The sequence below is a fragment of the Coregonus lavaretus genome (genome assembly GCF_964263955.1).
Source record: "Coregonus lavaretus genome assembly, chromosome: 1".
Classification (NCBI taxonomy): Eukaryota; Metazoa; Chordata; class Actinopteri; order Salmoniformes; family Salmonidae; genus Coregonus; species Coregonus lavaretus.
In genome coordinates, this window is record NC_139988.1 from 24,616,819 (window position 1) to 24,688,907 (window position 72,089).

The 72,089-nt window shown below is 41.3% G+C and overlaps 2 protein-coding genes across 4 annotated transcripts; one reads left to right on the forward strand and one right to left on the reverse strand.

Annotated features, from left to right (window-relative positions):
- Positions 1-643: 643 nt before the first annotated feature.
- Positions 644-10,597, reverse strand: LOC311130189 (ribonuclease T2-like). 3 transcript variants are annotated; one of them, XM_084162884.1, is made up of 11 exons: positions 10,317-10,588; positions 9,030-9,163; positions 8,386-8,469; positions 7,921-7,975; positions 7,706-7,755; positions 7,531-7,588; positions 7,308-7,372; positions 7,083-7,196; positions 6,912-6,957; positions 2,337-2,408; positions 644-2,101 (listed from the first exon to the last, which is right to left on the reverse strand). In XM_084162884.1, the coding sequence occupies exons 2-11, from the start codon at positions 9,032-9,034 to the stop codon at positions 1,919-1,921; spliced, it is 732 nt and encodes a 243-aa protein (XP_084019010.1). In that variant the 5' UTR covers positions 9,035-9,163; positions 10,317-10,588; the 3' UTR covers positions 644-1,918. The 3 variants fall into 3 exon arrangements, with proteins under 3 accessions (XP_084019010.1, XP_084019011.1, XP_084019012.1); XM_084162885.1 differs by having other exon boundaries at positions 9,030-9,228; XM_084162886.1 differs by lacking the exon at positions 9,030-9,163 and having other exon boundaries at positions 10,317-10,597.
- A 2,499-nt stretch (positions 10,598-13,096) lies between these two features.
- LOC311102155 (myomesin-2-like) lies at positions 13,097-51,423 on the forward strand (the record flags this gene model as incomplete). Its single annotated transcript, XM_084143388.1, has 35 exons — positions 13,097-13,188; positions 14,284-14,341; positions 14,650-14,804; positions 15,536-15,622; positions 16,880-16,968; positions 18,757-18,807; positions 19,319-19,483; positions 19,607-19,768; positions 19,997-20,138; positions 20,448-20,647; positions 20,749-20,802; positions 21,396-21,523; positions 22,736-22,919; positions 23,274-23,448; positions 23,542-23,663; positions 24,481-24,668; positions 24,796-24,922; positions 25,246-25,427; positions 25,508-25,622; positions 26,213-26,375; positions 26,524-26,630; positions 27,029-27,073; positions 31,282-31,418; positions 31,858-32,002; positions 32,106-32,168; positions 32,519-32,586; positions 32,830-32,943; positions 44,815-44,902; positions 45,002-45,040; positions 45,535-45,640; positions 46,629-46,792; positions 48,145-48,181; positions 48,420-48,442; positions 48,539-48,594; positions 50,962-51,423. 35 exons carry the CDS (start codon positions 13,097-13,099, stop codon positions 51,421-51,423), a joined length of 4,293 nt encoding a protein of 1,430 aa, XP_083999514.1.
- Positions 51,424-72,089: the final 20,666 nt, after the last annotated feature.

Here is a 72,089-nt window from a genome sequence, read left to right on the forward strand (position 1 = left end):
TAAGTAGACAAGTTATTGTGCAACTTAATATTTCAACATTCCCAGGACAGATACATTTGTCATAGTTTTTGATAAAACCCTTTTATATAAAATGTAAAATACTTATTGTAAAAATAAGCTTTACTTACCACCGGTCACTAACAGATTAATCTCTTCAGTGTGCTGACATGCCTTGTATTAGGCCCAGGTATTAAAAGCACAATGTTCCATGTACAACTAGCCTATACACCACCAGCATTGCTATTCAACCACTCTTGTGAACACTATAGTAAATAGCTGAACTTTTTATTTATTTTTATCTTAAAAATTGCTCAGGAGACCATAGTAATCATCACCTTTGTTCTAATATACACCTGGAGTTGAGATTATGTTTAAATGAAGAGAGGGTTACAATACAAATACAAGATTTGAAATCAAACTCATCAGCATGGATATAACATTTATTTAAATGTACAATTTATTGTTAGACTGAACAATGCCACACAGTGTTAGACAGGGATACTGCCTCTGTTGGCCATTGGTGTTGTGTAGAGGTTTTCTGACCTCTTGTGGCATATAGTTGAATGTGCATACTTACACATTACACTTGTTAACTGGATTCACTAAAAAACAAATTGCAGGGTAAATAGTACATACAAACTGCTGCAATAGAGAAATTACTTTAATGAATTGTGCGTAAACATTACAGAGGATTGGAACCTACAAATAAGGCCACCATTTAAAAACCAAAGCTTATCCCACAATTCAATGAAATCGAACTAACTTATCAGCATAAATGTCATTTAGTTACAGATATAATACCTATATCTGGTTAAATCATCATCATCATCATACCCTTGTTAATCTGTGCGCAAAAAAGTTTGACTTAAGTTTTGGAGATGGCATTGCTAATTTTAACCAATGCATTTTAACCACCACCATGCACATTCTTACCATAATTACTCAACACTGTTTATAACAAAATAAAATAAAAAACATATTGCAAGACAAAAGTAATGAATGCAGTGATCATACTCTTCATAAACTGTGCATTTAACTTTAAATGTTATGTTTAACGAAATGTAGGACCAAACTAAGGCCTATTTAAGAAATGGAACAAAAGCCACTTTAATAATGTTTCTATATCTTGTATTACTCATCTCATATGTATATACTGTATTCTATACTATTCTACTGTATCTTAGTCCATGCCCCTCTGACATCGCTCGTCTAAAATATGTATATATTCTTAATTCATTCCTTAGATTTGTGTGTATTGGGTATATGTTGTGAAATTGTTAGATATTACTGCACTGTCGGAGCTAGAAGCACAAGCATTTCGCTACACCTGCAATAACATCTGCTAAACACGTGTACGTGATCATCAATACAATTTGATTTGATTTAAATGTCTCGCAAATCACTTAAAAGCAAATGTCATACTATATTACAGGTGGCATTAGGGTTACATTCCACATCGACAGGCTCAAACATGGACGCCCCTCCCCTCTACAGGATATAATGCACTGCATACTACTTGACTGACCATCACACGTAGCATCCGCCACTAGTCTACGATACCTAGTGTCATATAACACCCTCCCCTTTCTCTGCAGCATCTAAGAAGCTCTGTGGGAAACGTATCTTATTTACATTAATTTTATTATGATTTGTAAAGTACTATATAGAAAAAAAGCTGATTTGTTCCCTGAGTTACAACATGACCACCCTGTTTCCAAGAATCAAGCACTACAATTTTAAGTTTGAATGCCAGCAAACAGATCCAAATAGTAGTAGACACTCAATTAAAAACTGTTAGTGTTTTTCAGATAGAGTATTTCTGTGCGAACTCACACAAAGTGGAATCTTCCTGTATCTATGTTCCATGTGAGATATGACACTGATTATAAATGGATGCATGACCATACCTCACTAGCCACTACATTAACGATTTCCCCTTCAGGGAAGGGTAGTAGACCGGTGTGGCGTTGTCACACACACTAAACCCTGCACCCTTAACATTGAGGTTCACTGTGTCTGTCTCAGAATGCTCACAGTCTTCCAGTTGAAAGTCTGAGTTGAAGCAGATCTCGATCTGCCCCAAGATTTGCACATTCCCTTCCTGTAAACAAGAAATAACTTAATGATACATTCTAGATTTAGGATTCATGATTTTCTTTTAGTTGTGTGTAACAACTATTCTTCATGTAGAATGATTAGAGAAATGTATTCCAACTACAAAATGGTACGTCATTCGTGTTATCCTCTACTCTTCAAATAAAACCTGTAGGCAAATCCAATAACTAGTTGTGCTTGAGTTAGCATTTTACCAAAAGACAAAATATAAAAAAACATACCTTTGGATGAATACACTGAATCTTTGGTTTCACGTTGTAGAAGTTGAAAATGTTTCGTTCGATGAGGTCAAACTAAAAACACAGAAGTAATCCATTTTACCATGAGTACTCATCACATTCTATTAGCACCTGACCGATATGGGTTTTTGGGGGGCACACAACCAATACCAGAAAGTATTCACACCCCTTGACTTTTTCCACATTTTGTTGTGTTACAGCCTGAATTTAAAAGTGATTAAATTGAGATTTTGTGTCACTGGTGAACACACAATACCCCATAATGTCAAAGTGGAATTATGTTTTTCATTTCTTCCCCTTTAATTTTTTTGAATTAAAAATGAAAAGCTGAAATATATTTAGTCAATAAGTATTCAACCCCTTTGTAATGGCAAGCCTTAAGTTCAGGAGTAAAAATGTGCTTAACAAGTCAAATAATAAGTTTCATGGACTCACTGTGTGCAATAATAGTGTGTAGCATGATTTTTGAATGGCTATCTCATCTCTGTACCCCACACATACAATTATCTTTAAGGTCCCTCAGTCGAGCAGTGAATTTCAAACACAGATTCAACCACAAACACCAGGGAGGTTTTCCAATGGCTCGCAAAGAAGTGCACCCATTGGTAGATGGGTATAAAATAAAATAAAGCAGACAATGAATATCCCTTTGAGCATGGTGAAGTTATTAATTACACTGGATGGTGTATCAATACACCCACTGACTACAAGGCGTCCTTCCTAACTCAGTTGCCGGAGAGGAAGGAAACCGCTCAGGGATTTCACCATGAGGCCAATGGTGACTTTAAAACAGTTAGAGTTTAAAACCCCCTAGAGTTGATGACGCGCCCCTGTGGAAATCTAATTCTAATAATGTAAAAAATCCCCAACAAAATCTGTCAGTTTAAACTAGAGATGATTATTTATTTGCATGGGCTGTGTCTCAATCCGCCGATGTCGCCATTCCGCATCTGCAGTGAAAGGTGGCAGAGCTAGAGCGGTGTTTGTCAGACCATGAGACATCCCAAAGGGGGGGGGGGGGGCAGTCTACTTGGACCTCTGCCTCACCTTTAGCCTTTTACGCTTCGGCCACCAGGACTATTTACATTGATCCCCCCCCCCTTTGTTTTTACACTGCTGCTACTCACTGTTTATTATCTATGCATAGTCACTATACCCATAACTACATGTACAAATTACCTAGACTAACCTGTACCCCCGCACATTGACTCTGTACCTACACCCCCTGTACAGTGGGGGAAAAAAGTATTTAGTCAGCCACCAATTGTGCAAGTTCTCCCACTTAAAAAGATGAGAGAGGCCTGTAATTTTCATCATAGGTACACATCAACTATGACAGACAAATTGAGAAAAACATTTCCAGAAAATCACATTGTAGAATTTTTAATGAATTTATTTGCAAATTATGGTGGAAAATAAGTATTTGGTCACCTACAAACAAGCAAGATGTCTGGCTCTCACAGACCTGTAACTTCTTCTTTAAGAGGCTCCTCTGTCCTCCACTCGTTACCTGTATTAATGACACCTGTTTGAACTTGTTATCAGTATAAAAGACACCTGTCCACAACCTCAAACAGTCACACTCCAAACTCCACTATGGCCAAGACCAAAGAGCTGTCAAAGGACATCAGAAACACAATTGTAGACCTGCACCAGGCTGGGAAGACTGAATGTGCAATAGGTAAGCAGCTTGGTTTGAAGAAATCAACTGTGGGAGCAATTATTAGGAAATGGAAGACATACAAGACCACTGATAATCTCCCTCGATCTGGGGCTCCACGCAAGATCTCACCCCGTGGGGTCAAAATGATCACAAGAACGGTGAGCAAAAATCCCAGAACCACACGGGGGGACCTAGTGAATGACCTGCAGAGAGCTGGGACCAAAGTAACAAACGCCAGGGACTCAAATCCTGCAGTGCAAGACGTGTCCCCCTGCTTAAGCCAGTACATGTCCAGGCCCGTCTGAAGTTTGCTAGAGTGCATTTGGATGATCCAGAAGAGGATTGGGAGAATGTCATATGGTCAGATTAAACCAAAATATAACTTTTTAGTAAAAACTGTTTGGGGGACAAAGAATTCTGAGTTGCATCCAAAGAACACCATACCTACTGTGAAGCATGGGTGTGGAAACATCATGCTTTGGGGCTGTTTTTCTGCAAAGGGACCAGGACGACTGATCCGTGTAAAGGAAAGAATGAATGGGGCCATGTATCGTGAGATTTTGAGTGAAAACCTCCTTCCATCAGCAAGGGCATTGAAGATGAAATGTGGCTGGGTCTTTCAGCATGACAATGATCCCAAACACACCGCCCGGGCAACGAAGGAGTGGCTTCGTAAGAAGCATTTCAAGGTCCTGGAGTGGCCTAGCCAGTCTCCAGATCTCAACCCCATAGAAAATCTTTGGAGGGAGTTGAAAGTCCGTGCTGCCCAGCGACAGCCCCAAAACATCACTGCTCTAGAGGAGATCTGCATGGAGGAATGGGCCAAAATACCAGCAACAGTGTGTGAAAACCTTGTGAAGACTTGTTTGACCTGTGTCATTGCCAACAAAGGGTATATAACAAAGTATTGAGAAACTTTTGTTATTGACCAAATACTTATTTTCCACCATAATTTGCAAATGAATTCATAAAAAATCCTACAATGTGATTTTCTGGAATTTTTTTCCTCATTTTGTCTGTCATAGTTGACGTGTACCTATGATGAAAATGACAGGCCTCTCTCATCTTTTTAAGTGGGAGAACTTGCACAATTGGTGGCTGACTAAATACTTTTTTCCCCCACTGTATATAGCCTCGTTTTTGTTATTATTATTATTATTATTTTTTACTTTAGTTTATTTAGTAAATATTTTCTTAACTCCATTTCTTGAACTGCATTGTTGGTTAGGGCTTGTAAGTAAGCATTTCACGGTAAGGTCTACACTGTTATATTCGGCGCATGTGACAAATAAAATTTGATTTGATTTGAATGCAAAGTGTTATGTTTGGGGCAAATCCAATCCAACACATTACAGAGTACCACACTCCATATTTCCAAGCATAGTGGTGGCGGCATCATGTTGTGGGTATGCTTGTAATCGTTAAGGACTGGGGAGTTTTTCAGGATAAAAATGAAGCACAGGCAAAATCCTAGAGGAAAACCTGGTTCAGTCTGTTTCCACCAGACACTGGGAGATTAATTCACCTTTCAGCAGGACAATGACTTAAAACACAAGGCCCAATCTATACTGGAGTTGCTTACCAAGATGACAGTGAATGTTCCTGAGTGGCCCAGTTACAGTTTTGACTTAAATATACTTGAACATATATAGCAAGACCTTAAAATGGTTGTCTAGCAATGATCAACAACCAATTTGACAGAGCTTGAAGAATTTTGAAAATAATAAATGGGCAAGTGTGGAAAGCTCTTAGAGCAGGGATGAGCAACTGGCGGCCCGTGGGCCGGCAGTCAGATAAAAAATCATTTAAAAAAGAGTTAGGGTCTCAACTTATTACACAAGGTGCAATTTCAAAATGTGGTTGTGCATCAGCAGTTTTAATTTTATGTAACTGATAATAGCTCATTTTCCTCTTAGCCCCATGGCAAAATTAGTAGAATTGCATAAAATTAGATATAAAATTGCAAAATCGTATCTCCACCCCATGACAAAATTTGTAACATTGCAGGAAATTAGCTGTAAAACAGCTATGCACATGTGGGTACGCAGACCCACAAGCAACTGCAACCCCTCATGTGTTCAGATGTTTTGTGGCCCCCACCCCCATCAAAATTGCCCATCCTTGTCTTAGAGACTTACCCAGAAAGAATCACAGCTGTAATCGCTGCTTCTACAAAGTATTGACTCAGGGGTGTGAATACTTATGTAAATGTTATATTTCTGTATTTCATTTTCAATACATTCGCCAAAAACATGTTTTCACTTTGTCATTATGGGGTATTGTGTATAGATGGGTGAGAAACAAATATATTTAATCCATTTTTAATTCAGGCTGTAACAACAAAATGTGGAATAAGTCGGGGGTATGAATCCTTTCTGAAGGCACTGTATCTGCCGATATACTGTTTTAAAGAGGGGAAATGAAAAAGTGTAATTTCTCCACACTGAGTTCTCATAAATTGCCATCCCAAAGACCAATTGTCCAAGAAATTTGCTTCAAATGTTGATTCCTTACATTGTGACAATAACGAAACATTGAGGGGAATGGCTGCAAATATTCAGATAAGCATGAGATTCCCTTTTTTCATCCTATTTATTGAATATCGGTTATCGGTGGTAATGGGTCAATACCGGCTGATAACATGGTATTGAATACATGCACACATCTGGGTCATTTTACTGCCAGTAGCTAAGTAAACAGGAACAGTAAATCAAATGACTTGCAGTAAATTAGTCACTGCTGACTTCACATGCTCACACATTTAAAATTGTCAGGTTTCCCAAAACACAGTATAGTGTGTTGCTTGATATGATGCAGAAATGCTTGAAGTTTAACTTTAAACATGCAGCTATTTACTCAGTGCAAAATTACATTGTCCTTGGTAATGTACTTACTGTGTAGTAAGTCTCAGAGGGCACAATGTTACATTTCTTCATCACCCTGAAAACATACAAAGAATGTATAAATAACTAGTAGAAAACATAAATTAGGGTTCAGGGTATTGAAACCATACATTATCCCATATGTTTCATGAGGGTACTTTATTGTTAATTCAGTACACTTACCCATCAAGGTCTAACTTGTGATACAGCTCCAGGGCTTTACCAAAGTATTTGTGTTGACTGTTTAGGGACTCAGCTTTTGCAGCACATGTTCCATGTTTTTGCCATTCATATTTCCTGTAAATAGAAGATCAAACACTAACATTTGTTTAGAAAAATATTGTTACCTGAAAATATAACAATTACCTGGAGTAAAGTATTTATACAAAATAGAAAACTGGAACAGACCAGAATCTAGAGGATTCAGGAATTTTAAGATCCGGCCACCACTTCTGCATTTCTGGAAGTAGGTCCTGTAAAACATAGTCATTATCAAATATTTATCTTAATTTAAAATAATAAATTAACATGTTTACTTTTACCATCAAAATTATATATTTTTGTCACGAATGAGCTCTATGCTTTTTCTGAATGTTTGTATTTTAAATGTTTTTCCCCCAGCAGAACATACCTGGATTAGAGTTTCATTGAAGTGCAAAGATGAATTGCATTCCTGGCCTTTATCTGGCCTGTAAGACAAAGACATTGGTCAAATGTGTACAAACATAGAATGCAAAACAGTTTATGTCATCTGGTCAGTCAAAAAACTCACTTTCCTACTGAATTTGTTGAATGTCCTTCCTTACCACAGTCCATGCAAAGTCCAGTAGTCAAATTTGGAATGACAGTGTTCCATCTGCAAATCGAAATGTTAATTTTGTCATACAAGGTGGAAAATCATGTGATTTGATTTGATTTGAAAATCTGGCAATTTAGGGCCACCTTATCAATCACATGATCAAATCATCACATGATACGTAGAGTTTATTATGCCATGAAACTATATATTAAAGTAACTTACACTGCAAAATGTGCTCGGCCAGTGGTGAGTCAGGATCAGCTTACTCCACATATGCCTGAAATAAAGCAGAGTTCAATAAAATGTAACATTAGCACAATCAAAGTGCCTCATTCATTTAATGGCCTTCAATTCGCATAGAGGCCAACTATGGAATGACACCAGCTCTGTGGCCTTGTGGTTAGTGTCCCCGAGATTGGAAGGTTCCCCAGGTCAAACCAAACGCTCTAAAACTGGGACCTGATTCCTCTCTACTTGCCACTCAGCATTAAGGAGATGGATTGGTGGTAACCGTCCTGTCCAGGATGTGTATTTGTACATCAAGCTGCCTCACGCTGCCCTATGGGCCATTGTGACTCGAAAAAGGCTACTTACTTACTTAGGAAAGACACAGACACAGTTAAGGGCTTGATGCAGAGGCCCTGGTTGGCAACTGGCATTAACCAAACAGATATAACCAGTACTTACGGCGGTTCGAGTATGAATGAGGAAGTCATCAGACCGCTGCCAAGGCACAGCAGGACAACAAGTGCCAATGATTTCATATTTACACTGAAACAAAGAAAACATACAATTAGGATAGGTAGATTTTGGGCCACAGCTGAACTGATTTTAGCTGTAGGTCTAATATGTGTTGGTAGCAGTGGCGGCTCCTGAAAAAATTCTCAGGGGGGGCAATTTTTCTGATGATTTAGGTGACCTACACACATTTTAAAAAAGATATGTCCAGCAACAACATGAAGACAGGGGCAGCATATAAGTCAATACCAGAAGCATTTATTGACTGATCTCAAAAGTGTTGGCTTACCAGGGTTGGTGGAGCCCTCAGTTTCATCTTTGCCTCGCAAAGCTAACTCAAACACTCCGCAAAACTTCACACACTGGATTAGCCGGCTGAGGATGTGGCGGTTCTTGCTAATGTCGTAGTAAATATATTTGTTATAGTGAATATGGAATATGATATGTTGAGTAAAATGTTGTGCTAAGATCTATTTAGGTCAGGAGCTGGTTATAAGTTATGTTCCTATCCAATAACAATGGACAAAAGGGTCCTATCTTGTCAGCCTTGTCAGTTTCAGTTCTCCAGTAAACTTGTGATTATCAACACTAACCTCATCGTTGTGGCGGCGGACAGCTAGCCTGTATCCCTCATCCAGTTGAGTGGGAATGTTCACTCTCCCCAAAGCAGACAATCTCAAACAGCTATCCATGTGGGTCTTTGACAGCTCATGTTTCTTAATCTTTCCTGAAAGATGGTGCATGTCCGTTACACACCAGTCGCTGTCCAAGCGGTGCTGTCTGCCGTGCCGCCTTCAGGGTGAAAGAGTAAGCAGGGGGTAGCAGAAGACTGCATTAGCTACATCGCAGCCTGCTAGCCAGGTTTTTCGTTCGTACCAATTTTTGGAAAATCCTCAGGTGTAGGACTTCCCCCCTTTAGTAGAAACCTGTTGAATTATTAAATTTGGTCTGGAAGGTCCTAATTGTTTCGTTGCCAATTTATCTTGATTTGTTCGCCGACAAAAAGTAACTTATTTCAAAGAGACAATCGAGTTGCACTGAACGCTATAGCCATCTTGATAGTAGTACGTGAATTGATTGATGAGGCTACCCGCTCTTTTCTTAGTTACGTTCATGGTTACGTTACGTATGACGAAAGCGCGTAAGTGCAAGCCCTCAGAAACCCATAGAGATTGTATTGAAAGCTCTGATATTTGAAAAAAATAGATTTTACATGGGAGTCTATGACAGACTTCTGGGCGATTTTCAACCTGACTGAAATCGCCCCAAAAGGGGGGGGGGGGGGGGGGCATTTGAAGCACGACTTTAGCCTGATTGGACATTTAGTGGCACTGTGGCAGATCAGACGTCTAGATTACAACACTGATAACTACTGTTGCCGTGATATAATTGATTAGAAAAAAAATCCCTTCCTTTTCCCGTTTGGCAGTGCGTCGCCCATATCGCCCTATTGAACACACCGCCCCTGGTTGGTAGGCTAACTCTTACAATTATAAGGCCTATTATAGGCAACTTAAAAGATTAGCCTAATATACATTAGTTCAATTTTAGTTAATAGATAACTTATGCAATAAACAGTTATACAATGGTTGACATGGCGTCATTGTTATTTTAGTGCTTGACAAATACTATTGAGCTTATATTTGCACCCATCAGCTCCGCAGTCAAAAAATGGAACGCGTTTCGCAAATCTGTAACCAACCACCAAACCTGACGTAAGTGTGGGGGAGCGCAACTTTCCGTTTGCACAAAAGGCTACTTTCTTACATTATTTCACTAACACAAGGTCTCCAGTATCACCTGGGCCTGCCACCTGGCTAAACGTATACTGTGTGGGTAAGATTGAAATGTAACCTACGAGGGACAAAATAAGTTCTTACCCGTTTTTTGTTCTTTTGTTCCTGTGGTTCGAAATAAAACTCTGCTACAGTAACCTGGCGTATACACAACTATACGTTTGGAAGGGCCATTTAGATGAGGAAACAGAGATGTCGTTTGACAGATTAGCAATATGAAGGTTCCACTAGTATCACTTATTATGGTTTAAAATGAGACAGCCACACTCCGTCCGCTTCTACGTCTGGTAGAAGCCTACAACAACAATACCGTGAAATTGTTTTCCTGCAACAGCTGAACTGAGCGTCACATGCTCAGAAAATGTAAGTCACGTGAGATCATGTGAAAAGTGTAGGCAGCTATACCGCACTGCCGCGCACACTCACCGCGAGTATTGAACACAGATTTACATGATGATATTCCACTGGGCCATACAGTTTAATAAAATTAAATAAACAGACAAATATGTGTTGAATCTTTATTGCAATTGCATTTATCTCTGTAATATTTATATAAAAAATGGTCAGGCTTTGCTAAATGTTTTACAATGTTATTTTAGACAGTATGCTATGAATGAGCCGTTTTTGTTTTCATTTAGGTCTTGTAGCTAACTAATAGATTAATTATGTTTGCATTAAGCTAACTAACTGTGTGACATTGCCTCTGGGGCTATTGGCAGGAATAGCCTAGGCATATCCCACTGTGGTGTCTGTTAACCCAATCTCCCGTTAAAAATAGTGCTTGGCTACAGTTCAGGTTTCAGGGGGTCATCTTAAGATTCTGTCTTAAGGTTCCTTGATTTGAGCATAGAGCTAAGCAATATTAAATGAACATAGCCTAAAGCTAATACATATAAAAACAAATATAGGCTATATAAAAATGTTCCTCAACTTCATGGATAGAGTTGAAAAAAAAAGTATGGCATTATTTAAATGAAGTAAACTGAACACATTGTGCTTAGGCCAAACTGTGTAAATATTGGAAACTGGATATATTTTTTTATGACCTATTCAGTGAGCAAATAAGAACCAACACTACGTGATATGTGCCTAGCCTACTAAGAAATTATGTTAAGGGTTGATGTAAAAGCTAAATATAGTCATATGCCTATCCATAAATGGGATGCAAGAGTTGCTGCACTCTGTGTGGGTAATCTTTGGTTTTCATCAGCCAGTGACTTCCAAGCGGGTTTAGGCTGACCTACCTCTGCTTTGCGCTCGTGTAATCTCTTGGGGTAAGTCAGGCCTATTATTTCCTTGCTTTTCAGATTATTGGATTTTTCAGAAAGGTGTTGAATTGAGAGATGTGTGCTTGGTACTTGGTTATATCGGAATGTGGAGATTGATTAGTCTAGTTACCTAATTAGGGCCTAGGCTACTGCCTAGACCTTGACATAATAAGGATATTATCTATCAATATTCATTGAAATAGTTTTTGGACACATATTTGATCGATATAAGAATATTGCTCTGATGGCATGTTGATAAATGGATGCATCAGCTTATATAGACTTTTAAAATCAATTCTATAAAAAGACAGCTTACTTGTGTCTTCTATATGCAGAGAAATGTGGCTCAGGAGTTCAAGTGTCAAGGGGTTGATATTTCTGGTGCCTAAATCTCAGATGTTAAGCACTTTTGCTGCACTTGAGAAGTACCTATAAATTAGCCTGACTGGTAAATTTACATTTTACATTTGAGTCATTTAGCAGACGCTCTGTTATTTGGTTGTAAATCTATTCTAATACACAGTGAGAGGCAATATGCAACTGTGTAGGACTGTGGGAATTTAAGGCTGACATAGGCCTGTAGAATATTTAAACTATTTCCATATTCAGAGAACATATTCAAAGCTAAGTTCTAAAGTAACTGTCCAGTGAAAATCTCACTTTTAAAAGTTAATATTCTGTTAACTGATTGGCTGAGCTGGCCAATCAGCTGTGTGCTGAAATCAATATTTTTAATGACCGGTTTACGCCCACACCATTCTGTGGTTGGGGTTAGCCTACACCATTCCAACACAGAAAAGCTGCTTTTTAATTAACATACATAATTAAACCTTTTTTGGAAGGAAAACTATTTCATAGAAATCTGCAAACACTGGACACTTACTTTAAACTAAGTTTTGACCTTATCCCAATATTATTTACTGTAATTCAGATAACTTGCAGGTGCTCAGACTGTTCTTGTGTCTGTTAATACTCAATCTGTTAAAGGCTATATGGTTTTGTATGTTCTTATTTATCTCCATATCACCTGTGAATATAGGTTACATTCAACTCCTTCATATTTAATAGGTGTCTGAATGACATTTAGATTGCTGTATTGTAAGAATAACTGGTAATAACTAAACCTTCATAGATGAATACTTGAGCCATTAACTAGCTCTAAGCCTCAACCCCCACCCTCTAATTTTAAACCTCCAATGAATTTGCTTTCCATCTCTTCTGCCCATAACTCAGACTCTTCCATTACATAAGAACAGGCCCAATCTTTCTCCCGCAGTGCAGGTTTGATGGAATTCTACCCTCAGTGTCTGTAACCTCACAGGCACTAATACCTAAGCCATATAATTTGATGTTGAAGGACATACTGTACCGTACTGCATTTTGTGCCCTGAAATGCATCAATGGATCAAAGAGCCCGAAGAGCCATGGATCCGTTGCATTGCATTTTAGTAAATCTACATTAACATGGTTTGTTGCCATCATCGAGATACAACGAATATACTGTATCTCAATGGTTGCCATTATATTACTGTTAGCCAATAGAATACAGTATGTGTTTTCCTCATTTGAATCACAGGTCATTAAAAGTTATCAACTATGGCTGCGACAGTTGCCAGACACAAGCACGTGCACGTCAGTCATGACTACCACAGTGCACAGTCTAAGGTTGTAGCAAAGCAGTACACAAGGTAAGGCAGATGGGCCCACAGGAATCCTATGCTTCATTTGAAACATACTAGTGGTTTGGAAACTGGGGACCAGATTTACAAATGTTTGCATAGGAGTATAAATTGCACCTGATATTTACCAGAGTGAATCAAACATTTAAATGGTATAGAGCTTATTTAGCATAGTTAAATGAAATGTAAATTAAGACAGTTAACACATTTTTTCTGGTCTTTATTCCCATCTGAGAATAAAGCACTGGTGTAAATACATAAAGTAAATCTGGCCCTGGGTGTACAGTTTCAAATGGTAGTTAGTGTATTCAGCTGGGTATTTAACAGTGGGTAAGTTTACACCTAGAGAGAGCACTTGTAACCCACTAAGAGGTTGGTTCCCTGCTAATTGTCTAATCTCATGTAACTATGCAGCCATCCTGTTGCCACTACACCACTGGATCACATTATCTTCTATAAACTGGGGACACAAATGCTTCACTGTCTTGTATGGTGACTAACTGTCAAATTTGTTTGGGTATGATTATAATACCATTAACATTTTCCTCTGTAATACACCTTGGACTGATTTGCCTTTAAAGAAGGGTGTGTTTACTTGTATTTGTTGACGTCAGGAGTAGAGACAGGACACTCGCATTAGTTTGCACCATACAGTCTATGGATTGTACCCAGTTTTATCTGTGTCATCTCAGATCACGTAATCTATATTACCTGTACACACTTCTATGATCATTCTGTCTGGTATGTACAGACTGATGATTCATCCTCAAGAAATAGTACATTAGGTAATCTGATAAAAAGGGCATGAGAACACTGTCAACATGATGCTATTAGAGATCTTTTGATGCTAACGAAGTGTAGCTCTATAACTACATTTACTCAGCAATAAGCCAATGATTAAAATGCAAATAAGATGCTTACTGTATGTATAGCAAATAATAATTGTTATGGTTAGACTTAACATACAGTATATGTTTTTTGTGGTGCTTAGAGTTTTTCACTGTGTTGGGCTTTTCTTATATTTGTTTACTTAAACATAATTACACTGTTTTATGTTGACCTTTTTAAAATTATCCTTTAACTAAGTTTGTTTTGTTGATATAGCTCTGAGGTGGTGGAGGACGATTATCATCACAAACAAGAAACAAGAATCCAGGGAGTGGTAAGGTCCTCATCTGTCATGTTGGGAGATTTCAGCATGTCACCATAATTAACGATGTCATTTGAAAAAGACGAGCGAAAATATTGAGTATCACAAGCCTTGTACCCTTTTCACACGATTGAGCCAAGCCAAACCGTACTGTGCAGGCTCTGATATTGACTTTTTGCATTATCCTGTCTAGCACGGTTCCTGTAACTATGGTGGATGCATTACCGGGCCAGCGCAGTACAGGTCGCCTCAGCTTGGCTTGGCTTAGTAGTGTGAAAAGGGTATTGAAGAGAAATGTCACATGTCCATATTACCTTCAGGTGCGGAAGAAGATGGTTGAGAAGTACGTTCGTGAGGAGTCTATGATCAGGGGCCCTAAGTTCCTGACCACACTCCGATCCCATACCGTTTGGGAGCACGCTCCCGTGAAGCTGTACTGCACTGTCGAGGGTTACCCAACCCCTTTTGTGAAATGGTGAGGATTCAGTCTAAATACAGATTTAGGATCGTCATTTGAGCCAGTTTGCTACAGCAGTAAAATAATCCTGCAGCAACAAGAAATGTGAATTATTATGTGGATGATAATTAATGGACATTTTTGGTAGGGGTTGATACATTGATACATTCGTTATGGTAAATCAAGTATGATATTTTAAAGTGGAAAATACAAATTTCAGAAGCCTTTTTAAACCTTGAATACACTACAAGTTTGCATTTCCTGCTGTGCAGGAAAATTCTCAGTTACAAAAGAGTGATGAAATTAAGATCCTACATCTGTGTCCAAAACAGTCATTCAGCAAGTTCAACAACAGCATTTAGCGGCTTATCTATGGGTGCAGAATGTTATTGTACTAGTGTAGCACAAAGGGAGAACTGCTTAATGCTAGTGTTTTTCTTTCATACCCTCTGTGAGAGTGAAATAGTGGTCAAAGTTTTACGGATGATTGATGGTGTCAGATTTCAGCTGAGGTTAAGAGGTCAGCATAGCTAATCTTGACCTTTCACTGTCTCTGTAGCAATGCTTTTTCCCATTCTTGAGAATTGCGTCTTATAGTTTTACACTAAAGGTACTCGTTATGACAAAGTGCAGACTGCTTATACACAGTCACATCATAATATTCTGCGCACTGTCATTACTTTTTTCCTGTGTTACCACAGCCACTTGAAAGACTTCACCTTAACCACTTTTACTTGATTTCTCTCCAGGTATAAAGATGGTGTCAGCATTGACTTATCGTCAATGAAATACAATGTGCAGGACAATGTTGGAATTCATAACCTGGAGATCGCCAAGTAAGTTATTCTCACAGGAGGGAAAAAATTATTAATAGCTACAGCTAGTCTATGTATTTCATACCTTAGGCTGCACAGTGGATACACACCGTCAGTGGTAAAACAATGAGGGAAATCACAGGTTTTTGATTATTAAGATCCATTTGTCCGGAAAACATTATCCTCTCATGGTAGCTTATCGCCCCCATTTAAAAAGTCTCATACAATATCATGACTTTGCTCCTGGACCATCTGAGATTTTCATTGTGGCCTCCCTGCATTTCACTCACAATCACAGTGTTTACTGTTAACTTAATTAACACTCAAGTGTCCACAAAAGGGAGCCTTGTGAATGGTGGAGCCGTAGTGGTAGAGCTTTTCCAATTTAGACCAAAGCCCCCCGGGCACCGCCCTCGTCTTGAGGACTCATCAGCTGTTCATAGCGAAGTGCTGAGCTCTATGTCATTTGATCCTGGAGATCCTTAAAGAGCGCTGTATCTGCTCGCTGTCAGTGTCAGGGGCACCAACTCTAGATCGCACCTTAAGTCTCAAAGCCCTTTTTGCCTCTCCAAATCAAAGTGAAGGGTCTCAATAAAGAAATGCCACTCTGTATTCTCCCTGGGTTCAAACTCTTTCACACTCAAAGAAAACAACCATGGTTTGGAGACAGAGAGGGAAAGTGAGCATGGACAGCTTTAAAATAGTGTGTGCAGGGTCAAGGTCTTATATCTGTCACTATTCTCGACCTACTCTCCCCTTGCAGCTTCAGATGTTTGCCATTCATGTCTTAGAGCCACTCATGAATATCTCCTGAATAATTCATGGTTTGTTTTTTTCCTGCATTGCATTATATCTCCTCTTGAGTTCAAAACATTTGATAATATCTGACCTTGAGTGTGTGGTTATACTGTAGAGGTCAAGATAAGAGGCCCTTACAAGCTAGAAAAGTATTTACATTTGCTGTATTCATTTACTGTGCATTCATAAAGTCATAGCACCGTTTCAAATGAGGATCATGGCTTGATATTTCCCAGTAATCATTTTGTCAACAGCAATTTGCATAATCTGCATAATTTGTTATCCTTTGAAAGTTTACCATCCTGTAAATTCAACTCAGGAAATTATGTTAGGTGGTTAGTCAATTAATCAGTCCTACATACAAAACTAAACCCACACAAACTATAGATAGAGAAAAAGTCTAAGCCTTAGGTATTGCTGAGATGTTTTTGTGTGTTCATGGACATTATCAACAATGTATTCTTCCGGTATTCCCTATAGGTGTGAAACTGATGACACAGCGCAGTACACTGCTGTGGCTGGTAACATTCATGGACAGGTCTCTACTCAGGCCTCTGTCATTGTCAAGAGTAAGTTTGACAAGGCAAACAGACAGTATATACAGTGGGGGAAAAAAGTATTTAGTCAGCCACCAATTGTTCAAGTTCTCCCACTTATAAAGATGAGAGAGGCCTGTAATTTTCATCATAGGTACACGTCAACTATGACAGATAAATTGAGAAAAAAAATCCAGAAAATCACATTGTAGGATTTTTTATGAATTTATTTGCAAATTATGGTGGAAAATAAGTATTTGGTCACCTACAAACAAGCAAGATTTCTGGCTCTCACAGACCTGTAACTTCTTCTTTAAGAGGCTCCTCTGTCCTCCACTCGTTACCTGTATTAATGGCACCTGTTTGAACTTGTTATCAGTATAAAAGACACCTGTCCACAACCTCAAACAGTCACACTCCAAACTCCACTATGGCCAAGACCAAAGAGCTGTCAAAGGACACCAGAAACAAAATTGTAGACCTGCACCAGGCTGGGAAGACTGAATCTGCAATAGGTAAGCAGCTTGGTTTGAAGAAATCAACTGTGGGAGCAATTATTAGGAAATGGAAGACATACAAGACCACTGATAATCTCCCTCGATCTGGGGCTCCACGCAAGATCTCACCCCGTGGGGTCAAAATGATCACAAGAACGGTGAGCAAAAATCCCAAAACCACACGGGGGGACGTAGTGAATGACCTGCAGAGAGCTGGGACCAAAGTAACAAAACCTACCATCAGTAACACACTACGCCGCCAGGGACTCATATCCTGCAGTGCAAGACGTGTCCCCCTGCTTAAGCCAGTACATGTCCAGGCCCGTCTGAAGTTTGCTAGAGTACATTTGGATGATCCAGAAGAGGATTGGGAGAATGTCAAATGGTCAGATGAAACCAAAATATAACTTTTTGGTAAAAACTCAACTCGTCGTGTTTGGAGGACAAAGAATGCTGAGTTGCATCCAAAGAACACCATACCTACTGTGAAGCATGGGGGTGGAAACATCATGCTTTGGGGCTGTTTTTCTGCAAAGGGACCAGGACGACTGATCCGTGTAAAGGAAAGAATGAATGGGGCCATGTATCGTGAGATTTTGAGTGAAAACCTCCTTCAATCAGCAAGGGCATTGAAGATGAAACGTGGCTGGGTCTTTCAGCATGACAATGATCCCAAACACACCACCCGGGCAACGAAGGAGTGGCTTCGTAAGAAGCATTTCAAGGTCCTGGAGTGGCCTAGCCAGTCTCCAGATCTCAACCCCATAGAAAATCTTTGGAGGGAGTTGAAAGTCTGTGTTGCCCAGCGACAGCCCCAAAACATCACTGCTCTAGAGGAGATCTGCATGGAGGAATGGGCCAAAATACCAGCAACAGCGTGTGAAAACCTTGTGAAGACTTACAGAAAACGTTTGACCTGTGTCATTGCCAACAAAGGGTATATAACAAAGTATTGAGAAACTTTTGTTATTGACCAAATACTTATTTTCCACCATAATTTGCAAATAAATTCATAAAAAATCCTACAATGTGATTTTATGGATTTTTTTCCCTCATTTTGTCTGTCATAGTTGACGTGTACCTATGATGAAAATTACAGGCCTCTCTCATCTTTTTAAGTGGGAGAACTTGCACAATTGGTGGCTGACTAAATACTTTTTTTCCCCACTGTACGTTTAGTTAATGCATTGCTTTTCATGATATGGCTTATTTAAATGATAAGTGTATGCGTAAATACTTGATTTATACCATAATACAATATTATGGTGTAATGTATTTTGTTGTTGTATAGTGATTGTGTGTGTATAATATGTCTGTTTCACAGGATTCAGAGAAGAGGGGCATTCATCTTCCTTTGCATGGCTTCCTTACACAAGTAAGTCCACCCAACACAACTGTCCTGTGTATTCTTCCTGATACTTCATTTATCCTCTGAGTAGATCTTGACCACTGTTGAGTAAAATCCAGTAACTGGGGATTGTTTGAATAGGGCGTCATTCGTCTTGCGTTGCAAGGAAGTATCCTACATATCAACAATGTTTATACTATAGTGAGAGACAAACATAAACTATTGTAGATGGTATATCAACTCAAACATGCTTTCTCAACGTATGAGAACAATGTTATTTTTTATTTATCCCTGTAAGAATCGACAGAAACATTATCTGATGAAACTTCTATACTAATCACAACATGAATTGCGTCTTTGTAGTATTTTTAAAAAAGAGAACCACAAAGTATTCAGAATAATTCAGTGCTCTCTCTCCTTTAAAGTGTTTGTAATTATATACATCATTGCAGAATATACTTCTGATCATGGTCATCTATAATTATATTACTAAAATAGAGTCATAATAAAGTCTATCCTCTTTTACTATCTTCTGCAGTTCCCATGTTGCCAGAGATCAAATACACCAAGATCAACATCACCTTCCTGGAGACTTTTGGCTCGGTCTTTGGAACAGAAGGAGACACGGTCACCTTGGCAGCCACAATGAACATTAGCCCCAACCTAGCCAATCTACAGCCTGAAGCTCAATGGTTCAGAGATGGTAACACATTTTCTCTTACAATCATAACTGCTTTCAATAACAGCCGATTTACAAGACCATTTTTGTAACTTCAGCCACTGACAGTTCTTCACTTTTAATGTTGCCGTTTTTGTTTTGTTTTAGATCATCGTCTGTCAGACTCCAAGTGGGTGAAGATAGATTCCGGTAGAGGCGAGACCAAACTGACTCTGCCTCATCTGAACAAGGATGATGAGGGCGTCTACACTCTCCGTATGGTGACAAAGAGGGGAGATGCTGTGCACAGTGCATTCGTCTCCTGTGCAGGTAAAAAAATCTGCTAACTTTGAGAATTGTATACCACCTCTGTGTGTACCAGCAATGCATCTACTTTGAAAACTGCAGTATCAGCCATATTCTTATATCTTTCAAAAAAGCTACTTTGGTCCTTGAATGATCAAATCAAATCAATTCTGTTCACAGGGTGTTTCAGGTATAGCGTGATATACTTTGACAGAGTGTGATGATGTGACTTGCTTTGTGTCCCTATACCAGATGGTCCACCCCCAATACCTGGGTCTCCAGGTGCCCCTATGGACATCAAGATTCATGACGCCAACAGAGATTATGTCATCGTGTCCTGGAAGCCTCCCAACACCACCACTGAAGGCCCCATCATTGGATACTTTGTAGATAGGTAACGGAAGGTGTTAAAATGGGAATCAAATGTGAATATATCCAGCTACTTTTTCCAGCTACTATTTCCCCGATGCCTTTACCTGACCAGGAAAAACTCCAGGCCCTCATTATATACATTCTGGTATTTTTATTCTTAAAATCACATATCATTCTAGGCCAAAAATGGGAGGCAAATCTGTCAATTACAAGCTATAATCTCCCACCACTATGTGTAGCTGGTGACAGAATAATGTAGCTATATCAGCCCAAATAACTTTAATAGAGGTGGGTTTTTGGAGATGTACCAATTTTCCTACATTTTTTGCAGATGCGAAACTGGAACTGAAAATTGGGTGCAGTGCAACGACTCCCCCATTAAGATCTGTAAATACCCTGTGCCTGGCCTTTTCGAGGGCCACTCCTATTACTTCCGTGTGCGGGCGATAAACTCAAAAGGCATCAGCAAGCCCTCCAGAATGTCTGACCCCATCGCCGCACTGGACCCCACCGAATTTGAAAGACTCCATGGTAATATGATGATGACATCGTAAACGTTACCTTGTGAGGTCATGTATACTCTAGACTCAAATTAATGTATATAATTTTCTGTTTTTATTTTTGTTTGACAGCCATCAAGTTGGGTGGTAAACTTGACGTTGTAACTTACCACGATGACGTTGAAGGTACTCAATGGTTTTCTATGATATATGGGGGTCCTTGAAACTCGATAACTAGTTTGATACAAAAATATTTGATGTTCTTCTAAGCAGTCATGCTATTACTTTTTTAGGCTTATTTCTTTACACTTCATCAGAGTCAGTAGCACTAATAAGAATAATGAGGGTAAACTACCCGTTTAGAATATTGAGATATCATTAGCCCCTCACATTGTACCATGCCTTCCATCTGTATAATAAAACACCAATAACAACTGTCACATTTCACATTTTTCTTTTCACGATTCTCCAATCTCAATAATTTGCAATAATTATACAGCCTAAATTGGGGCTCATCAGAGAGCTGCTGATTAGTTTTTGATGAGAATTCCATCAGGATGCTAAGATCCAACCATCTGTGGCACCTTCTTCAGACTGAACGCAACACATCTATACTAGCAACAGATCGATGTGCATAGACAGCTAGAGAAAAAGCCTTCAGTACTACAATTTCATAACCTTGAAAACATTTGTTATTGTGGCAATATTTTTGTCAACTCGGGTGAATGCTCCCACTTGGGCAAAATACAGTAAATCTCTGTGATGTCTTGTGTCCGTAGATGAGAAGAAGGTGCCAGGATCCCCCTCAAAGTTGCACGCCCCAGAAACCGACCGAACATATGTTGTCCTCAGCTGGAAACCTGCCCCCTATCACGGCCGGGCCCCAGTGTGGTACTATATTGAGAAGGTTGGTCTCTCTCTGTTCTTCCCCAGGTTTATTTTCAACATGGAATTGCTAGATTTGTGTCCTCTAAAACAGGGGTTCTCAACGTGGGGTCTGCGGTGCCCGAGGCACTCTAGGTTGTCCGCGGCCAGATCTAAAAAAATAAAAATAAAAAATAAATGATTATTACTAACAAGAACAGATTAAATGAATTTTGGCCAAGGGATCTGTGGAATACATACAGGGATAATACAATACAGTAATACTATTAATCTACAATTTATGTTCTTAAACATGGGTAACATTTGTTTGTAAATTGTAAAGTCTTTTGTCTTTAATGTCTTTTTCGTTATGTGTTGGACCCCATTAAGACTAGCTGTCGCTATTGGCGTCGGCTAATGGGGATCCTAATAAATCAAATAAAAATCAAATAAAAAACATGTGCCTGGAAGGCTCACAGAGACATTGATATCCACAGTACTCCATCAATTATCAATGTTTTCAACTCAATACTTATGTTTTTTAAATTTCAAATATTAGTCATTTAGCAGATGCTCTTACAATTAACGCATTCATCTTAAGATAGCTAGGTTAGACAACGACACATCACAATCGTATCAAGTAAATTCTCCTTAAAAAAATATTTATCAACAAAGTCAGTGCTAGTAGGGGGGGCCGTCAGAGTTATTTAAGATACTCTTCAAAGAGGTTTGGTATCAGACGTTTTTTTGAGCAGGGACTCCGCTGTCCTGACTTTAGGGGGAAGCTTGTTACACCATTGGAATACTTCATGTATTAAAACTGCAAAGTTTTCTCTCTGCCTCATGGAAAAATTTGTAGAATTGCAGGAAATTAGCTTGAAAACTGCACAAGAGGCGGGTCTTTAAAATGTTCCTTCCTAGGGCCCGAGACTTGGTTCGTCCGGCCATGCACTGCGGAAGTCATAGTAAAATTCCTTGTATGCAAAATGTTTTTTATCTCACTCAAGTTGTGTTCTGATTATGAGGTCCCCGGCCCCAACAAGTTTGAGAACCTCTGCTCTAAAACAGATGGAATCTTTCTTAAGATGCGTTCAATAGTATAATCGAGGGCAATAACAATCAGGTCACCATCCGAATTAATAGCTAAAGTCAGCAAAATGAATTGGGGTTCTATCTTTCTCTCCATTTCATTTGACTGTATCTGTGGATGTTGTAACAGGGTGTAAATGTTGTTTTTTGGGCTCTTCCCTCACAGTGCCTGGCTGAGACCGGTGCGTGGCAGAGAGTGAACACTCAGGTGCCTGTGAGATCTCCTCGCTATGCCGTGTTTGACTTGGCTGAGGGAAAACAGTACTTGTTCCGTGTCCTGGCTGCAAACATGTACGGCAGCAGTGAAGCCTCTGAGCCTACTGAGCCCATTCAGACTCAAGAGCTGCGCGGTAAGAGGTTCCTCTTCAATGGCTTTATAGCTATCTCTTAGAGTCCTCCCCAAGGTTGGGCTCAAGTATTCTCTCTAAAAGTCAAACTCCCTGCAAAGCACAGCAATAGTCAATGGTGGAATTTGAAAATTTCAAAAAGTTATTAATATAATAGATTTTGCTAAGACATAATAGTCCTTCAATTAAAGTAAGTAGATAGTTTACATTTTCCCCTTGACATTAACCCTGTTCATCTACTGTAGGTGTCCCCTCCACTCCTGGTTAGGTGGTTGCCACAAGGGAGACTGACACGTCTCTTGTTATCCAATGGGCTGAACTCAAGGAGCCTAACCATGCTCTGTTAATCTACTGTAGGTGTCCCCTCCGCTCCTGGTCAAGTGGTTGCCACAAGGGAGACTGACACGTCTCTTGTTATCCAATGGGCTGAACCCAAGGAGCCTAATAACCTTATTGGCTACTACATTGATGTGGGTGTAAAAGGCTCAAATGACTGGGCTTCAGCTAACCACAAGCCTCACAAGAGCAACAAGTATGTATTCAGTCATAGACTTATTATTTGAAGAGTGTGATTTCATTCATCATAATGTGTTGACATTTTACTTAATCTACTATTTTTGATTAGGTTTGTGGTTCAAGGCTTGACCACTGGTGAGACGTATGTTTTCCGTGTGCAAGCCATCAATGAGCTGGGTCTTAGTGATGAATCACAGGAGTCCTCGCCCCTCTCTGTCAAAGCTGCCCTCAGTGAGTATGCACTATGCACACGCATGCAGACACACACACACACACACACACACACACACACACACACACACACACACACACACACACACACACACACACACACACACCACACACCACACACCACACACCACACACACACAGGATATACTTGTCATTAGTCGAGGTTCCAACCAGGCGTAAAAAGTGCTGGGTTCAATCTGGCAGTAGCAAAAGTAACAGCAGAAGAAAATTGCAAATACACGATTTTAGCGACCCACTGTGCTTAGCTGGAGACTCTTTTCTCTGTGAATGATCATAGTGATTAAATTGTAACAAGGTTATCAAGACTGTTGGTAGCTCTCCAGAAGTATGACAAACAAAGTTGGCCGAATATCTCAAAACAATGTCTCCAATAAATGAAAAGGACCATTATGCTTTCAGCAGGACAGACTGGGAGCCTATTGGATTTGGTCTATCGTCATTCATTTTTCTCCTTGTCCAAATAATGTGAATAATTTAGGCAATATGAGTAGAAAACAAACCATTGGCTGATAGAGTTCCTTTGGGACATTCAACCAACAACTGCAGATTGTTTCACCATCCATTTTTTTACTCATTAATTGGTGATACTCCAAGCTATGTGGCTTGCAGTATTTTGTGTTTGTAACAAACAATTATCATATTTAACATGCTAGTTGACTCCATGATGAACTAAGATTCATGTATTATATACATGCTACTGAAAGCATGCACAACCAGTATTTCTCCAGGAGTTAGGGACCCCTGCTATATATCCACCATGATGCATGTTTAAGACACTTATAAACTCTGTTTGCAGCGATTCCCTCTGCTCCATATGACATTGCTCTGCTCGCTTGTGATGGCGAGTCCATGGTTCTGAACTGGAAGCGGCCCGTCCACTCTGGTGGCTCTCCGGTGGCTGAATACTACATCAACAAACGCAGGCACGGAGAACATACATGGAGAGAGGTCAACATCCCACCCATCAAAGAGAGGCTGTTCAAGGTACAACTCTGATTGACCTTAGTCATTTAAAAATATGTTACAGTTAGGATCATTGGATCATATGGAATCTATTATGCAGTGATTCAAACAGTTTTAACAATTTTAGCACTTTCCCTCACAACTATAGGTTGAACATCTGAGTGCAGGTGCAGTTTATGAGTTCATGGTTTATGGTGGAAGTCTTGCTGGTCTTGGTGCCCCCTCTGCCCCTAGCAAGGCATTCCAATGTGATGCCTGGACCATGCCCGAGCCAGGTACAGTACCGAAAACCTCTCTGAAACAAGTTGATATTTTAAAGATGAAACGAAGTGTGCATAGTTCAAAGAAGTGAACGTCATTTTACATGCAAATACCGTTGCATATTTAAACCGTTAATGCATATCTCATCCTTTTTATGTGATGATGAATTCTGGAAGAGGTGCATTCAAGCTTATCTCCAGTGCCACTTCCAACATCAATCGTTAAGATAGCAGCACGTACACATTACACAGTCTGACCTCTGTGCTCAGAGTTACATGTCTGACATAAAGAACTGTTTGGCTGTAATTTTCTACATTTACTGAACTCTGAATTTCAGGTCCAGCTTATGACATGACCTTCTGCGAGATCCGCGATGACTCTGTGGTGGTGGAGTGGAAGGCTCCAGTCTACAGCGGCGCCAGCCCAATCACAGGCTACTTTGTGGACTTTGCCAAGAAAGGCTCAGATGAATGGCACTGTTCCAATGAGAGCCATGCTGTCAGTCACCGCTACCACAAGGTACAGAGTATTCCTAGAATACCTATGAGTTATGACAATGTACCCTGTCTGGCACATTTTACAGTCCTTGTTGTTTTCAGGTGACTGGGCTGGAAGCTGGAGTGTCCTATGTGTTCAGAGTGCGGGCGGCGAACTCTGAAGGTGCCGGCAAGCCTTCCTTGGCTTCTAACCCTGTGGTTGCCAAAGCAGTGGAAGGTACTGTTGGACAGACACAATTCCCAATGCTGAGCTTCAATGTGGCTTAGTACAGAGCAACATTCATTCAGTGCGTTCCACAGAGAATGTTTATTTGGGTCAGGATTCCCATTAAAATGGGAGTTAGATTAGCTGAAATGTAGGAGAGTAACACCACGGAGTGTGGGGTACACTAAACAGGGATGTTGAGGAGGGGCTTAGGGAGGGGTAGTCTGTTCTTCTGTCGATAAGACATTGGGAGGACGTGGGAGGAGAGAAAAATAGATGACTCATATTGAGCTCTGTAAAGTGGTTGGAATGAGAGCATCAGGCAACCAGCAGAGAGCAGTGTTGTATTCTGCAGGGACCTCAGCAACTCAAGCGCAAGGCTGGGTGAGATCAGGGAAAAGTCATTCTCACAATTCTCTAGATATTAATTCAACAGAGGATGCAGAACATACAGACACAAATACACTGTGGACATATAATGAACATACTACCATAGGATGACTGCACCTAAACACCAATCTCTAGGACATGCTGTGCTTGCAATCCCAGATTTCTATTTCTGTTGCCTGTCAACTTCACCCTTTGCTTTGTCACTCCAAAAGGTGCCCAGGAGATGACCTGCACAGTGGACAAAGAGTCGGGAGACATCATCCTGTCATTTGAAAGCTGTCAAATTACGGAGAGCTCCCACTTTGTGTGGAAGAAATTCTACAAGGAAATCACTGACTTCTCCAAAGAAATTGTCATCAAAACAGAGGGCAGCACGTAAGCTATGCACAAAACTTGTCAACAGATCAAATATATTTTAGCAAAATAAAACTGATTCAGAAATGTGTAATATACTTCTATTGGTGTGCTCAATATTTCCTGGACCCTATATTAAATGATGTCTCTTTCTTTCATTTCTTTCTAGCTCCAAGCTTATTTTCAAGCACCCCGACCAGGGGGATGTGGGTTGCTTCTCCGTTGCTGTAACTAACACTGATGGTGTTTCTGCCAGCCATGAAATCCATGCTGAAGGTAGGCCCTGGGTGGGGAGTGGATCGTAAATAAGAGGTTACTTATTTATAACCCTCATTATGGACGTATCATGGTATAAAATAGATTTTGCACATACATGCATGCATACTGTATTAGTACATCTAAGTCAACACAACAGCACTTCATTATACGGCAGACAATAGTGGCACCTTTCACAGTCATTCATGAATATTATATGATGTAGTGATACAGTACATGCATGTCTGGTCTTGTGCAGTGCAGACAACTGTTACCGTGGAAGTATACGATAATGTTTCATGTAAAAAGGCTTTGCTGTGGAGGAAGCTGTTTGGCTGTTTCCTGAAATCAATTTGCGAAACAGATATTGGATCATTGGAGTACTGAAATGCACTTCCCCTTGTTTACCTCTATTACAGAGCTGGAGAAATTGCTGGCAAAGAGCTATGGTATCAGACACCCGGGTAGGTTTTGTTCTGAATTATTCAATATGGATTTTCTATTTTCACTCTCCTTAGTTCTGGTCCCCATCAAATGTTCTTTTGGAAAACACAGCTCAGGGTAAATGGACGATTACATTTTTTGGCTTTTGGCTTGAATAATCTGCATATACTGTATGGGCGTGTGTGCTGTTGTAGACTGGTGATGAGGTAAGATCTGTGTAAACCACATAAAGGAGACAACTGTTAATCCCAGAAAATAGTATTTGTCAGCCCTTTCTCCATCAACTTTAACTTAAAATTTTTTTAGGGGTAGATCAGCTTTAAAATTACAGATAGATTGTAACTTCCATTAATGTAATTGTCTGCATCACTTCCAATCCCCCATATGTTTTTTTTCTCACAAATATATATATACATACATACACATACATATACAGTTGAAGTCGGAAGTTTACATACACTTAGGTTGGAGTCATTAAAACTCGTTTTTCAACCACTCCACAAATTTCTTGTTAACAAACTAAAGTTTTGGCAAGTCGGTTAGGACATCTACTTTGTGCATGACACAAGTAATTTTTCCAACAATTGTTCACAGACAGATTATTTCACTTATAATTCACTGTATCACAATTCCAGTGGGTCAGAAGTTTACATACATTAAGTTGACTGCGCCTTTAAACAGCTTGGAAAATTCCATAGAATTATGTCATGGCTTTAGAAGCTTCTGATAGGGTAATTGACATCATTTGAGTCAATTGGAGGTGTACCTGTGGATGTATTTCAAGGCCTACCTTCAAACTCAGTGCCTCTTTGCTTGACATCATGGGAAAATCAAAACAAATCAGCCAAGTCAGCCAAAAATTGTAGACCTCCACAAGTCTGGTTCCACCTTGGGAGCAATTTCCAAACGCCTGTAGGTACTACATTCATCTGTACAAACAATAGTACGCAAGTATAAACACCATGGGACCACGCAGCCATCATACCGCTCAGTAAGGAGACGCATTCTGTCTCCTAGAGATGAACGTACTTTGGTGCGAAAAGTGCAAATCAATCCCAGAACAATAGCAAAGGACCTTGTGAAGATGCTGGAGGAAACAGGTACAAAAGTATCTACAGTCATGGTCAAAAGTTTTGAGAATGACACAAGTATTGGTCTTCACAAAGTTTGCTGCTTCAGTGTTTTTATATATTTTTGTCAGATGTTACTATGGTATACTGAAGTATAATTACAAGCATTCCATAAGTGTCAAAGGCTTTTATTGACAATTACATTAAGTTTATGCAAAGAGTCAATATTTGCAGTGTTGACCCTTCTTTTTCAAGACCTCTGCAATCTGCCCTGGCATGCTGTCAATTAACTTCTGGGCCACATCCTGACTGATGGCAGCCCATTCTTGCATAATCAATGCTTGGAGTTTGTCAGAATTTGTGGGTTTTTGTTTGTCCACCTGCCTCTTGATGATTGACCACAAGTTCTCAATGGGATGAAGGTCTGGGGAGTTTCCTGGCCATGGACCCAACATTTTGATGTTTTGTTCAACGAGCCACTTAGTTATCACTTTTGCCTTATGGCAAGTTGCTCCATCATGCTGGAAAAGGCATTGTTTGTCACCAAACTGTTCTTGGATGGTTTGGAGAAGTTGCTCTCGGAGGATGTGTTGGTACCATTCTTTATTCATGGTTGTATTCTTAGGCAAAATTGTGAGTGAGCCCACTCCCTTGGCTGAGAAGCAACCCCACACATGAATGGTCTCAGGATGCTTTACTGTTGGCATGACACAGGCCTGATGGTAGCGCTCACCTTGTCTTCTCCGGACAAGCTTTTTTCCGGATGCCCCAAACAATCGGAAAGGGGATTCATCAGAGAAAATGACTTTACCCCAGTCCTCAGCAGTCCAATCCCTGTACCTTTTGCAGAATATCAGTATGTCCCTGATGTTTTTCCTGGAGAGAAGTGGCTTCCTCGCTGCCCTTCTTGACACCAGGCCATCCTCCAAAAGTCTTCGCCTCACTGTGCGTGCAGATGCACTCACACCTGCCTGCTGCCATTCCTGAGCAAGCTCTGCACTGGTGGTGCCCCGATCCCGCAGCTGAATCAACTTTAGGAGACGGTCCTGGTGCTTGCTGGACTTTCTTGGGCACCCTGAAGCCTTCTTCACAACAATTGAACCTCTCTCCTTGAAGTTCTCGATGATCCGATAAATGGTTGATTTAGGTGCAATCTTACTAGCAGCAATGTCCTTGCCTGTGAAGCCCTTTTTGTGCAAAGCAATGATGACGGCACGTGTTTCCTTGCAGGTAACCATTGTTAACAGAGGAAGAACAATGATTTCAAGCACCAGCCTCCTTTTAAAGCTTCCAGTCTTTTATTCTAACTCAATCAGCATGACAGAGTGATCTCCAGCCTTCGTCAACATTCTCACCTGTGTCTAAGGCACTGCAGCACAGTGCTAGCTGTGCCACTAGAGATCCTGGTTCGAATCCAGGCTCTGTCGTAGCCGGCCGCGACCGGGAGACCCATGGGGCGGCGCGCAATTGGCCCAGCGTCGTCCAGGGTAGGGGAGGGAATGGCCGGCAGGGATGTAGCTCAGTTGATAGAGCATGGTGTTTGCAACGCCAGGGTTGTGGGTTCGTTTCCCACAGGGGGTATGAAAAAAATTATAATGTATGCACTGTAAGTCGCTCTGGATAAGAGCGTCTGCTAAATGACTAAAATGTAAAAATGTAATGATGTCATCTGGTCCTTTTGTGGCAGGGCTGAAATGCAGTGGAAATGTTTTTTTGGGATTAAGTTCATTTTCATTGCAAAGAGGGACTTTGCAATTCATCGCAATTAATCTGATCACTTTTCATAACATTGTGGAGTATATGCAAATTGCCATCATAAATACTGAGGCAGCAGACTTTGTGAAAATTAATATTTGTGTCATTCTCAACTTTTGACCACGACTGTATATCCACAGTAAAACGAGTCCTATATCGACATAAACTGAAAGGTCGCTCAGCAAGGAAGAAGCCACTGCTCCAAAACCGCCATAAAAAAGCCAGACTACGGTTTGCAACTGCACATGGGGACAAAGATCGTACTTTTTGGAGAAATGTCCTCTGGTCTGATGAAACAAAAATAGAACCGTTTGGCCATAATGACCATCGTTATGTTTGGAGGAAAAGGGGGAAGGCTTGCAAGCCGAAGAACACCATCCCAACCGTGAAGAACAGGGGGTGGCAACATCATGCTGTGGGGGTGCAGGAGGGACTGGTGCACTTCACAAAATAGATGGCATCATGAGGAAGGAAAATTATGTGGATATATTGAAGCAACATCTCAAGACATCAGTCAGGAAGTGAAAGCTTAGTCGCAAATGGGTCTTCCAAATGGACAATGACCCCAAGCATACTTCCAAAGTTGTGGCAAAATGGCTTAAGGACAACAAAGTCAAGGTATTGGAGTGGCCATCACAAAGCCCTGACCTCAATCCTATAGAAAATGTGTGGGCAGAACTGAAAAAGCGTGTGCGAGCAAGGAGGCCTACAAACCTGACTCAGTTACACCAGCTCTGTCAGGAGGAGTGGGCCAAAATTCACTCAACTTATTGTGGGAAGCTTGTGGAAGGCTACCTGAAACGTTTGACCCAAGTTAAACAATTGAAAGGCAATACTACCAAATACTAATTGAGTGTATGTAAACTTCTGACCCACTGGAAATGTGATGAAAGAAATAAAAGCTGAAATAAATCATTCTCTCTACTATTATTCTGCCATTTCACATTCTTAAAGTAAAGTGGTGACCTAAAACAGGGAATTTTGACTAGGATTAAATGTCAGGAAGTGTGAAACTGAGTTTAAATGTATTTGGCTAAGGTGTATGTAAATTTCAACTGTACACATACATACATTTAAATACATATACATACATATATAGATACATATCCTTTTTTAAACTATATTTCCCTTTATTACTTTCCAACCCCACCACCCCTTCCCTAATTGGAGTAAACTAGTGAACAACAATGCATAGGCCTCTACTTCCAGCTTATACGTACTATATACATTTTATTCTAGCAACTTTTTAGCATGTGGTTCATTACAGCCTATTCTCATTTTCTGAGGAGGAAAATGTCTTGTGTTGAACAAATGACATTTCTTTCATGAGCAAATGTAATTTATATCACAAAACTTGCCTCTATTTGCATCACCTTGTTCCTCCCTTTGTTCTGCTTCCACAGTGATCCCTCTAAAGACTCAGCTGGCCTACAAGATTCTGGAGCGCGGTCGCATGTGCTTCTGGCTGCAGGCTGAGCACATCTCTTCTGCTGTCACCTACAAGTTCTTTGCAAACAACAAGGAGCTCTCAGCAACTGATGTACGATTCACTTCCTTATTCCTGTCAACACTAAAGTGACACATTGTCTTTGTCCAAAATCTGTCCAAAATGGTACCCTATTCCCTAGTGCACTTTTGACACCCATTCCTTATTTAGTGCACTTCTTTAGAAACCCTTTTCTGATAAAGTGCACAACTTCTGACCAGTGCCCTAGGAGACTAACCCTATGGGGCTCAGGTCAAAAGTAGTGCACTATACAGGAAAAGAGTGTTGTTTCAGACACAACATGCACAGACTATTTGTTTTCTCTTTGTACTAGACATTCTACTCTCTCATCACTATGTATGGCATGAATAGCCTTTTTAAGCCAAGACTAGAGTAGATCACACAACATAACCACATTATTGGATTCGCAACATTCACTCAGTAAAGTCCTCTCCTGTAAACTTTCTTGGTGTCTTCTTCTCTGTGTTCTCAGCCAAATCATGCGAGTCACAACGTGGAGACCGGCATCATTGAGTTTGTGCTGGATCATTTCACAGAGGATAGCGAGGGTACCTTTACTGTTCAGATCGAGGATGGAAAAGCCAGAGGCCAGTCCTCTCTGGTGCTTATCGGAGATGGTGAGTGCATGTCTGCTGTGGGGGAGTTGTATTACTCTAATCCAGGGTGGGCTCCATGAGGTATCCAGGATTTATCCCCTGTATCTCTTTGTTTGGGTTCTAGATTTCAAGGCAGCTCTTGCAGACGCAGAACACCAAAGGAGCGAGTACATCAGAGTGAAAGAGGGTAAAAGTTAAAAAATATATATGCAATCCTCTAGTGTTTGTGAAATTCTTTTGAGTAATATTTAAATGAAATATGAATTTCAAACAGCCAGTACACTAAGATGATGATTAGGTATCATAATTATTTATTCCTTACAAAAGGTTCACATTATTTATCGCACCAGCAAATCCATAAGCCACCCATTGTTACAAGGATATTACAAGGATGTTATTAGCAAAACAATGCATTAAAATGTGACCTTCATATGACCTCTCTCCCCCCTCCCTCCCTCCAAAATCCCCCCCACCACCACCTCTCTCCCTCACACCCTCCCTCTCGCGCCTTCTGTCTCTCTCTTGCCCTATTTCCAGGCCCCCACTTCAGTGAGTTTTTGTCAGTCCATGTCGGGGATGACTGCTCTGTTGCACTCGTCTGCAAGGTAATTAAACATTCACCTTAAGTACAATTAGATTAGGCCAAGAGATTAAATGGAAATCATGGCATGAGTTATTGCTAATGCCAATCTAAACGACAAACACAGTCAGCATGATTCAGCTTAGTCGTTGTTCCCCTCTGTTGAGAGGCTTGATGACAGATGGTGTTGTTGTAGTGCAGTCATGCCTCTTTGTTTGGGCTGGTCCACCTCTCTGCGGGTCACGGGGTCTATTGTTTCATAATGCAGGTGGAGAATCTGAAGAAGGAAACAGCGCTGCACTGGTTCAAGGATGACGTTGAGATTACCCCTGAAGGGCCAGACAATCTGGCATCTGGAGCCTGCAAGCTTCCTATTTCCCTGGTAATGATATCACACAAACACACAGATTGAACAAACTACATATAATAGCAGTTGTTATGTGAACAATAGGCAGAAGCACAATGGAGTTCTTGAGACCCTGTAGTTTTGATAATAGGCTACAGTGAAGGACCTTGCCATCTGGATTCCAGTTAAACTGGGTTAGGTGCATGTAGTCCCCTGTAGCTCAGTTGGTAGAGCATGGCACTTGCAACGCCAGGGTTGTGGGTTCGTTTCCCACGGGGGGCAGTATGAAAATGTATGCACTCACTAACTGTAAGTCGCTCTGGATAAGAGCGTCTGCTAAATGACTAAAATGTAAATTCATACTAAATCTCAAGGCAGCCATTGAGAACAGAATTGATGTTGAATACAATTCTGAAGAGGTCTATGGCTTTCCATTTTATCAGCAAACATCTAGACACAATCAGGCCAAGCAAGAGTCAGACAGACGTCTTTGTCGCTAGTACTACTATATATCGACCTTGTTTGTGTTTAAGGAGGGTATTATCCGCCTACACGCTCATGCAGTCAGTTCCTAGGGTAATGGTTGGCTTTATACAATAAGACAAGACAGAAACACAGCCACCAAAACATTTGGTGAGCATGTAAGAGAAGTCAGAGAAGCGGACACTGATGCAGTCAAGGTGAGTTTTGACTCTAGGAGCACCAGCCATTTATAGGAAACAAGAGGAATAACCCTGAGGGGAAGAAGACGAATGCCTCTTTCCTCAGTAGAGCACCGCTGTCATAGAAACCAGTCACATCCAATGATGTCATTATAAAGAATCACACCCTGCAATCTTGCTTCGCCACTCATACTCTGTCCTCACAAAGCTATGAGATGGTAAAAGGTTACTCTGATCCTGTGCTTGACATACAGTCGCATGTTTGATTATGCTCATCAAGTGGCCACATGTACAGTGCCTTCAGAAAGTATTCATACCCTTTGACTTATTCCACATTTTGTTGTGTTACAGCCTGAAGTCAAAATCTACACACAATACCTCATAATGACAAAGTGAAAACATGTTTTTCGAAATTTTAGCAAATGGATTGAAAATGAAATACAGAAATATCTCATTTACATAAGTATTCACCGCCCTGAGTCAATACATGTTAGAATCACCTTTGGCAGCGATTACAGCTGTGAGTCTTTCTGGGTAAGTCTCTGGATTGTACAGTATTTGCACATTATTCTGTTTAAAATTCTTCAAGCTCTGTCAAGTTGGATGTTGATCATTGCTAGACAGCCATTTTCAAGTCTTGCCATAGATTTTCAAGCCGATTTTAAGTCAAAACTCTAACTTAAATCGGTTCCCACCCAGAAACATTTAATGGCGTCTTGGTAAGCAACTCCAGTGTATGTTTGGACTCCAGTGTGAATTTGTCTCCCAGTGTCTACAATGCTATTTTACAGTAAACAAATTGACAACAGACTTTCAGCTTGCTTATAGGGAAGGACATTAAACAAGCATATCACTTACACAAATGACTGATGATTGGCTGAGAGGAATTGATGAAAAAAAGATTGTGGGGGCTGTTTTGTTAGACTTCAGTGCGACTTTTGACATTATCGATCATGGTCTGCTGCTGGAAAAACGTTTGTGTTATGGCTTTACACCTCCTGCTATATTGTGGATAAAGAGAACACAGAGGGTGTTCTTTAATGGAAGCCTCTCCAACATTATCCAGGTAGAATCAGGAATTCCCCAGGGCAGCTGTCTAGGCCCCTTACTTCTTTCAATCTTTACTAACGACATGCCACTGGCTTTGAGTAATCCCAGTGTGTCTAATAATAATAATATGCCATTTAGCAGACGCTTTTATCCAAAGTGACTTACAGTCACGCGTGCATAAATTTTTTTGTGTATGGGTGGTCCCGGGGATCGAACCCACTACCTTGGCGTTACAAGCACCGTGCTCTACCAGCTGAGCTACAGAGGACTGCAGCTACAGCGGTCTATGTATGTGGATGACTCAACACTATACACGTCAGCTACTAGAGCGACTGAAATTACTGCAACACTTAACAAAGAGCTGCAGTTAGTTTCAGAATGGGTGGTTAGTCCTAAATATTTCAAAAACAAAAAGCATTGTATTTGGGACAAATCATTCACTAAATCCTAAACCTCAACTAATTATTGTAATAAATAATGTGGAAATTGAGCAAGTTGAGGTGACTAAACTGCCTGGAGTAACACTGGATTGTAAACGGTCATGGTCAAAACATACTTAATAGAACAGTAGCTAAGATTGGGAGAAGTATGTCAATAATAAAGCACTGCTCTACCTTCTTAAAAGCACTATCAACAAGGCAGGTCCTACAGGCTCTAGTTTTATCGCACCTGGACTACTGTTCAGTCGTGTGGTCAGGTGCCACAAAGAGGGACTTAGGAAAATTGCAATTGGCTCAGAACAGGGCAGCACGGCTGGCCCTTGGATGTACACAGAGAGGAAACATTAATAATATGCATGTCAATCTCTCCTGGCTCAAAGTGGAGGAGAGATTGACTTCAACACTACTTGTATTTGTGAGAGGTATTGACATGTTGAAAGCACTGAACTGTCTGTTTAAATGACTAGCACACAGCTCAGACACCCATGCATACCCCACAAGACATGCCACCAGAGGTCTCTTCACAGTCCCCAAGTCCAGAACAGACTATGGGAGGCGCACAGGACTACATAGAGCCATGACTACATGGAACTCTATTCCACATCAGGTAACTGATGCAAGCAGTAGAATTAGATAAAAAAAAAACAGATAAAAATACACCTTATGGAACAGCAGGGACTGTGAAGCAACACAAACATAGGCACAGACACATTTCTATTTATTTTTATGTCACCTTTACTTAACCAGGTAAGCCAGTTGAGAACAAGTTCTCATTTACAACTGCGACCTGGCCAAGATAAAGCTAAGCAGTGCGATAAAAACAACAACACAGAGTTACATATGGAATAAACAAAACGTAGAGTCAATAACACAATAGAAAATCTATATACAGTGTGTGCAAATGTAGTAAGTTATGGAGGTAAGGCAATAAATAGGCCATAGTGCAAAATAATTACAATTTAGTATTAACACTGGAATGATAGATGTGCAGAAGATGATGTGCAAATAGAGATACTGGGGTGCAAATGAGCAAAATAAATAACAATGTTAATAACAATATGGGGATGAGGTAGTTGGGTGGGCTAATTACAGTTGGGCTGTGTACAGGTGCAGTGATCGGTAAGCTGCTCTGACAACTGATGCTTAAAGTTAGTGAGGGAGACAAGTGTCTCCAGCTTCAGAGATTTTTGCAGTTCGTTCCAATCATTTGCAGCAGAGAACTGGAAGGAATGGCAGCCAAAAGAGGCATTGGCTTTGGGGATGACCAGTGAGATATACCTGCTGGAATGCATACTACGGCTGGGTGTTGCTATGGTGACCAATGATCTAAGATAAGGCAGGAATTTGCCTAGAAGTGATTTATAGATGACCTGGAGTCAGTGAGTTTGGCGACGAATATGTAGTGAGGGCCAGCCAACAAGAGCGTACAGGTCACAATAGGGGTAGTATATGGGGCTTTGGTGACAAAACTGATGGCCTGTGATAGACTACATCCAATTTGCTGAGTAGTGTTGGAAGCTATTTTGCAAATGACATCGCTGAAGTCAAGGATCGGTAGGATTTTACGAGGGCATGTTTAGCAGCATGAGTGAAGGAGGCTTTGTTGTGAAATAGGAAGCCAATTCTAGATTTAACTTTGGATTGGAGATGCTTAGTGTGAGTCTGGAAGGAGAGTTTACGGTCTAAACAGAAACCTAGGTATTTGTAGTTGTCCACATATTCTAAGTCAGACCCGCCGAGAGTAGTGATTCTAGTCGGGCGGGTGCAAGCAGCGTTCGATTGAAGAGCATGCATTTAGTTTTACTAGCGTTTAAGAACAGTTGGAGGCCACGGAAGGAGTGTTGTATGGCATTGAAGCTCGTTTGGAGGTTTGTTAACACAGTGTCCAATGAAGGGCCAGATGTATACAAAATGGTGTCATCTGCATAGAAGTGGATCTGAGAGTCACCAGCAGCAAGAGCGACATCATTGATATACACAGAGAATAGAGTCGGCCCGAGAATTGAACCCTGTGGCACCCCCATAGAGACTGTCAGAGGTCCAGACAACAGGCCCTCCGATTTGACACATTGAACTCTATCTGAGAAGTAGTTGGTGAACCAGGCGAGGCAGTCATTTGAGAAACCAAGGCTATTTAGTCTGCCAATAAGAATGCGGTGATTGACAGAGTCAAAAGCCTTGGCCAGTTCGATGAAGATGGCTGCACAGTACTGTCTTTTATCGATCGCGGTTATTATGTCGTTTAGGACCTTGAGCATGGCTGAGGTGCACCCATGACCAGCTCGGAAACCAGATTGCATAGCGGAGAAGTTACTGTGGGATTCGAAATGGTCGGTGATCTGTTTGTTAACTTGGCTTTCAAATACTTTTGAAAGGCAGGGCAGGATGGATATAGGTCTGTAACAGTTTGGATCTAGAGTGTCACCCCCTTTGAAGAGGGGGATGACCGCGGCAGCTTTCCAATCTCTGGGGATCTCAGACGATATGAAAGAGAGATTGAACAGGCTAGTAATAGGGGTTGCGACAATTTCGGCAGCTAATTTTAGAAAGAAAGGGTCCAGATTGTCTAGCCCAGCTGATTTGTAGGGGTCCAGATTTAGCAGCTCTTTCAGGACATCATCTATTTGAGGAGAAGCGGGGGGGGGCGGGGGCGGGGGGGGCATGGGCAAGTTGCAGCGGAGGGTGCAGAGCTGGTGGCCGGGGTAGGGGTAGCCAGGTGGAAAGCATGGCCAGCCGTAGCAAAATGCTTATTGAAATTCTCGATTATCGTAGATTTATCGGTGATGACAGTGTTTCCTAGCCTCAGTGCAGTGGGTAGCTGGGAGAAGGTGCTCTTATTCTCCATGGACTTTACAGTGTCCCAAAACTTTTTGGATTTAGTGCTACAGGATGCATATTTCTGTTTGAAAAAGCTAGCCTTTGCTTTCCTAACTGATTGTGTATATTGGTTCCTGACTTCCCTGAAAAGTTGCATATCGCGGGGGCTGTTCGATGCTAATGCAGTACGCCACAGGATGTTTTTGTGCTGGTCAAGGGCAGTCAAGTCTGGGGTGAACCAGGGGCTATATCTGTTCTTAGTTCAGATTTTTTTGAATGGGGCATGCTTATTTAAGATGGAGAGGAAAGCACTTTTGAAGAACATCCAGGCATCCTCTACTGACGGAATGAGGTCAATATCCATCCAGGATACCCGGGCCAGGTCAATTAGAAAGGCCTGCTCGCTGAAGTGTTTTAGGGAGCGTTTGACAGTGATGAGGGGTGGTCGTTTGACCGCGGACCCATTACAGACGCAGGCAATGAGGCAGTGATCGCTGAGATCCTGGTTGAAGACAGCCGAGGTGTATTTAGAGGGTCAATTAGTCAGGATGATATCTATGAGGGTGCCCATGTTTACGAATTTAGGGTTGTACCTGGTAGGTTCCTTGATAATTTGTGTGAGATTGAGGGCATCTAGTTTAGATTGCAGGATGGCCGGGGTGTTAAGCATATCCCAGTTTAGGTCACCAAGCAGTACGAACTCTGAGGATAGATGGGGGGCAAGCAATTCACATATGGTGTCCAGGGCACAACTGGGGGCTGAGGGGGGTCTGTAGCAAGCGGCAACAGTGAGACTTATTTCTGGAAAGGTGGCATTTTAGAAGTAGAAGCTCAAACTGCTCAAAATCTCTAGAGTAGATTGCAACTCCGCCCCCTTTGGCAGTTCTATCTAGACAGAAAATGTTGTAGTTTGGGATGGAAATTTCTGAATATTTGGTGGCCTTCCTAAGCCAAGATTCAGACACTGCTAGAACATCAGGGTTGGCAGAGTGTGCTAACGCAGTGAATAACTCAAACTTGGGGAGGAGGCTTCTGATGTTAACATGCAAGAAACCAAGGCTTTTACGGTTACAGAAGTCAACAAATGATAGCGCCTGGGGGGTAGGAGTGATACTGGAGGCTACAGGGCCTGGGTTAACCTCTACATCACCAGAGGAACAGAGGAGGAATAGAATAAGGATACGGCTAAAGGCTTTAAGAACTGGTCTTCTAGTGCGTTGGGTACAGAGAATAAAAGGGGCAGATTTCCAGGCGTTGTAGAATAGATTCAGGGCATTATGTACAGACAAGGATATGGAAGGATATGAGTACAGTGGAGGTACACCTGAGCATTGGGTAACTATGAAAGAGATAGCATCACTGGAGGTACCGATTGAGCCGGTCTCCGCGTGTATGGGGGGTGGGACAAAGGAGCTCTCTGAGGCTGGTTGAGTGGAACTTGGGGCTCTACAGTGAAATTGTATAATAAAAACTAACCCAAACAGCAATAGGCTAGGCATACTGGCCGCAACCGGGAGACCAATGGGGCGGCGCACAATTGGCCCAGCGTCGTCCAGGGTAGGGGAGGGAATGGCCGGCAGGGAGGTAGCTCAGTTGGTAGAGCATGGCGTTTGCAACGCCAGGGTTGTGGGTTCGATTCCCACGGGGGGCCAGTATGAAAATAAAAAAGAATAATGTATGCACTAACTGTAAGTCGCTCTGGATAAGAGCATCTGCTAAATGACGTAGATGTAAATATTGACATGGGAGAGAGGCATAACGCAATCACAGGTGTTATTCGAGAGGGCTAAGACAACAGCTGGTAATGGCGCCGAAAGTTTAGGCTGAGGCTAAACAGATAAACAGGATGGGGTACTGTGTAAAGAAACAGTCCAGCAGGCATTAGCTGTGTAGCTGAGTGATCATAAGGTCCAGTGAACAGCGCTAAGTAAGTCCTAGAGCAGTTCGTGGGCTGCTACAGCACAGGCGAGCAGGAGGCACAGCTGTTGATTGCACGTGCTAGCGAGCCGGGGCTAGCAGATGGATCTTCGTGGTCGTCGCAACGGGAAGCTTGTTGAAACCACATCAGACGATTACGTCAGCAGACCAGTCGTGATGGATCGGCGGGGCTCCGTGTCGACACTAGGAGATCCCGTCCGGTTGACAGAGAGGTAGATAGCCGGGAGATGGGCCTGGCTCGAGGCTAGCTCAAGGCTAACTGGTACGTCGGGACAGTGGTGATTAGCCAACAACAGCCATTCGGTTGCAGCTAGCTAGTTGCGATGGTCCGGTGTTAAGGTCCAGTGATTCAGTGATTCCGGCAGAAAATCCGATATGCTCTGGGTCGATAGCACGCTGTGCAGACTGGCCGATAATTGTCCAGGCTAGAGCTGGCTGGTAGGTAGTGCAGGCCACGGACAGTGGTGAAGACCGCTAACGGTGGCTAATAGCAAGTAGCTAGTTAGCTGGCTAGATGGCTAGTTTCAGCCGTAGGTTCTTGATAAAAATAAAGAAATTATAGAATCCGTTCCACATTGGGTGAGGTGAGTTGCAGGAAAGTATATTTAGTTAAAGGATGGAAAGTCAGAGAGAAATATATATACGAAAAAAGAAAAGAAAAAAAAGACTGGCTATTTACACGAGGATATAACAGAATACACAACCGCACTACAACGCCATCTTGGATTAAGCGCCACATGCATACACACACGATAACATATGCACTATACACATACAGTGGGGAAAAAAAGTATTTAGTCAGCCACCAATTGTGCAAGTTCTCCCACTTAAAAAGATGAGAGAGGCCTGTAATTTTCATCATAGGTACACGTAAACTATGACAGACAAATTGCGATTTTTCTAATTCTGTAAAAAAAAAAAGAAACTCTGTTGATGTCTCAGTCAAAACCAATGAAACCCTAGCTGTGAAACCTCTGTTGATGTCTCAGTCAAAACCAATGAAACTCCTAGCTGTGAAACCTCTGTTGATGTTTCAGTCAAAACCAATGAAACTCCTAGCTGTGAAACCTCTGTTGATGTCTCAGCCAAAACCAATGAAACTGCTAGCTGTGAAACCTCTGTTGATGTCTCAGTCAAAACCAATGAAACTCCTAGCTGTGAAACCTCTGTTGAAGTCTTAGCCAAAACCAATGAAACTCCTAGCTGTGAAACTTTTCTTGATGTCTCAGTCAAAACCAATTATTATCTTAGCTGTGAAACCTCTGTTGATGTCTCAGTCAAACCAATGAAACTCCTAGCTGTGAAACTTCTGTTGATGTCTCAGTCAAAACCAATGAAACTACTAGCTGTGAAACCTCTGTGGATGTCTCAGCCAAAACCAATGAAACTGCTAGCTGTGAAACCTTTCTTGATGTCTCAGCCAAAACCAATGAAACTGCTAGCTGTGAAACCTCTGTTGATGTCTCAGTCAAAACCAATGAAACTCCTAGCTGTGAAACTTTTCTTGATGTCTCAGTCAAAACCAATTATTCTCTTAGCTGTGAAATCGCTGTTGATGTGTTAGTCAAACCAATGAAACTCCTAGCTGTGAATCCGCTTTGATGTCTCAGCCAAAACCAATGAAACCCCTAGCTGTGAAACGTCTGTTGATGTCTCAGTCAAACCAATGAAACTCCTAGCTTTGAAACCTCTGTTGATGTTTAAGTAAAAACCAATTAAACTCTTAGCAGTAAAAAAAAAGAAACTCTGTTGATGTCTCAGTCAAAACCAATGAAACCCTAGCTGTGAAACCTCTGTTGATGTCTCAGTCAAAACCAATGAAACCCTAGCTGTGAAACCTCTGTTGAGGTCTCAGCCAAAAGAAATGAAACTGCTAGCTGTGAAACTTATGTTGATGTCTCAGTCAAAACCAATGAAACTCCTAGCTGTGAAACTTCTGTTGATGTCTCAGTCAAAACCAATGAAACTCCTAGCTGTGAAACCTTTCTTGATGTCTCAGCCAAAACCAATGAAACTCACATTGTAGGATTTTTTATGAATTTATTTGCAAATTATGGTAGAAAATAAGTATTTGGTCAATAACAAAAGTTTCTCAATACTTTGTTATATACCCTTTGTTGGCAATGACACAGGTCAAACGTTTTCTGTAAGTCTTCAAAAGGTTTTCACACACTGTTGCTGGTATTTTGGCCCATTCCTCCATGCAGATCTCCTCTAGAGCAGTGATGTTTTGGGGCTGTCGCTGGGCAACACGGACTTTCAACTCCCTCCAAAGATTTTCTATGGGGTTGAGATCTGGAGACTGGCTAGGCCACTCCAGGACCTTGAAATGCTTCTTACGAAGCCACTCCTTCGTTGCCCGGGCGGTGTGTTTGGGATCATTGTCATGCTGAAAGACCCAGCCACGTTTCATCTTCAATGCCCTTGCTGATGGAAGGAGGTTTTCACTCAAAATCTCACGATACATGGCCCCATTCATTCTTTCCTTTACACGGATCAGTCGTCCTGGTCCCTTTGCAGAAAAACATCCCCAAAGCATGATGTTTCCACCCCCATGCTTCACAGTAGGTATGGTGTTCTTTGGATGCAACTCAGCATTCTTTGTCCTCCAAACACGACGAGTTGAGTTTTTACCAAAAAGTTCTATTTTGGTTTCATCTGACCATATGACATTCTCCCAATCCTCTTCTGGATCATCCAAATGCACTCTAGCAATCTTCAGACGGGCCTGGACATGTACTGGCTTAAGCAGGGGGACACGTCTGGCACTGCAGGATTTGAGTCCCTGGCGGCGTAGTGTGTTACTGATGGTAGGCTTTGTTACTTTGGTCCCAGCTCTCTGCAGGTCATTCACTACGTCCCCCCGTGTGGTTCTGGGATTTTTGCTCACCATTCTTGTGATCATTTTGACCCCATGGGGTGAGATCTTGCGTGGAGCCCCAGATCGAGGGAGATTATCAGTGGTCTTGTATGTCTTCCATTTCCTAATAATTGCTCCCACAGTTGATTTCTTCAAACCAAGCTGCTTACCTATTGCAGATTCAGTCTTCCCAGCCTGGTGCAGGTCTACAATTTTGTTTCTGGTGTCCTTTGACAGCTCTTTGGTCTTGGCCATAGTGGAGTTTGGAGTGTGACTGTTTGAGGTTGTGGACAGGTGTCTTTTATACTGATAACAAGTTCAAACAGGTGCCATTAATACAGGTAACGAGTGGAGGACAGAGGAGCCTCTTAAAGAAGAAGTTACAGGTCTGTGAGAGCCAGAAATCTTGCTTGTTTGTAGGTGACCAAATACTTATTTTCCACCATAATTTGCAAATAAATTAATTAAAAATCCTACAATGTGATTTTCTGGAGAAAAAAAATCTCAATTTGTCTGTCATAGTTGACGTGTACCTATGATGAAAATTACAGGCCTCTCTCATCTTTTTAAGTGGGGGAACTTGCACAATTGGTGGCTGACTAAATACTTTTTTCCCCCCCTGTACATACACATGGATTTTGTGTTGTAGATATGTGATAGTGGAGTAGGGGTTAGCGTGTTGTGAAATCTGTTATATTTTTGAAATTGTATAACTGCCTTAATTTTGCCGGACCCCAGGCAGAGTAGCTGCTGCCTTCGCAGAAACTAATGGGGATCCATAATAAATACAAATACAAATACAAACCAGGTTTTCCTCTCTGATTTTCCCTGTGCTTGGCTCTATTACGTTTATTTTGATCAACAAAATATAATAATCCCTAGTCCTTGCCGATGACAAGCATACCCATAACATGACGCAGCCACCACCATGCTTGAAAATATAAAGAGTGGTACTCAGTGATGTGATGTGTTGGATTTGCCGCAAACATAAAGCTTTGTATTCAGTTGTAGCTCAGTTGGTTGAGCATGGCGCTTGCAGCGCCAGGGTTGTGGGTTTGTTTCCCACGGGGGGCCAGTATGAAAAAAAAAAATGTATGCACTCACTAACTGCAAGTCTCTCTGGATAAGAGCGTCTGCTAAATGACTAATATATTCAGGACATAAAGTTCATTTCTTTGCCAATTTTTTTTTGCAGTTTTACTTTAGTGCTTTATTGGAAACAGGATTCATATTTTGGAATATTTTTATTCTGTACAAGCTTCCTTCTTTTCACTCTGTCATTTAGGTTAGTATTGTGGAGTAACTACAATGTTGTTGATCCATCATCAGTTTTCTCCTATCACAGTCATTAAACTCTGTAACTGTTTTAAAGTCACCATTGGCCTCGTGGTGAAATCCCTGAGTGGTTTCCTTCCTCTCCGGCAACTGAGTTAGGAAGGTTGTCTGTATCTTAGTAGTGACTGGGTGTATTGATACACCATCCAAAGTGTAATTAATAACTTCACCATGCTCAAAGGGATATTCAATGTCTGCTTTTTAATTTTTTTACCTATCTACCAATAGGTGCCATTCTTTGCGAGGCATTGGAAAATCTCCTTGGTCTTTGTGTTTGAAATTCACTACTCGACTGAGGGACCTTACAGATAATTGTATGTGTGGGGTACAGAGATGAGGTAGTCATTCAAAAATCATGTTAAACACTATTGGTCACAGAGTGAGTCCATGCAACTTATATGAATTGTTAAGCAAATTTTTTGTCCTGAATTTATTTAGGCTTGCCATAACAAAGGGGTTGAATACTTATTGACTTATTCAGCTTTTCATTTATCATAAAAAATGACACAATCTCAATATAATCCATTTTAAATTTAGTCTGTAACACAACAAAATGTGGAACAAGCCAAGGGGTGTGATTACTTTCTGAAGGCACTGTAAGTCCTAGAAGAGTTGAGAAAAGTATATAAAATTGGGACAATTTGTTCTCAATGATATGAACAGGAAATTACTAAGCCCCCCAAACAAATCTCAATGTAATGCAGCTAATGTAGCTTACTATTGTGCTACTATTACAGAGGGTAGGCCTATCTACTGCATTCTATTTTGATCCCTGAAATAGTGCTTTGTTTTTTATCCAACCTAGTTCTCCAAGGCTTCCACTGGCATTTACAAAGCTACCATCAGTGATGACAGAGGAAAGGATCAGTCCCAAATTGAAATATCCGGCCATGGTAATTAATATGAAAACTATATTATGTTGTATGTGAAATATTGTCTTACTGTAAACATACTTTGAACATAATGTTGTTTTATCAACATCTCTCTTACAGCCTTTGATGAAATTATTGAGAAGCTTTCTAAACTTGCTGGTAGGTACTAATATCTTCGTGATTGTCACTTCTCTTTTTAGCATACTTTCTTAAACTAACGTGTTATCAGTTTCTTCTGCTTGTTATTCAACCAGTGCAAAAATCAGTTAGACTTACTTGATCGTTAGATTGCAGATCATTTGTTATTCACGCAGTTCTGTGTTTTTTCTCAGTGCAGCTAAATCAGTACAGCACAACTAATGAGGAGGATTGCACAGCCATTGGGCATATCAAGGGTCCTGTTACTCCACCCTCATGAACTGGGCTGCAAGTAACATCTGTACCTGTCATCCTAGCCAGAAGTCGTATCCCCATTATGGCATTTATTGTGCTGATTCCGATTCCCAGCACCGGCCAACCAATTAGTAAACCACAGAAAATACCCAAGTTGTATCTATCTAAGAAGATATATTGTTAGCTTAAGAGAGGTATAGAACATAAATGTCAGCATATGTACACTAAAGGACGCATGGTTTTTCCTTTTTGCTCGCCAGGATCCTCTGCAGCTGAGCTGGCAATTCACTGCACTGCAACAGGCATCCAGCTCCACTGCCACATGAAATACTACACAGAGGAGATGAAAATCCATTGGCTGCACGCGTAAGCATATGCAAAGTTTTTTTTGGGGGGGTGCTTTTCTTTTATTCAATTATGCAGAGAATTAGAAATTATGGAAATGTTTATGGAAATATAATCCGCACAAGGTTTTATCCCAAGGCTTAACATGGAGCCAGGCATGTAAACATGATTTGAGATTATGTCTCATAAAAATATGGTTATTGAAAAAGAGTGACACAAAAGCGAGACTAGAGACAGCCTCTCTTCACACACTATCTATACAAAAGAAATCTATCAAATTTACAATTTTCCCTAATGCTCTGTCCTAAGGAAATATTTAGTAGGCCTACTGTACCTAGCAGAATAGCTACAGGATATTTAAAAAAAATACTCCCTCAGGCTTGTGGGAAGTCATTGGTTACAGCAGCTTGTGTAAGGCAAACCAGTTTCAGCTAAACCATGCGTGGGTCTTCTAATCCCTGTATGAACATTTTGAAGTAGCTGCTTCAGGTCTTTACTTTCTTCCAGCGTGCATGGCACTGACAGGGGGAGCATGTTTCAGCATGGCAACAATTTCACACACAATGAATGAACAAAGCCTACCATTTCCCATGATTCCTCATCAAATTTGAGCTTGGCAAATTTCAGGTCCTCCCTGACTGCCAAGAGGGCAATGGCACATAAATAAGATAATGATGATGCTCAAATGGTCCAGCACAGCAATTGTAGCGGGTCATTATCTGATAAATGACTAGAAAATTACACTCATTATGTGAGAAATCTGGACATTTGACTATTTTCATTAGAATCAATCACAATTTCATATGATGTTTTTATGATGTTCTCCTAATAAATTCCTCATCGAGCTACCTGTAAATTAGAGTTGATACCATGTTTCATTGACTGCTCTTTGAGTAAACCAGTAGGGACCTACTCAATCCAACACAATGGATACCTACCTTTGTTTTTGTTTTATTCCAAAAACAATACTTATTATGCTCCAACGGTTCCTCCCCTTTAACCCTTTCAGGGACAGTAAACTATCTCACTCTGAGAAGGTGCATATTGGAGGTACCCCTGCCATGGCCACTATGGAGATCCTTGAACCCACAGAAAAGGATAAGGGTCTGTACCACATCCAGATAATAGATACGGAGAATACCTACACTCGCACTATTGACCTTTCTGGAGATGGTAAGTCAGATGACATCTGATATTCAGTATGTATGCTGTTGTACTTGTACTTTAACAACCTACTTCTCCTTCAGTCTTGCAAATAGCATAATATATGAATGCACAGAGTGATATTAGCACATTCAGCATGTATGAACCTCAATGACAATACCAGGATAATGGTAACCTGGAAATGATAAACCTGATAAATTGAGTTATTTAAAAAATATATATGCATTGGAATTCCCAGCCAATTTCCAGTTGTCTTCATTATGTGTACATAACATCTTATTATGTGTACATAACATCTCAGTATGTGTACATAACATCTTAGTATGTGTACATAACATCTTAGTATGTGTACATAACATCTTAGTATGTGTACATAACATCTTAGTATGTGTGCATAACATCTGAATGTAGAAAAAGCAGAGGTTAACATTACCATTTCTCTGGCAGTATATCAATGAGGTGGAGTCTTCAGTTGGGCCACAGTGATGAGATCACTGCACATCTTTATTTTAAATGACCAACTACTAAACACTGTTGCCCACTCGACTGTTGTCCTGCCACAGTCTTAGACTAACCCATGCAGTGCCCAGTCTCACACTGTTGTTTTGCAGATTTCTACATTTATAATTAAAAGGGCATCTCTGCAGCTGGGTACACGGAAGCAAGCTGCATATTTAGGCAAATCCGGGGATGAAATAACAGGAACAACAATATCAAAGGTGCAATCCTGGCTCATACTTCAGTTAGTCAACAGACTGTTTGATGACAAACATAATCAAGGGCTGGTCCCTGACAGGTCATGCGATTTGTGGGCTGGAACAGTAATGAGTGAGCGAGGATGAACTATTTCAGGCAAAACAGAACAACATTACAATATTGGGGTACGATGTGTCTCCAAGACAAGTAGCAGTAGTACATTATCTTGTTATTATTTGACCCTGCTGGTCATCTATAAACATTTGAACATCTTGGAGAAAAATCTGGCTTTAATGGCCATGTACTGTTATAATCTCCACCCGGCACAGCCAGAAGGGGACTGGCCACCCCTCAGAGCCTGGTTCCTCTCTAGGTTTCTTCCTAGGTTTCTGCCTTTCTAGGGAGTTTTTCCTAGCCACCGTGCTTCTACATCTGCATTGCTTGCTGTTTGGGGTATTAGGCTGGGTTTCTGTATAGCACTTTGTGACATCTGCTGATGTAAAAAGGGCTTTATAAATACATTTGATTGATTGATTGATTGAAGTACGGCAACAAAAATAAAGAAAGTAGGTTATTCCATCTACAGTACACTTCAAAATCGGTTTTGTATGGTGTAACATTAATGAAACATTATGAAAAGCCCAAATGTTCTTTCTCATTCACAGCCTACGATAAAGCCTTGGCGGAATTCACGACACTAAAGTAAGATAATCACGTCATAATTCTGTTCAGTGTTCATTTCATGCACATGTATGTAGGGCATCAATACTGTATAAATGTCACGTTCCTACAGCTAAAACGCAGCTCGGATTCCTACATAGTGTTAACGTATTTGGCAATGCAGAGCATGTGTACGGAGTCACAGTCTTGGGGTGAAATATAACAAGCCTCACTGTGCTAATGAACTCACTAACAATGCCATTCTTCTATTGTTTTCCAGAGAGGAAGCATATGCTGAAGCCAGTGAGTATATTCTCTTGTCATAATGCTAGATCATGGCTCTGTGGGAAATCTTTTGATTCAGACAATTTTGTGATTATATGAGATATCCATTTTTAGACCGTGGCAAAGTGCTGGGCGGTCTGCCTGATGCTGTTACCATCATGGAGAAGAAGGTAATTTACATTTTATTTAGCGATTGAATGCAATTATGGGAATATATTTAACACTAGAACAGGTAACCAGAAATGATTTAACACATTGGGAAGGTCAGCGTGTCAACTATCATAACCAGATGGATGCAATTGATGTCAAAGCTGCCAATTTCCATTCAATCTGGAGCGCCTTCTGATTGAGTCCACTGTAGCCTACAGTTGCACTATACACCACAATCACCCATAGGGCGAAGATTGTGTAGATATATTGCATTTTACAGCACCTCATGTCTGGTTTCACACAACATATTAAATATTGTGGGGAAAGCATAAACTGGGGTCCTTATGAAACAAATACAGTGTGATATACAGTTGAAGTCTGAAGTTTATATACACCTTAGCCAAATACATTTAAACTCAGTTTTTCCACAATTCCTGACATTTAATCCTAGTAAAAATTCCCTGTCTTAGGTCAGTTAGGATCACCACTTTATTTTAAGAATGTGAAATGTCAGAATAATAGTAGAGCGAATGATTTATTTCAGCTTTTATTTCTTTCATCACATTCCCAGTGGGTCAGAAGTTTACATACACTCAATTAGTATTTGGTAGCATTGCCTTTAAATTGTTTAACTTGGGTCAAATGTTTTGGGTAGCCTTCCACAAGCTTCCCACAATAAGTTGGGTGAATTTTGGCCCATTCCTCCTGACAGAGCTGGTGTAACTGAGTCAGGTTTGTAGGCCTCCTTGCTCGCACACGCTTTTTCAGTTCTGCCCACACATTTTCTATAGGATTAAGGTCAGGGCTTTGTGATGGCCACTTGAATATCTTGACTTTGTTGTCCTTAAGCCATTTTGCCACAACTTTGGAAGTATGCTTGGGGTCATTGTCCATTTGAAAGACCCATTTGCGACCAAGCTTCAACTTCCTGACTGATGTCTTGAGATGTTGCTTCAATATATCCACATAATTTTCCTTCCTCATGATGCCATCTATTTTGTGAAGTGCACCAGTCCCTCCTGCAGCAAAGCACCCCCACAGCATGATGCTGCCACCCCAGTGCTTCACGGTTGGGATGGTGTTCTTCGGCTTGCAAGCATTCCCCTTTTTCCTCCAAACATATCGATGGTCATTATGGCCAAACAGTTCTATTTTTGTTTCATCAAACAAGAGGACATTTCTCCAAAAAGTACGATCTTTGTCCCCATGTGCAGTTGCAAACCATAGTCTGTTTTTTTTATGGCAGTTTTGGAGCAGTGGCTTCTTCCTTGCTGAGCGGCCTTTCAGGTTATGTCGATATATGACTCGTTTTACTGTGGATATAGATACTTTTGTACCTGTTTCCTCCAGCATCTTCACAAGGTCCTTTACTGTTGTTCTGGGATTGATCTGCACTTTTCGCACCAAAGTACGTTCATCTCTAGGAGACAGAACGTTTCTCCTTCCTGAGCGGTATGACGGCTGCGTGGTCCCATGGTGTTTATACTTGCGTACTATTGTTTGTACAGATGAACGTGGTACCTTCAGGCATTTGGAAATTGCTCCCAAGGATGAACCAGACTTGTGGAGGTCTACAATTGTTTTTCTGAGGTCTTGGCTGATTTGTTTTGATTTTCCCATGATGTCAAGCAAAGAGGCACTGCGTTTGAAGGTAGGCCTTGAAATACATCCACAGGTACACTTCCAATTGACTCAAATGATGTCAATTAGCCTACCAGAAGTTTCTAAAGCCATGACATAATTTTCTGGATTTTCCAAGCTGTTTAAAGACACAGTCAACTTAGTGTATGTACACTTATGACCCACTGGAATTGTGATACAGTGAATTATAAGTGAAATAATCTGTCTGTAAACAATTGTTGGAAAAATTACTTGTGTCATGCACAAAGTAGATGTCCTAAACGACTTGCCAAAACTATAGTTTGTTAACAAGAAATTTGTGGAGTGGTTGAAAAACGAGTTTGAATAACTCCAACCTAAGTGTATGTAAACTTCCGACTTCAACTGTATGTGCTAGGAATAATCTGTCATAGAGGTATATGGTTTGCATAATGGCAGAATAGAGCTACTTGTAAAGGTCACTGTAACCAGCACGTCTCTCCAAAGTGACTAAACACACTTGTTTGTAGTGTGATTGGTTCTTTTACCTTGATGCTACAAGAGGGGATTTCTCCAGTGGATTGAAAAACATGCTCATCTCAGTAAGGCAAAGACAAGAGACTAGGGAAATAGGACATGCTATACATAATAAACTCTGATTAAATAATATACAGCACCAGCACTGCTTAGGTGAGAACAACACAAGCAACATTCCATGTTCTTCTGTTATATCTGTGTTGGTAACCAAGGTCTTTCCATTCCTTCAATTCCTTTGCCCCCCTTGGTAGACCCTGAGTTTGACCTGCACAGTGTGCGGTGACCCCAAACCTCAAGTCAACTGGTTCAAAAATGGTGCAGAGGTGTATCCCGATGACCAGTACTTGGTGTCCCTCGAGTCCGGAAAGTTCGCCAGTCTCACCATCAAAGGTGTGTCCCTGGAAGACTCTGGCAGGTACACCATGACGGTGCAGAACAAATATGGAGGAGAGTCTGTGGATATCATTGTAAGCATCTACAAGCACGGTGATACGATTCCTCAGGCCAAACCAACTCTAACACCCAAGTCGATCATCCCACCTAAACGTCCTATTGAGATCCCAGGCTCCAAGGTTTTCACTCCTGCCTCTTCCCCAGCCCCTGCTCATGTCTTTTCTCCAGCCGGTGCCAAGTCCCCCACCCCTCCTAGGGGACCCAAGTCCCCCACCCCAGCTCGTGGCATGAAGTCCCCTACCCCAACAAAGAGAAAGTAAACAACAAAAGCATTTCAATTCCAAAGAGAGAAAGGAAAATAAAAAGTGATTAATCTGTTAGCATGAGTCATCAAATAGAAAGTTATTTAAGAGTAGATATCTGTCATTTTTCACTGAAGATGCAGTCGAGCTCTTTTGCTCTTTTTCTTCATATGATAGAGCCAATGTCTTGGAGAGAAAGAAAGGGGGGTTGGAAGCGGAAAGCCAAGAGATATTTAGTGCGTTGGAAGTTGTGCCACACAAAAACAGTGAGTGTTTGTCACCAAGGTTTACAAAGCTGAATGAGCCTTCTAATGAACTTGGCTCTGTCTCCCTTGGGGCGCTTTGGTGAAAAATGACCAGCTTTGATGTTTAGTTTATTAAATCTCTGTTTTAAAAGCTGCACTTTCAATTAGCTGGTAGAATCTTGAGGTATTGGCTCTCCCTACGGATGGATAACCCCAAAGTGCTGGACCTCCACTTTGCCCACAGTGGCGGGCGTGGTGATTCTAGTCACTGCCCCAAATAAATCATGTTACCCTCCTCGCCGACGCGTGTCTCCCCCTGCTTTTGTGTTAATAAAAAAGAGCAGAAATCACTTCCCACTGTGTCGTCCCTGAGCTGTTTACTGTTGGGTTCCAGCGCACACTCACCCAAGGTGTCTGAATGCAGTCGCAGCGTAAAATATGTAAGCGATTAGAGTGGCTACAGGCCTATCTGAATCGCATCAGCACTTTTCACTACCTCTTTGCCCACTCTCATTTTCAAATCCACAAATCACTTCATGTATTGCTGTTTGCACAATGCAAACTTGCCACCAGATTCCCCACTATTCATTGGGAGTTGTTAGTAAAGTATCTCCACAAGGACATTGTTAATATACACAATCATGTCTACTTTTGACGGGAAAGGAATTCACTTTATTTATATTGCATTCTCCTAACCTAATTGAGTGTGTTCAATTCAAAAAGCCAAATATGAGACATGTCAACCACAAGCCAATTAACTATTTGCGTCATCCACTTTCTGGGTTGTGTCCTTTTTCGGAATTCATAGTTGATAAACTGTTTCAGCTTGATATACTTGAAAGCCCTAGCCCTTGAAGTACATTTTCAACATCACAGTTTTTCCTAATTTCACTGATAAACTGTCTCTAGTAATCATTACACTGGAGTTGGGATTTGATTGGAATAATTACAATTAAGGAAAATGGTCTTATGTAGCTTTTGAAATAATTGTAATTGTAAATGTAATTAAACCATACATATTTAATCACTTAATTTTCCCCCCTTATATAAATCATTGTTTTCAATAGTAACTTATATCAATCAATTATGTAAATATTGGTCCTAGTTCCCATATCTCTCAACACTAGTCCCCTGAAAAATGTTCATACATATTAATTATTGCTACTTGCAAACAGGGTCTAAATGGAAAAGCTGTAGAACTGTATTTGTAACCGCCCATCAATAGCCTGAATGTGCATTTGAAGTCAAATACAGTATAATATTGTAGCCATTCAGTTTTGAACAGGTATTCCATTTCATATGACCACATGGTGGCACTGGTGCTTCATACAGACACATCCCATGTACAACCACTAAAACCGATGGGAGCCACCAGTCACTGAATCACGTGGCTTACTTTTACACATTGATTTGCTGTGGGAGGGTGAATCACAAAACTACATTGTGGACAAAATACCACCCCAAATGCACACAAAAGCAAGGGATTTATCTAATTACTGCTCCCAAAGGGGCTATTCAACAAATATGAAGAAAACATGGCTGAAAAAAGGAGGATATATTCAGTGCTAATAAATTATACATTTCTACATTTGGAATGGTTCTAATATCTCCAAGGTATATTCAACAGACACAGTCATCAACCACAAGTGATTGCTGACCAATAATACTGTAATATGGGAATGATCTGTTATAATTGTAGGTCACACTTTATTCTTTATGGTTCTGCTTAAATTGGTATTTATCAAGTGTTTACTAGGAAAGTATATGTTATCACTGGGTTGTTTCTGGGTACTTTTACAACATAATTGGTAACTGGGACCAAACAATGCTGGATTAATCCCAAATAAACAAGTATATATTCCATATAATGAATGTATAATGTACCATAAGACTTGATGCTATTACATTTTTTGATGATTGATCATCAGGGGCGTCATGCACCCATTATTTTTAGAGGGGTCACAAAGTATGTGAGGATGCATTTTTCAAACACCTAAAACTTTTTCCTGCAATCTAGAGCCATAATCATTATGCCTAATGCGATGTAAAAAATATGTACACTATATATACAAAAGTATGTGGACACCCCTTCAAATGAGTGGATTTGGCTATCTCAGCCACAGCGGTTGCTGACAGGTGTATAAAATTGAGCACACCGCCATGCAATCTCCATAGACAAACATTGGGAGTAGAATGGCCTTACTGAAGAGCTTAGTGACTTTCAACGTGGCACCGTCATAGGATCCCACCTTTCCAACAAGTCAGTTCGTCAAATTTCTGCCCTGCTAGAGCTGCCCCGGTCAATTGTATGTACTGTAATTATGAAGTGGAAACGTCTAGGAGCAACAACAGCTCAGCCACGAAGTGGTAGGCAACACAAGCTCAGAGAGCGGGACTGCCGAGTGCAGAAGCATGTAATGTGTAAAAATGTTCTGTCCTCTGTTGCAACACTCACTACCGAGTTCCAAACTGCCTCTGGAAGCAACGTCAGCACAAGAACTGTTCATTGGGAGATTCATGAAATGGGTTTCCAAGGCTGAGCAGCCGCACACAAGCCTAAGATCACCATGCGCAATGCCAGGCATCGGCTGGAGTGGTGTAAAGCTCGCCGCCATTGGACTCTGGAGCAGTGGAAATGCGTTCTCTGGAGTGATGAATCACGCTTCACGATCTGGCAGTCCGACGGACAAATCTGGGTTTGGCGGATGCCAGGAGAACGCTACCTGCCCAAATGCATAGTGCCAACTGTAATGTTTGGTGTAGGAGGAATAATGGTCTGGGGCTGTTTTTCATGGTTTGGGCAAGGCCCCTTAGTTCCAGTGAAGGGAAATCTTAACGCTACAGCGTACAACGACATTCTAGACGATTCTGTGCTTCCAACTTTGTGGCAACAGTTTGGGGAAGGCCATTTCCTGTTTCAGCAGGGCAATGCCGCCATGCACAAAGTGAGGTCCATACATAAATGGTTTGTCAAGATCAGTGTGGAAGAACTTGACTGGCCTGCACAGAGCCCTGACTCCAACCCCATCGAACACCTTTGGGATGAATTGGAATGCCGACCGCGAGCCAGGCCTAATCGCCCAACAGCTGTGCCCAACCTCACTAATGCTCTTGTGGCTGAATGGAAGCAAGTCCCCGCAGCAATGTTTCAACATCTAGTGGAAAGCCTTCCCAGAAGAGTGGAGGCTTTTATAGCAGCAAAGGGAGGACCAACTCCATATTAATGCCCATGATTCTGGAATGAGATGTTCAACCAGCAGGTGTCCACATACTTTTGGTCATGTAGTGTATATTTTTCTGCATAAGTTATCTAAGCATTCCTCTTTAGCTGTTCAATTTTCATTTTAATGAGGGTGTCATTCTGACTGTTGTAAATCACACATCTCAATATACTGCACTAACATGCCTTGGCTATTACATCCAAATTACAACACAGTACATGGGATCATAACACACATCATCAATACAGGCACATATCATGGCATCATAATAAATACACAAATATTATTATTATTATTATATATATTATCATAAAGTGCCACATTACATTTAAACCAAGTATTTTTCTGCATATCCATACCTCTTGAGCTGTCTGTATCTTCCTGACTGTTGGTTCTTTTTATAAAGAAATTAAATATGCTTCTCTGCATCTCTGCTAAAATCTGGGGGAAAGATTGAAAGGAATGTAAGTCAGTACATTTAGTAATTGCGTGCTTTTCTAAAGTCTAGCAACCTTACCAACAGCCATGCCAGCTAAGATAGTTAGACAAGCTACTCTAACTTGATAGCCTGAAATGGCTTGGTAGCTATTTATGAGTTTGGGAGAAAGGGAACCTATCTAGCTGTCTAGCTAAAGCCAACTTCATAAAATTGCTATGTGGCTAGTATTACAGAGAAAAAACAAAACATTTTTGTTTGATCTATTAATCAAGAAGAAATCAATAGGCTACATAGCTTGATCAAATTAATTTACAAATATACCTCCTGCGAGCCCTGCCCATCACCGGCAGCTAAAATCAAATAAAACGCTGTGTGTCACTCTAAACCTTCTCTCCTCCTCCACTGACAATACTGTCTGCATGCACTAGAGTATCTAGCATCCTGCCTAGCATATCTTTGCTCTGTGGTGCACCTTGGAAGGAAGCACTTACTAGGGAGAATAGGAGGGGGGTACTCTTTGCCTGGTCCAGTCAGTGTGCCCCCTCTGCAAAATACAGCTGAATTATGATAAAACGTGGGCTTAAAATGAAGTTTAGTAATTAATTTAACTGACAATAAAAAAAATAAAAAAAATCTGAAGGGGCACGTACCCATGTGCCCCCTATGGGCATGACACCTCTGCTGATCATTATCAGTGATTTAAAAATAGCTGTATGTGTTCATTGACTTAAAACCCAAAACATAGAGAGCACTACTACTGTAGTTACTTATATTGAGGGCTCTATTCAATCCCTTTCGCGGAAGTTCAGCGTTACAGCGTGATCGAAATTTTAACGCAATGTTCCCGTGTTAGCAGAGACTGCATTCACGGATAAACACTCCATAGGTTGGCTCAATGGGAAATTACCTTTTACTTTTTAATTGCGCAATCTGGAACGCTTCAGCGATACAGATTGAATAGAGCCCTGAGTCTGTGATACAATTACTTTTAGAACAGAAGTATCTTGGTTCTCGGCATATGAGAGTTTAAAAAAGTAGGATTTTAGATTACTTTGAAGTAGAAACTGCCATTGTTATCATTGGAGGCACAAGGCATTTTTCACTTTCAGATAAAGTGAGTGTGGGTGAAATCCCTTTGAAGATATGTTAGCTTTCTCTATACAGAACAAAGGAATGGTGCCAACAGACATTTCTGAGTCTCTCTCATAAATACAACAGCAGAACGACAAAAAATTCATTTTGAAATGATAAGCCTTGTAATATTGTGAACTTTACCAGCTATTTTTGCTGGTAAAGCTAATTCTATGCTATGCTGTAGATCACAATGTATTGTATGTAAACGTGAAATGTATTTCTCCAGTCTGAAATATCCAAGGTATTGTTCATCTGGCCACTGGGGAGTTGGCTATACTGTGTGTAGTCGTCACAGGGAATTACTATCTGGTCAGTAAGTTAAATCTGGTTTGGAATATCGCCAGGACACGAGGGTTAATACCTTTACCTCCTACGATAAGTGCCCCAGAACCTTTTTTAATATCCATAGTGGTGGATAGATCCAGGCAATGGAGGATTTAGACCCTCGACTTGGCACATGCCAAGAAATACATCAGTGTTATTTGATAGTAACAGGCTTACAGAACTGATACTCTATAAAGAAGATAAATCATGTCAGTGTTCATTTTGTAATACTGCACAAGTCTGAGACAAAGGTTACTTTCTGAGGCCATGCAATTTTACGTAAACATGTTGTGTGTTATAGTAAAGTACATAATTTCACAGACATTTGATAAAATAGACAGAAATTGTCTACTTTTTAATGCTTTAAGCTCTTTCTACATTTCAGTTCCTGCTCCGAATGTGTTCGCCAGGGTCATCACCAGGGTTTCTGATAAACAACTGATAAACATCCTTGAATTCAATTCAGGCCAGAAACAAGTTATACAAAATTAACTTGGAAAGTGGACCTTCAATCTGCAGGTTAAACGTCCAATTAACTTTTCACTTATTCACCGGCCAGACCAGCAGGATTAGTACATGATGGATTTGCATACCAAGATGAAGATGGAGCCCAAGATGATTCATGCCAATTTACCACATTTCATTTTGTGAATGACGGTAACAAAGAGTGTTTGTTTCGGTGCGTCATTTGGTGCGTCATGTTTAAAAAGTCAGTGTTTAATGTGAGGTGCTGTCTTAATTTTTTGGGGTTTTGCTTTCGCTACAGTTAACATTCTAGCATATATGTCACGCCCTGACTCTGGGGACTCTTATTTGTTGAGTCAGGGTGTGATTTTCTATGTTGTATTTTCTATGTTTGGATCTAGTTTGTCTAGATCTATGTTGGCCGGTGTGGTTCCCAATCAGAGGCAGCTGTCGCTCGTTGTCTCTGATTGGGGACCATACTTAGGCAGCCTATTGGCACTAGTGGGTTGTGGGATCTTGTTCCGTGTGAGGTATGTTGTTTGTGTACCTTGGACTTCACGTTTCGTTTCGTTTGTTGTTTTGTCGTTGTTAATTCGGTTCAAATAAACACGTATGCATAACACGCTGCGCCTTGGTCTGACCCGTCTATGAACGAACGTGACAGAAGATCCCACCAAACAAGGACCAAGCAGCGTGTCCAGGAGCAGACAGCCTGGACCTGGGAGGAGATCCTGGACGGTAAGGGATCCTGGACTTGGCAGGAGATTCAGGCTGGGATGGATCGCCGTCCTTGGGAGGAGACAGTGGAGGCCCGGTATAGAGGAGAAACGGCGCCAACAGTGCCGACGACGGAGACCCGAGAGGCAACCCCAAGAAAATGTTTGGGGGGGGGCACACGGTGTGGACGACGAGGCAGCAGGAGGCCGTTAAAGGGCGGGTCTGCAGGTTAGGAGAGGAGGCCACCATGTTACGGGGGTTATTGGTTCAGAGGGAGCAGGAGTTATTCGGTCAGAGGGAGGCGCTACAGGAGGCTAAAAGGGATAAGGAAAGTGTAGAGGCACGGCGAGAGGAGCTGGTTAGGCAGCAGAGGGAGTGGGGGTTAATAAAGGAACCCAGTCCCGCTCCTCGCACCAAGAAAGTGGTGCGTGTCGCCAGTCCGGTCTGGCCCGTTCCTGCTCCCCACACCAAGCCAGTGGTGCGCGTCGCCAGCCTGGCCTGTTCCTGCTCCTCGCACCAAGCCAGTTGTGCGCGTCGCCAGCCCGGCCCGGCCTGTTCCTGCTCCTCGCACCAAGCCAGTGGTGCGTGTCGCCAGCCCGGCCTGTTCCTGCTCCTCGCACCAAGCCAGTGGTGCGCATCGCCAGCCCGGCCCGGCCTGTTCCTGCTCCTCGCACCAAGCCAGTGCCTGATCCAGTTCCGGTCAGCGGCTCCACTCCGGAGCCAGAGCAGTCCGCTCCACCGGTGCCCGGTCCAGCTCCGGTCAGCGGCTCCAGTCCAGACCCAGACGTCAGCCCCTCTCCAGGTTCGGGGTCTCCCACACCAGGGTCCAGACAGGGCTTGGAGTATAGTGGGAGGAAGGAGAGGGGAAGCAGCGCGCCGAGGTCCAGACCAGACCAGGGGCGCAACAGGGAGGCGGAGAATAGGTGGTTGTCACGCCCGGAGCCGGATCCGCCTCCGAGGCGGAATGCCCACCCGGCCCCTACCCTGTTAAGTAAAGGTTGTGCGGTCGGAGTCCGCACCTTTGGGGGGGGGGGAACTGTCACGCCCTGACTGGGGACTCTTATTTGTTGAGTCAGGGTGTGATTTTCTATGTTGTATTTTCTATGTTTGGATCTAGTATGTCTAGATCTATGTTGGCCGGTGTGGTTCCCAATCAGAGGCAGCTGTCGCTCGTTGTCTCTGATTGGGGACCATACTTAGGCAGCCTATTGGCACTAGTGGGTTGTGGGATCTTGTTCCGTGTGAGGTATGTTGTTTGTGTACCTTGGACTTCACGTTTCGTTTCGTTTGTTGTTTTGTCGTTGTTTATTCGGTTCAAATAAACATGTATGCATATCACGCTGCGCCTTGGTCTGACCCGTCTATGAACGAACGTGACAATATACTTCCAAGGGGTTTTAATGATAGTCCAGGGAGGATGGCAATCACATTAAACGTTTTGAAGCCAGTCCACTCTGCACCGTGAAATTACATGGCAGTGCCTCTGCATACCAAAGTCTGACAGTCTATAACAGGTATATAATTTAGTTCTTACATTGTCCCCCCTCTCCTCAGTGGTGTCATGTCAATGTTTCAGGGGGCACTGATAGCCAAAGTCAGTATATTTCTATTTTATTATCTTAAAATGTATCAAGTTGAAGGTCCTGTGCCCCTGAGTTTCAATGGGCGCGTGACACTAGTCTTGTAAACCCGAACCTAGGCAACAGCTGGTTTCAATAACCAACTCTTTTGGCGATTTACATAAGAGGAAAAAAATATTCCAGGGTGGGTCCTCTTCAGACAGACAACTCACTCAACAAATCACGAAGCAGACAAGCCAGAACGTTGCGATTCGAAACCAAAGTTTGCAGACAAAACCTTTGCAGTGGTTTTAGTGAAGGTGCAAACTAGCCAAAATGCACTCATTAAAAATAACCTCCGTGATCTCCATCTTCCTAGCTACTATTTTGCATTTTATTCAAGCGGAGAAGGTAGTGATGTAAGCAGTGGCGTAGTTCCTCTATGCCAAACTGACGTTCCATTACAAATCAAATCAAATGTTATTTCCCATATGCGCCGAATACAACAGGTGTTCACCTTACAGTGAAATGCTTACTTACAAGCCCTTAACCAACAATGCAGTTTTAAGAAAAATAAGTGTTAAGTAAAAATAGATAAGTAAAAATAAAAAGAACAATAATTAAAGAGCAGCAGTAAAATAAAATAACAGTAGGGAGGCTATATATAGGGGGTACCGGTACAGAGTCAATGTGCGGAGGCACAGGTTAGTCGAGGTAATTGAGGTAATATGTACATGTGGGTAGAGACGTGTGAAGCCAGAACATTTGAAAATTGTGGGAGGCAACCCAGATGTCTGGAGAGACTAGCGTGACATCTCTGCACTCCAATCGACACTGGCACACTACCTAAAAATGGACTGCTAACTCGACAGTTTATCATACAGTCAGTTCAGACCTGGCGCCAGGATAAAGTGACTAAGGGGGCAGCTGAAATCGCAGAGGGGGGAAAAACATTTTCGGGTTCTTGCATTGGAATGATATTGAATTCTGCTTATATAATCACGCTATACCATAATAAACATACAGTTCAAATGCCGAGACTCGGTAGCCTATCTCTGCTGCACTGTATCAGCACAATGGACAGCCCCCTATAGCAATGCCATTTAGATGGGCAATTACCCTATTACAAACAGCCTATGTGAATGTAGCCGTACACACAGCTGTCTTGCCAAAATAATGCAAACTAAATGCTGAAAATAGTAGCCTAGTTATTCATGCATGCAAACAAAAATACTGAATAGCAGTTTGGCTTAGAATACCGACTCAACTGCGAATGCGAATGAATGCGAACAGAACAAAACAGGAGTTCCAAGTAGTATGGCCTAGTAAACAAAATATCAGATCAATAAAGGCATGACACAATCTATATGTAGGCTAGTTACCTTATAAGTAAACAAACACAGTAAACAAAAGGCAAATGGAGATCCAAATAACCAAAACATAGCCTACAGCCTGCTACAGTGAGATGCAGCCATGAACAGCTGTCTTGCCAAATAAATAGGCCTATACAGGCCCGCTTCAAACATGGAAAATCATGCCGCTCGCTCATGAGTTCAGCAACACGTTGTGATATGGCACAATACACTTCCGTGAATCAAATTCGACCCACGTAATCAATTAAGCAATGCTAGCCTACCATAAACACGTTTCCAATACGTACAGTTATTTACAGCAATGAAAACCAATAGGCTACCAAGAAAACCATAATAGAATGTAGCCTATCTATTTCTATGATGAAACATACCGATATACAGCTATACCCAGGGGCGTCATTTGGGATCTTGCATTGGAATTATATTGAATTCTGCTTATATCACGCTATACCACAATAAAAATAAAAGTTCAAAAAATGCTTTTGACCAAGAATTGACATGTTCAATTGCACAAAATCTTGCTAAAGCAAGATTTTGATAAAAACCAACCAGCTAGATTGTTTAAATCTTTCCTTTTCAAAAGAGTTGTAGCTTACTTGATGCTCTGTGGAACTTCCTGAGTAATCAATAATTCCATTTCCCCCTGAAATCTTCTTGTAAGATCCAGTTGGATTAGTTGAGCTTTCCTCGGGTGTAGCATGCTTCTTCGGTGCTGACTGAACACGTTTGTCATAGTGGAAAATGAGTTCTCGCATGTAGCTGTGGATGCTCAAAAGTCAGTCCATGTTTCAGTGCAGTAAGCACAGTCAGCATAGTGGAGAGAGGCCCAGAGAATTGTTGCAGGATATCAAGTGGGGTCCATTTGTCCTCATTGGAGCCAGAGCAGGCGATTTCAGTCTGCAAAAACTGGCGAGCGACACTAAACTCAGCTTCCACCAAATCTGTTTTACTTAGATCCAGCAGTGGCTTCACCTTTTTCACATCTAGAAAGCAATGGCTCTCTGGGTCAAGGGCACACAGGGCCTCCACCAGTTGGCTGTTGCATTCGCTGAATCGTTCTGACATTTCACCAGTGACCGCATCCAACATGCTGAAGAACAGTATTTTACACTCAGTCTCTTCTCTTCTGTACTGCTGGCCTACTGTACAGTCCAGTGGATATAGTATATTCTACAGTGGATACAGCATCTGCAGTCATAGCCGTGGGAAGTAGGGGTGCTGAGGGTGTTGTCGTATGATATGTTACGATTTGCAAAATGTACAATATGTTTTAGCCTTAACGCTGCAATATGTAACATTTTGGGCGAACCAAACAAATTCTCATAGAAAAGTTGAGTCATAGTCCTGTCTTTCTTATTGAGTGTCCCGGATGTACATTTACTATGCTACGTCTAGTCTATGAGACCAGGCTGCCTACACACATGGCAGCCAGCCCTGTCCATTGTGCTGACACAGTGCAGCGGAGATACAGATTGATTTGGCGCCAACCTGTCACTCATTTGTAGGGACATAAAAATAAAACTGAAGTTTGAACTGAGGGGGCTAAGCCCCCTTTAGCCACCTTGTGGCGCCAGAGCCGAGTCAGTTTGTTGTCTTTGCTGAAAGTTACTGTTCAAGACAATATATTGATGAAGGGATGCAGAAGAAGGTACATCTAATGGGATTCTGTTTAGTCTTGAGGTGGCACATTGCCTCACCGTTATAATAGATTTAATGGACTGTAACATGCCAGAACATGACATCAGCCATTGTGAAAGCTCATAGGAAAACATAAACGTTTGATGCTTTGAATTAACATAAGAGGATCATGTCAGGTTGCTATAAATGCCTTCTTTCAGACCACTTCAAGTGAGGTATTACTAAAATGCTTTTATAATTTGATTTTCGTCAACAACATGTAAGGGATTTCAAGGGGTGCTGGAACGCTTGTTGCTTGATGGCTTGGTGGTCATGCCCACAAATTACATTGTGCTTGATGTTGATTTTAGAGACCCACTTCATTGGAATATTTTATTTTGTTTCTTATTTTCAAAGCTGAAATTGAGGTGTGCTTTGCGTACCTGGCCATGCTGTTACCTCCCCATGAGTCAAGTTTGGTGAACACAGACTTTTACCACAGCTTTGCATTCAATGCTTCACCAGTGTCCACATTTTTTGTCTTCAAGTAATTTATTTACCAGTAACAGGGGCGCAACTTTCACTGGGGACGGGGAGGACGGGGGCGGGGGACATGACCCCCCCACATTCTGAAATTGCATTTTTATCCCTTCCAGTTTTTTCATTGCACTGTGCTACAAAAAGTGGTATCTTGCTTTAGGACCATGCGGAAGCCTCAGAGCGGTCGGGTAGGCTGTTTTGAAGTTTCAGCTGGCTGGATTTAGGACACCACAGAGCGTGCGAACAGAGGCAGCTGTTGTCTGTCTGTGTTGTGCTTTTTCTCCGAGTTGTAAAAGCAAGCAGAGGAGAAACTGGCTATTCTTTATTTGACTGATGTAGCTGGCAAGGTAAATGCTGTTTGCCTTAACTGAAAAAAATGATTTATTCCCAGTGCTGAGCTAGTAGTGTAACTGACATGTAACTTTAGCTAATATTTCATCCCCTCTCAAAATAAGTTCTGTCTGAAGTGAATGAACTAGCTAGCTAGCTAGTAGCTACCACAGCCAGTTCAGCTCTAGCTTCCAGCTATCTGTCAGGTAGCAGTATCTAACAGCTGTTGTGTGTATGGAAATGTTTTGTAGCCTTTGCTTTGTCTCATTTCAACAGAAGTAAATTAACTTGGCTCATTTTTGCCAGTTGATGTACCATTAGAGCTATCCAAAAGTTGCTTAACGTTAGCTATTATTTTTGCCTCAATCACACTAGACATGAATGAAACGATGAAACCAGCGGCCAAATGATTTTTGACAGTGCAATGTGAGTTTTTATTAGAGTCAGTATAGCATTGTTGTAGTGGAAAAATAAAGAGAGTGAACAAATGTGAACGATGATGAAGGCCAGTGATGAAGTTGCGACTTGCTGGCGCCGAGGTCCAGCATGATGACACAATCACGGTTTATGGCATTGTTTGCATGACAGACCATCTGTGGGCTATCACAGGGGTCAAACACACTTTATCTGTGGCAATCTCGATGAAGATACATTTCCACAGAAGTCCTAGGGTCACTGAAGCCAGGAGAGGTGAAGATTGATGAAACTTGAATCGACTAAATGAATGTCACTGTGTGAATTAAATTGTAATGTTTGGATTGTTTCAAGAGTTCATAAAGAGCTATGACTTTTGATATGTTTCATTGTACTGTAAGTGCTATGGATTTATTGTTACAGAGAAACTGTGTTATTCTGTTCGTCGGACGGCGGATAGCTCAAAGAGGAGCGACACAGTGGTGCGCCCAGTTGTGATAATTAGATCCAAGAATGTTTGTGTTCATACCTTTTCTAAATGTTTTGGGCCATGCAAAGTGATGTTAATTAGACGATGGGAGATACTGGGATTTGGTGCTCTTGGAAGAATAAAAGCTGGGTTTAAACGTTGATCATGGAGTCATTGGTAAACCGATCTCCTGATATACGTACGCTTGTATGTCAAAGTGGTGAATTTTCTATGCTGTTGAAATACTTAGGATATTTTGTATTCTTTTCATTGTGAAGATTTTGGGATTTGTACCATTTGTTAATTGTATTCTTATTGCGAAACTGTAATAAATCAGATACATTTAAATGGATACGAACCGTAGTCACATTTCTGTGTTATATTCCTTGAATTATTATTTGGTGAAATTTGTAATGGTAAATGTTATTCACAATATACATAGCATATATGCTCTGTCTCTAACTGTGCATCTCTGAGCTAAGGTTAACGCAATCATTTAATGCTAGGACATTGATTGCAAGATATTAGCTCTTTGTTCCTTAGCCTCTTAATAATTGCATAACGGTAAACCTAGACACATGCATCTTATAGTATTCCGAGTGGTGACGCAAGGCTCGCAACCTTGGCTATACCACTGGATACGATTATGGGCCTATAGCCTTCAAATAATAATGGAGTCAGATAGTCCATCATATATTAGCGTCATAGACCCTCTACACTAATTCTCTGTCATCCTCAGACAAAGTGAATTTTCACTATTCTACAATGTAACGTTATTGATCTGTCAGTTTCCCTAGCTAATTCCCAACTTTTTACACTGACATGGTATAAACAGCTCTACAGGCTTCACTGTCATGGTGCACAGTTAGAACACAACACTATGCTCATCATGTCTTAGCTGGAAAAGATGGTGACAGGTGTCCCAACAGGGTCAGACAGCCAGGGAAGACCAGTCTACGGCACTCAGGTGAATTTTGCAGTGTATTATAACAATCAGTGAATTGATACAAAGTTACAGATGAAGAAATACTGTATCATACCCCCAAGACATACTCTCCTCTCACCATTACAATAACAGTGGAGGTTAGCATTTTTGGGGGGGGTTTGATAACAATTCTACCCTTTTGTGCTCATCGTGGTTCAACTCACCAAAGTTTTCTTTCAGGTGAATCACTGGCGAGTTCCCTGTTGCATTTCAAAAACAATTTAAATGATTCAACAGTGCTTCAATAATGCACAACCCTAACTTGCGTGCTATTGGATATAATGCCAGCAAGCTAGGTCCAGTAACATTGCTCTAGTTCTTTGAGCTATGGAAAAATAGATGATTCTTCCAAATCAAATCAAAGTTTATTGGTCGTGTATACAGATGTGCAGATGTTATTGCTGGTGCAGCAACATGCTTATGTCTCTAGCTATAGCTACTGCGAATAGAGAGGGACCCTAAAACACCCATGCAGGTCCTGTCTACAGGATCAGGGCAGGAACCATACTGACAAGTTTAGTAGCAAATCTTGAAGAGTAATATTTTCTGTTGAATCTAAACCCTTTCAAGTTAGGGAATGCACCACTGAGGTATAAAAGAACTGGAGTCTGTGTCCAAGATGTCCGACCGTTGCTTTCAATGTAATCTACTCACATTCGCATATGCCGATTCATGGACCATCTATAGCCGGGATGCATCCAGTTTACACGGCCCAACTTCACATGTGCACTAGCACTCAGTGCGCACCGGGAGCAGCGCGAGCAGCGACAACGTCATCTCGTCATCCAAAAACATGGCAGACATTGGATGAATATAAAATGTTAATATATTTGGCTGTGAGTGATAAAAAAATGGCCTCAGCGATAATTATTTGAATAATACAATGGATAGTTGGTGCACAAAGGTGATTAAATTGTCTTATTAGGAATTTTCAAATCTGACTTGTCTATGTGGCCGTCTATGGAAATTGTCTTTCTGAGCCGGGCGTCAGTTAAACTGCAGTAGCAAAGCAAGACTGTAGGAGCAGTCGAAACCATGCTTCTAGACTGGAACTCTGGCCCCTTGGATGGCACACGCAACACACACACACACACACACACACACACACACACACACACACACACACACACACACACACACACACACACACACACACACACAATAACAGGAGGATAGTTGAGACAATTAAGATATTCTTTAGGGAAATTAGAATCAGCATGTTCAAGAGAGGGTGACATTATAAAACTAACACTATTGAGATGTTGCATCTGAAGTATTGGAGTTTTTGAATATCCCAAGGAAATGCCCAGGTTTTAGCTCATTAAGACATGCTCTGCATTTCATAACTAATTGGCCATCTGGTCACCATAACAAGAATGATTTCTCTCTACGAGATAATTTAGATAATTTACTGGGATGACCAATTATGTTATATGGGAATGCCTTATATTCTGTCTCTGTGCTATATTAACTCTGAGAGACTCCTGTTCAGAAAGATGTGGTGTTGTAGTGACTGTGTCTCAGGATGACATCAGATGAGTTCACAGTTACCCAAACCTATAGTAGCCGATGTTCCTGCATTTAACCAGCCTGAGGCATATAATCATCATGAGTACAATACATTTACAGCTAGCAGCTATTGATCCTATGCTGTTTTTACCTTGGGAGAAATACTGATTCTAATGGTCCACAGTAAATCATTCCATAAATTAATCTCTTAATTCAGTACTTTAAATGTTACTCAAAAGTTAGACAACAAAGAGTAATTTTATCTCCCCAGCACTGTAAGAGGGAAAGGGTAAAGATTCCTGGACAGATAAACACAAAATAAAGCTTTAATCCTTCGTTATTCGTGGGCAGTGCTGTTGTGTGGACCCCCGATGCTGAGGCAAACAGAACACTTTCTATGTGCAAATGGCACCTGCTGGAACAACAAATGTCCATCGCCCTTCAGGGGAGAGCCAATCAAACCTGACACATCCTCCAGTCCTGTGCTCTTAGTGGCCACCTCTAGTGATTTCTAACAGTGCTCTCATCCAGAGACGTGCTGACTTCATGTCTGGCCTGGCAAAGAGCCCATTATGAGCGGTCTCCCACGGTTACTGCACTTCCAATCTAGCTGTGCCTCCCCTTAGGAAAAAAGGCCTCCCACACCAGGTGCCCAGAACTCACTATGTGCAAAGACACGCCTAATTGACAGGTTTTTAGTTCTGTTGATAATTTAAAGTCTAAGCCATTGGGTGGGGGGGGGACACATATGTGATTTGGACACATATTTAACCCCTTATTTTTGTTGGCACAAAAGTACCTCCATACTTCCATTCATTTGTATGGGTTACCTTCAGACGAGTCCCGTGATACTAGTGGGGGTCGTAGAGCACACCATCGTGTTCATGAGAGTCTTCCCTTTCCATAGTGTCACATTAGTTTGTTGCTCAAACGGTTCAGACGCTACAGACAGAAGTTGGCACATCAGCATTACCGACTTCAGACGAGTCCTGTGACACCTGTGGGGGTCGTAGAGCAAAACCGTTCAGACATTACAGACGTTTTTATGAGAAGACTGATTTTCGGGACGTCTCATGGTCAGACAAACACCGTAAATGCGGAAGGCCGACATAGGCGGATGCAGATGATTAAAACGCAGCCCATGCAAAACTGATATCTCTAGCTTAAACTGACGGATTTTGATGGAGATTTTTTTATTATGGTACTTAGATTGCGTCAATAGACTCTTATTAATGTGCAGATCTATTTGCAGTGTATCGATAACAGCAACCCCAGCATCTATTTCATTTGACCTCCAAGTAAAGGACAGTTTGAGGGTGTCTATTAGAGGGAAAAGCACTATTTATGGCGTGACCAGCCATTTCTCAATACCATTGTCGAATACTGCAGCTTTACCACTGATATACTGAGGCAACAAGAACTTGAGTAGTCAGGGTGAACAATCTCAGCACCAGCTGAAAAGCACAAAGACAGTTATGAAGGCTTTAACAAGAAATGAGATGCTGCACACAGGGAGCAGGGGCAAAATATGCTCATAACAGGAAGATGAGGTCCAAACACACCATCAAACTCTCTGTGGTTCAATTACTGTAGAGAGTTTATCCCGAAAGTTGAACTTCCAGTAGTTGGGGTGTGTGATGATGGTGACGATGAAGTATCAAACAGTACAGCCACTGCCAGTTAATCCAAATGCCATAGATCGAATCTTTACCCCCAGACAGGATAAATTGGAAGACAGGACAAAATTATACTGAAACTACAGTCCACTGACTGAAGTGCACTTCCTTACTGGTGACATGGAGTTCAGTATCAGGAGTGAGAGCAGTTATCTCAGATGTTATTTTGTTGCTCAGAGTTGTTGAGGTGCTGCATCCTCCCTGTTAACCTCACTCCTCCGCCACTGAACAGAAGGGGCACCACAGTAAGCCCATTTATTATTTTAACAGTCATCTGCCAGTCCCTGCTGTGAGCTTCATTGGGTTGTTATCTTGGCTGGTAAAAAAAATACAAAAATTAAAACATTAAAAACAATCGGCCTGAATCTTTCAATCTTGCAATAGGGATAATCTAGGCTACAGTTAAATGAAATGCACAAAAAAACATGTATTGAGACTTTTAAGGTTTGCTCAAACATTGTTAAAACATAGTTAACACTCATTCTTTCTAGCAAAAGTGCCTTCAGAAAGTATTCACACCCCTTGACTTTTTCCACATATTGTTGTGTTATCGCCTGAATTTAAAATTGATTAAATTTAGATTTTTTGGTCACTTGCCTACACACCATACCCTATCATGTCAAAGTGGAATTATCAACATTTTTACAAATTAATTAAAAATGAAAATGTCTTGAGTCAATAAGTATGCAACCCCTTTGTTATGGCAAGCCTAAATACGTTCAGGAGTAAAACAATTCTTAACAAGTCACATAATAAGTTGCATAGACTCACTCTGTGTGCATTAATAGTGTTTAACTAGATTTTTGAATGACTACCTCACCTCTGTACCCCACACATACAATTATCTGTAAGGTCCTTCAGTCGAGCAGTGAATTTCAAACACAGATTTAACCACAAAGACCAGGGAGGTTTTCAAATGCCTCGCAAAGAAAGGCACCTATTGGTAGATTGGTAAAAATAAAAAAAACAGAAAGTGAATATTTCTTTGAGCATGGTGGAGTTATTAATTACACTTTGGATGCTGCATCAATACACCCATTCACTACAAAGATACAGGCGTCCTTCCTAACTCAGTTGCCGGAGAGGAAGGAAACTCAGGGACTTCACCATGAGGCCAAAGGTGACTTTAAATCAATTGCAGAGTTTAATGGCTGTGATAAGAGAAATATGAGGATGGATCAACAACATTGTAGTTCCTACACAATACTAACCTAATTGACAGAGTGAAAAGAAAGAAGCATGTATAAAAGAACATATTAGAGACTTACCCAGAAAGACTCACAACTGTAATCGCTGCCAAAGGTACTTCTACAAAGTATTGACTCAGGGATGTGAATACTTATGTAAATGAGATATTTCTGTATTTAATTTTCAATACATTTGCTAAAAATTCTAAAAACAAGTTTTCACTTTGTATTATGGGGTATGGGTGAGAGAAAAAATATCAATTTAATCCATTTTGAATTCAGGAAGTAACACAACAAAATGTGGAATAAGTCAAGGGGTATTAATACTTTCCGAAGGCACTGCAAATCAGTACAACTACTACTCTGATGTAAAGATGAGAATACATTTTTTTCCTCTAAGACTTTGAAATTGTTTGACTTTAGAAATTGCTAAACACTTTCGTTTTTTGTATTTTATTCTTGAGAGCCTTATTGTAATAGACCCGTTTGTAGGCTACCCAAGTTCTCCAGAGGTGAGACTTGAGAAGCGGGGGCAACCGATTAAAGTGTTGAACACAGCACAGCAGGGTAAATTCCCTCTTGTGAAAAATCTATCAACAATTCACGAGTCAGTGACAAATGTGTTCTTCAACTTCCGACAGGAGGACCTCGCTAAAAGACAATTTTAAGACAGGAACAAAAGCAATCCTCTCTGAGAATACACTGTGAGACGAGATGCCCAGACAATCAATAGCTACAGCTGAAGACGTTAATATCCCTGTAGTTATTTAAATCTGATATCAAATTATAAATATAAACAAGTCATTGTCATACTGAAAGTTACACTAGATGACCAAAAGTATGTGGACACCTACTTGTCAAACATCTAATTCCAAAATCATGGGCATTAATATGGAGTTGGTCCCCCCTTTGCTACTGTAACAGCCTCCACTCTTCTGGGAAGGCTTTCCACTAGATGTTGGAACATTGCTGTGGGGACTTGCTTCCATTCAGCCACAAGAGCATTAGTGAGGTCAGGCACTGATGTTGGGCGATTAGGCCTGGCTCGCAGTCGGCGTTCCAATTCATCCCAAAGGTGTTCGATGGGGTTGAGGTCATGGCTCTGTGCAGGCCAGTCAAGTTCTTCCACAACAATCTTGACAAGCTATTTCTGTATAGACCTCGCTTTGTGCACGGGGGCACTGTCATGCTGAAACTTGAAAGGGCCTTCCCCAAACTGTTGCCACAAAGTTGGAACCACAGAATCGTGTAGAATATCATTGTATGCTGTAGCATTAAGATTTCCCTTCACTGGAACTAAGGGAACCATGAAAAACAGCCTCAGACCATTATTTCTACTCCACCAAACTTTACAGTTGGCACTATGCATTCAGGCAGGTAGCGTTCTTCTGGCATCCGCCAAACCCAGATTTGTCTGTCGGACTGCCAGATGGTGAAGGGTGATTCATTACTCCAGAGAACGCATTTCCACTGCTCCAGAGTCCAATGGCAGCGAGCTTTACACCACTCCAGCCGACGCTTGGCATTGTGCATGGTGATCTTAGGCTTGTGTGCGGCTGCTCGGCCATGGAAACCCATTTCATGAAGCTCTCTACGAACAGTTCTTGTGCTGACGTTGCTTCCATAGGCAGTTTGGAACTAGTGAGTGTTGTAACCGAGGACAGACGATTTTTACGCGCTACGCGCTTCAGCACTTGCCGGTCCCGTTCTGTGAGCTTGTGTGGCCTACCACTTCATGGCTAAGCCGTTGTTGCTCCTAGACATTTCCACTTCACAATAACAGCACTTACAGTTGACCGGGGCAGCTCCAGCAGGGCAGACATTTGGCGAACTGACTTGTTGGAAAGGTGGCATCCTATGACGGTGCCACTTTGAATGTCACTGAGCTCTTCAGTAAGGCCATTCTACTGCCAATGTTTGTCTATGGAGATTCCTGTCAGCAACGGGTGTAGCTGAAATCACCGAATCCACTAATTTAAAGGAGTGTCCACATGCTTTTTTATATATAGTTTATGTTTTCTTCTATTATTTATTATCATCTGCTCATTCAATTTGCCCGTCATATTAACCCTGTATTAGAGAACCTTATAGAATTTGATGAAGCCAACGTTCAGACAGTGTGTTAGGCTTTTAGGAGCATGCATATTTCAGATGCGTAATTCAAGAATTAGCAACTGCAGCACTTTTTAAGGCCAACTGATTAAACTGTTGCAGTTCAATAGATTGATGAAAGAAACCAAATATGCTTTGTTTTCAAGTGTGATGGTAATTGCATTAAACAATATTGTAGCACCAAATTGGATTTCCCCTATTAGAGTTATTTCCCTTGTGGTGGTAATAGGCTTTGGATAGGATGATTATTTGCTAATGTTAATATGGAAATCCTTCTCCAGTTGAGGGATCATAAAGAAAAATAACTTTATAGTATAATGTAATAAATGCATGTGTACTTTTACTAAGATGTAATGTGAGAATCATAA

Excerpts from the sequence above, each read along its gene's own strand:
- LOC311130189 (XM_084162884.1), bottom strand. Across the intron at positions 7,589-7,705 it reads TGGACTTTGCATGGACTGTG|GCCAGATAAAGGCCAGGAAT; the intron begins GTAAGGAAGGAC and ends TTTGTCTTACAG. Across the intron at positions 7,373-7,530 it reads TCAATGAAACTCTAATCCAG|GACCTACTTCCAGAAATGCA; the intron begins GTATGTTCTGCT and ends TATGTTTTACAG.